At 43.7% G+C, this 72089-nt stretch overlaps 1 protein-coding gene across 1 annotated transcript; it reads right to left on the bottom strand.

Annotated features, from left to right (window-relative positions):
- Nucleotides 1-2921: 2921 nt before the first annotated feature.
- Nucleotides 2922-29830, bottom strand: LOC121848068. The gene is made up of 9 exons (XM_042340063.1): nt 29017-29830; nt 24017-24709; nt 23484-23622; nt 22151-22317; nt 18615-19331; nt 11384-11534; nt 10193-10314; nt 7283-8189; nt 2922-3061 (listed from the first exon to the last, which is right to left on the bottom strand). The coding sequence occupies exons 2-9, from the start codon at nt 24692-24694 to the stop codon at nt 2922-2924; spliced, it is 3021 nt and encodes a 1006-aa protein (XP_042195997.1). The 5' UTR covers nt 24695-24709; nt 29017-29830.
- Between the last annotated feature and the right edge of the window lie 42259 nt (nt 29831-72089).

The following is a 72089-nucleotide window of genomic DNA, read 5'->3' on the forward strand; positions in this document are numbered from 1 at the left end:
CTGCCTGCCTGTGTGTGTCTGTCTGCCTGCCTGTGTGTGTCTGTCTGCCTGCCTGTGTGTGTCTGTCTGCCTGCCTGTGTGTGTGCGTGTCTGCCTGCCTGTGTGTGTGCGTGTGTGGCTGCCTGTGTGTGTGCGTGTGTGGCTGCCTGTGTGTGTGCGTGTGTGGCTGCCTGCCTGTGTGTGCGTGTGTGGCTGCCTGCCTGTGTGTGTGTGGCTGCCTGCCTGTGTCTGCCTGCCTGTGTGCGTGTGTCTGCCTGCCCCTGTGTCTGCCTGCCCCTGTGTCTGCCTGTCTGTGTGTCTGCCTGCCTGTGTGTGTGTGTGTGTGTGTGTGACTGCATGTCTGTGTGTGTGTGACTGCCTGCCTGTGTCTGCCTGCCTGTGTGTGTCTGCCTGCCTGTGTGTGTCTGCCTGCCTGTGTGCCTGCCTGCGTGTGTGCGTGCCTGCCTGCGTGTGTGCGTGCCTGCCTGCGTGTGCCTGCCTGCCTGCCTGCGCGTGTGTGTCTGCCTGCCTGCCTGCGCGTGTGTGTGTGTGTCTGCCTGCCTGCGCGTGTGTGTCTGCTTGCCTGCCTGCCTGCCTGCGCGTGTGTGTCTGCCTGCCTGCGCGTGTGTGTCTGCCTGCCTGCCTGCCTGCGCGTGTGTGTCTGCCTGCCTGCCTGCGCGTGTGTCTGCCTGCCTGCCTGCCTGCGCGTGTGTGTCTGCCTGCCTGCGCGTGTATCTGCCTGCCTGCCTGCGCGTGTGTGTCTGCCTGCCTGCCTGCGCGTGTGTGTCTGCCTTTGTGCGTGTGTGTCTGCCTTTGTGGGTGTGTCTGCCTTTGTGGGTGTGTCTGCCTTTGTGGGTGTGTCTGCCTGTCTGTGTGTATGTGTGTCTGCCTGCCTGTTTGTGTGTGTGTGTGTCTGCCCGCCTGTTTGTGTGTGTGTGTGCGTCTGCCCATCTCTGCGTGCGTCTGCCCATCTCTGCGTGCGTCTGCCCGTCTGTGCGTGCGTCTGCCCGTCTGTGCGTGCGTCTGCCCGTCTGTGCGTGCGCCTGCCTCTGTGTGTCTGAGTGTGTGTCTGCCTGTCTGTGTGTGTGTGTCTGCCTGTGTGTGTATGTCTGCCTGTGTGCGTGCGTGTGTCTGCCTGTCTGTGTGCCTGCCTGTCTGTGTGTGTTTGCCTGTGTGTGTGTGTCTGTCTGTGTGTGTCTGCCTGTGTGTGTTTCTGCCTGTGTGTGTGTCTGCGTCTGCCTGTCTGTGTGTGCGTGTCTTTGTGTGTGTGTGCCTGTCTCTGTGTGTGTGCATGAATGTGTCTGCGTGCGTGCGCAAGTCTGCGTGCCTGCGCGTGTCTGCCTGCGTGTGTGCCTGCCCGCGTGTGTGTGCAGGAGGTGGTGAGCTTCAATCCCGCCACCCAGTTTATGTTAAAGAAGAAATTAATATGTTTTTTGTGATAATCTAATATTTGTTATTTCCTCATGTTTAGTTTTGTCAATAAAGTGAAAAAAGTTGGTAGTAAAATGTACCTCAATAGCAGGAACCTCCCCTGGCAATTATTTTGCAAATTTTTTAAAATTTCCCCACAATTTTTGGTAACTTCTTCTGCACTTTTTTGTTGGCCCAGCTTATCAGCAATTCAGCGAATAGTCTTTTCATTATGGCCTCTTTCATGCTTATCTGTTATCTGTTCAAATTCTCATCTTCATCGGTCATTGATGATTTTCCTCAATTCTTTGTGGGAATCAAAAATCGTCTGCTTGTGCCCAACTGAACAAGATGCTCTTTCCAGCTTCTCTATTGTATAGCAGTCAAACCAAACTGCTTTTTCTTCTCACTAGTGGTGATATAAGTGCACAAGCAATAACTTTGTTAGCAGTTATGAATATTTCTATGTCTGTAACAAGTATAGGAATACCTTTTTTTCTGTTGAGTTTCCAGATCTGAGGCAGATCTGCTCCTTATTGGCAGCTGATGTTACTGCTCGTCTATTCTCAGTTTTAGCAGCTGTTCTGTTTGAAAGACTACTGTCACCTGCAAAATGTATATGTTTTTATTAGTGTAAAATCTGTAAGTAAAAAGCACTATATCAAATGCAAGTATTATTAACATATTATTCTGAGTGACATATTTATTAAACAAATAATTACACGGTTATATGGAAAGTATAAAATCGGTAACAAATCTCTTTACCTCCTCCCACACACGTACACTGTCCTGCACATCACTGGATACAGATTCCTCAATCAAATCTCAGAGTAAACTGTATCTGAACCACACCCATGGAATATTTTATCACACTTAATCGTTGAAATAAATATGCTTAAGTTCTTGTTGTCAATAAGCTAAGGCCCACTTTTGTATTCATAAAATGGAACTTAAGCTCACATTTGTGAGGTAGAAGATGATGGGAGGAAATTCTGAAAACACCGAGACCATAAATTTCTGATATGGCCTAAAGACAACTAAGTTATCATGTCTGACAAAGTACTGATTTCATTGCCACATTGCCAACAACTTGATGCAACAACTTTTTCAAGGAAGTGAATTTTGGTCAGCACTTCTCAATGTTCAAGTTAATTTAGAATACCCGTCTTAGTTGGTAGATAGAGCAATACTATCTAAATTGATCAGTATAGATTTCTCACTTACTTGAATGGTCCTTAGCAAACAGTGATACAGGGGTAACTGCTACAGTTCGAAGCCTTCTTACATGTACAACTTCAGACTGTAGAGAAGGCTGTAAAGAGAAGTAAAGTCATTTCAGCCTCACAGAAAGTAATACTGTTGCCAAATACCAAAAGTAAGAAGACATTTATGCTGGCATCATAGTCCTACTAACCACCTATTCTTCTTAACTGTTCTTTTATATTATTTACCTGCCTATAAACATTTCTATCATTAGCAAGTATTATAACATTAAACAAAGTTATGTAATGCTTTAAATTTTAAAAATGGTTTTAAAATGTAAGGGTACATGCCTTAAATGAATGATAAAGGTCTCGTTTGAATTTCTTCTTTGGAACAAATTGATCAAAATCTCCAGTTGATTCCAATAGCTTCTTAGTTGGTTTTCTATGCCGTTTTCTTTCACTATTTTCTGTAATAGAGAATAAATACAACAATCTTATATGTTTATCTTTATTAGTTGAAAATTGACAATTTTTAAAAGTTTTTTTTAATCAAATAACTAGTAAAAAGATCATACTTCTATCATACCTCCGGAATATAGCCAGACTACGGCACTACCTCACTCCTCACTCTGCTGAAACACTGGTCCACGCCTTTCTCACCTCAAGGCTGGACTATGGGAACTCTCTCCTCGTCGGCCTTCCCGGCCCTCCCTCCACACTGCAGGTCATTCAGAACTCTGCAGCTCGTGTACTGTCCCGCACCAGACTTCGCGACCACATCACTCCTACCCTCGCTCGCCTCCACTGGCTCCCCATCCCCCAGAGGATCGAATTCAAGATCCTCATCCTCACCTACAAGGCCATTCACGGCCTCGCTCCCTCCTACCTCTCCGACCTACTATCCCCCTACTTACCTGCCCGTACCCTCCGTTCCTCCGGCCCAGCTAACATCGGTGGTCGGGCCTTCAGCCTCTCAGCCCCTAGGCTCTGGAACTCCATCCCCCAGTGCCTTCGCCGCTTCCTCCCTTTCCTCCTTCAAGGCTGGTCTCAAGACCTTTCTCTTCAACCGTGCCTTCAGCTCCCCTCTTGAATCTGTACCCCTTCCTCGCTCCCTCCCTTCCCTCCCCTCACCCTGACCATTTCGCCCCTGCTCGGGTCCCGACCCAACTGTCCAGCGCCTTGGGACGTCCTCCCGACGTGAAAGGCGCTGTTGTTGTTTTGAAATTGTCAAGAATTAACATAATAATAATAATCCTTGCATTTGATACAGCAACTTTTCATGCCTTTGAGAAGTCTCAAAGCACTTCACAGAATACACTGTAAAGTGAATTGACTGTATATTTTGTAGGCAAAATGCGGCAGGCAACTGCGCACAGCAGTGTCCCACAAACAACACCAAAATTACATTTGTACAGCGCCTTTCACAGCGGGAGGACGTCCCAAGGCACTGTTTTGTTTTGTCAGTGTTTTGGACCCGAGCTGGAGGTCGGGAGTGGGGAGGGCGGGGGGAAATAAAAAACAGGGTGATCAAAACCACGTCAAAGAGGAAGATCTTGAGATGGGACTTGAAAGAGGCCAGGGATGGGGTGAGGCGCAGGGACTTTGTGATGGGGTTCCAGAGGGTGGGTCAGAGTGGCAGAAGGCTCGCCTGCCAATGGTGCGGCGAGCGAGGTGGGGGATGCTGCGACCTCCTAACCCCCTACCATCCTGCCCGCTCCCCCACTGAGCGTAGGAGCGGGCAGGATGGTAAGAGGTTAGGAGGTCGCAGAGGTAGTGGGGAGCAAGGCCATGGAGGGTTTTGAAGGTGAGGACCAGGATCTTGAACTGTATCCTCTGTGCAATGGGAAACCAGTGCAATCAGGAAAGGATGGGAACACGGGCTGCAGAGTTCTGGATAATCTGCAGCCTATGGAAGGAGGAGTTGGGGAGGCTGACAAGTAAGGAGTTTGCATACTCAAACCTCGATGTTACGAATGTGTGTATGAGGGTTTCAGTGGCCTGCGGTTTGAGAGTGGCGGAGCTGGCTGATGTTGCGGAGGTGGAGGAAGACAGAGCAGGTCATGGCACAACTATGTGATGAAAGCATAGTTGAGGGTCAAACAAGACACAAAGGTTCCGGACTAGCTTAATATGGTGGAGTGTGTATCCACGATGATGCTGTCAGCGCCTGAAGTGTGGAGGAGCTGACGGAAGTCAATCAGAATGGCCTCAGTCTTGTTGACGTTCAACTGAAGAAAGTTAGCTCTCATACAGGACTTGATGTCTGACAGGGTGGAGGCAGAGAGTTGGGTGTCATCGCATACATGTGGAATTTGACCCCATGTCTGCAGATGATGCCACCAAGAGGGAGCATATAGATATTGAAGAGGAGGGGACCAAGGACAGAGCCCTGAGGAACTCCGCACAAGACGGTGCGAGGCTAGAGGAGAAACCACTTGTGGAGATAAAGTGGAGGCCATGTGAGAGGTACGATCTGAATCATTCAAGGACAGAACCATGAAGGTTGACGTGAGGAGAGGCGGTGGATGAGGATAGAATGGTGAACGGTGTCGAAGGCAGCAGAGAGGTCAAGGAGGCAGAGAGAGCCCTGGTCGTAGATGCATAGAATGTCATTTGTCACCTTGACTAAGGCTATTTCTGTGCTGTGGGCAGCACGAAAACCCGATTGGAGGGGTTCGTGAAGGGAGCGGTGGAAAAGGAAGGAGCGAAGCAAAGGTTCGTTATAGGACCTTGGAGAGGAAAGGGAGGTTGGAGATGGAGCGGTAGTTTGAGAGCATGAATAGGTTCAGGGAGAGTTTTTTTTTATATTAAGGATAGGAGTGATGACGGACGTTTTTAAAGCTGTGGGCATGGTACTAGTGGACAGGGAGAGGCTGTGTGTGAGTAGAGGAGCAAGGAGGTGGAGCTGGGAGGTAAGGAGAGGGGTTGGGATAGGTTCGAGCAAGGAGATGGTCAGTTTCATGCGGGTTATAGTGTTGGTGAGAGAGGAGTGGGAGACAGGGTCGAAGATGTGGAGGGAGGGTAGGGGCCATGGTGTGAGGGGGAGATGGGGAGGGGGTAGTAGACGGAAGGGCAGAGGCAACTGAGCAGATCCTCGAGGTGTGAGATGGTGGGCGGAGGAGTCGGTTGGTGATGGGGAAGAGGAGCCTGGGGTTGTCCTTGGCCTCTAGGAGTAGATGGACGATTTAGTGGAGGCGAGGGCAGAGCGGTAAGATTTGATAAGGTCCAGCCAGATCTGCCGATGGACCGTTAAGTTCAATTTAAACAGTTGTAGATTGAGTGGCCAAATTATTTTTTTCAAGGTATTATTACCCCCAGGAAAACAATCTGCCAATTGGCTAACAACCGAGTTCTTACTTACTGCTAGACAAACAGAGGCGTGTGGAGTAAAGAAACTTGCCCAACATTTCACCCTGCCGGGAATCAAACCCATGTCTCTCGCTTGCAAGGCGAGTACTCTAACCACTAAGCTACAGGACCCCACAAAGCCTTGATTCACCATTCACAATCCACCAAAATGAAGCAGAATGCACTAAACCACAAATAGCAAACATTTTTATTTCAATCAAAAACATAACCCAGCTTCAGTCAATACCAGAGATTACAAGAGTCAGTGGTCGTGGATTGTGATAATTGTGTATTCCATAAGCAATCATATCTAATGAGCACTAATTGTATCTGATTTGAATCAAATCAAGTATAGTTCATTGTTTTCACACAATTTGATTTAGTTTACCGACCAAATGACACAACATTACTATGACGTGTGCAGTGATTTTTCTCAAAGCAAAAAGTAACTGCAGATTTTAATCACTAACATTCTGAGATGCAACTATCATTGGAATAAATAACAACAACATGCACTTATATAGTGCCCTCCACGCAGAGTAGCATATCAGAGCGCTTTCCAGTGCCGGAGCCTGACTCCGAGGCAGGGGGAGGGGGAAGTGGCCATAAACAAGATAAAAGAGGTGGGCCTTGAAAGAGGGGAGAGAGGGGCAAGGCAATGGGATTGAGGGAGAGTGTTCCAGAGTTTTGGGGTACAGTGGCTGAAAGCGCCACCTCCGATGGTGGGGCGGAGGGTGCGAAGGTCGAGCAGGAGTCAGACAGGCCAGTGTCAGTCAAGCAGAGACGTTGGGTGGTGGATTGGGGAGTGAGGAGGTCGGAGGTAAGGAGGTGCCAGGGAATGAATGGATTTGAACTACTGCACCTTTTGCACTACTTTAATGTGAAATCCTATGAATTCTGAATAAATGTCACTCTTCAAATTCATTCATCCAAGTTCAATTCTGATCCAGTGCTTTGTTATAATAAAATAGAATTCCAAGAGATTAAAAATATTTTGTATTTCTAGATCGGAGGACAGACTAATAATTGTTTTTAACAAAGCAATAAACCACAGCTGAAGTTAGAAGACTGAGGTTGCAAGATTTAGCAGTTCTGTGTAATCTCTGAATAACATTGCACTTAAAAATCAGGAAAGGCATATACCAATTAGGGCACAATCAGACAAGTGGAAATAAAAAGGCCATCTTCAAAGAGATAAATGTATAAGAATGCTACATAGATTGTTTGGGCTCAGTGCTTTGTATGAACCTTCCTGTTATATTTCTTTGCAAATTAAGTTCTTACTGTATTAGTTTGAATGGAAATATTGTCTTAGTACTGTATAATAAAATGTCTCCTACCAGGTGAAGCAGATTGTTCCATGGGTATTGCCTCCGCCTCATCTGCAGATGTTGGCAAGGCCTGCTGAGCTATAGGACTCATCTGCAGAATAGTCAAACACCTTTTACGTTGCATTTTCTTCTGTACAGCACTGGCTCCTCTGTACTGTTGCATTTCTGTTTGTTGACTAGAGTCTTCTGAAAGTGAGTCAACTACAGGTACAGTTAGAGCAGCATTTGCTGATGGTCGACAATGGAAATCTTCTATTACTGGAGAAGACAGGACTTCTTTTGATGCAGTTGTGGATCGTTCCACAACAGGTAATGTCTGGGATGGTTTTACTGAACTCTTGAATTGGGACTGTTCTATCGTTGGTATAGGCTGAGATGGTTCTGGATCATGTGTGAACAGCACTGACTCAGCATAAAGCATGGGCATGGCTGGTTCTGCTTCAGGTGTGTTCAGGGGTGGTTCTGCTGCACATGTGGCCAGTACTGGTGCTGTTACTGGCATGGATAGAGATGATTCAACTAAAGCTGTGATTAGGGAAGTCTCTGCTGCATGCCTGGACAAAGGCAGTTCTCGTAGAGGTGCGGAGAAAGTCGATTCTGATAATGATGTGGATAAGGAAGGCTTTGCTACAAATATTGGCAGGGATGTTTCTGGTACAGGTGCAGATAGGGTTGTTTCTGGTACAGATGTGGAGAAGCAGGGTTCTGATATGGTTGTACATAGGAATGGCCCTGCTACTAGTGTGGACAGGGATAGTTCTGGTAAAGGTGTAGACAAGCATGCCTCCAGTATGGGGCAAGACTGTGAAGGATTGAAATTCCTTTTGCGTTGACGCTTCTTTGATTCAGTACTACCAATTCTAGATTGCTGCGATTCTGTTTCTTGGATTGATCTTTCCAAATGTTCTGCTGTTCCCTAACAAATAAAATACAGAGAAAGAAACAATTATCTTTTCAGGATGAGGATGAGACAAATTGCAGGCATAAAATTCTGCAACCCAAAATTTAAAAGATTTTATTAAACTATTTTATTTAAAAATATCTTCATATAGGTTTTTAGAAAACAAAACTGCAGATGGAACTATTTCAACTCCATAATAAACATACCAGACTTTATTAAGATCAATCAACTGCTGACCGTTTGTATCTTTATTATGATTTAATTGAACTGTAATTTCACTCAAGGTTTCTAATTGCTTCTAAGTCTTTTCTATTCACCCTGAAGCAAATGACACACAATGTTTAGGAAGTTGTAATAAGTATGACAGTATGAATCTACATGGTTGCACACTAACCTCGGTCTTCTTCTGACTCTCAATTGTCTTTTAAACCCCATATCCATGCTCTTACTCTCTGCGACCTTCTTAAACCCTACCAACCCGCCCGAAAGACACAGTCCTGCTTCACATCCGCAGCTCTGCCAGCCCCACATCAGCCTTCGGGCTTTTAGCTATCAGCCCCTACTTCCTGGAATTCATCTCCGAGTCCATTCCCTTGCCTCCTTCAAGGTCCTCTTCAAGGCCTTCCTGTTTTCTGAGCCATCGGTCATCTTCCCCCACCCACATCCCTTCTAAATCCATCCCCTAGCTTGGGTGCAAATCTTCGACTTTCCAGTGCCTTTGGATGTCCTACTGACATGAAAGGTGCTTTATAAATGCCATTTTTTTGTTGCTATTTGATGATTATAACAAATAAAACAGACATGCCAGAATGGATGGTTGAATACTTTTAGATCTACAAAGGTTGCAGGGCTGATTACTCAAAAATTATAAAATTCACTTCCTATAATAATAATCCTTGCGTTTGATATAGCGCTTTTCACGTCAGGAGGACGTCCCAAAGCGCTTCACAGAACACACTGTAAAGTGAATTGACTGTATATTTGTGGGCGAACGCGGCAGCCAATTGCGCACAGCAATGTCCCACAAACTTGTAGATTGAAAATGACCAATTTATTATTGTTTTTGGTTTTGGAGGGATTATTATTAGGCGTGTGGAGAAGGAAGCTTGCCCAAGTTTTGCCCTGCCTGGAATTGAACTCGGGTCTCTCACTTGCAAAGCGAGTGCTCTAACCAATGAGCTACAGGACTCCTTTCTATAGTTTTTTTTATATAAAACAGGGAGTTCCAGAGTTTTCGGGGTAGTGATTGAAAACATAGAAAAAAAAGCATCAATAGCAATGGTGGGGCGGAGGGGATGAGGGATGTGCAGAACGCCAGAGCCGGTTGAGCGAAGGGAAGGGTAAGAAATGAGGTGTGAGCAGCTTGAAAAGGCAGAGAGGTTCTAGGATACGAAGTGCTTTGTTAGGATCTTGAAATCCCACAATATTACTGACTTTTGGTATAGTTTTCTTTCAATATATATTAACTTCCACATACAAAATTATCAGGTAATTATTCAAACAGAGATATCATGGGATGCTGTTTGGAACTTCTGCATGATCAAAAGAGACATAGAAACAACACAATTTTCCGCTCCCCCAACCCAACTGCAGATAAGGCTTTGTTATACATTTGCACCTAAACTCTCTTGCCATTAGTACCAGCAAACATTGTGTAAATACAATAAGGAAAGACACGGCCAAAAATTCTAACCTCCAAGTGCTTGTTGTAGCATTCTAATAAGCATTATATTATATAAAGTATCTGAACAGAATTAAACAGGAAAGCCAAAAATAATCCAATAGTCATCTTTCCCAAACAAATTTATTAGCCAAGTATTAAATATCTGCTTTCTTAAATAGTTGCTTTCTCACAATAATACCCAGGAAAACTATGCAAATTACAAATTGTCTTGTAGTTACAGTTTAAACTGCCATTTACATTGTGCCCCAGTAAATGACCAGAGTTTATAGAGTAGAATGAGCTTTTAGCAATCAAAAACAATGCCAAGGATTACAAAGTCAGGAATAAAGCAGACCTGATGCAAGGGGTCAAATCCCGGTTTCAGTTTCTTTTTTGGAATAAACAATTGATCATAGTCTTCTGTTGATTCAAGCAGTTTCTTACTGGGTTTTCTTTGGCGTTTGCCTTCAGCAGTAGCTGCAATCATATGAGTATGAAGGAATGTTAAGAAAATACAGGTCAAACTACTTGTAAACACAAATTCAAATTAAAAGGATATATTGTTCCTAAGAACTAGCATGTTGGTTGCAAAAACTGGGATATGCTATTGATTTCAATCTATAGATTCATAGAATGTTACGACACAGGAGGCCATTCGGCCCATCGAGTCTGTGCGGCTCTTTGACATAGATTCACTAACCCCAATCACCAGCTTTCTCCCCATAATCCTGCAAACCCGTCTTCCCTAGATACCTATCCAGTTCTCTCTTAAAAGCTGTTATCGAATCGGACTTCATTACCCTTTCAGGCAGATCATTCCAAATTATATAGCTATAAATTAATTACAATAGTTATAAAGCAATTAAAATTTGTGTTTGTTTTTCTTATATTCTTTTGTTTCACTCTCTGATCCACAAATGTTGAAGTCTGATATAAACTACTGACGTAGATTTGGTTATATGGAAAAAAANCTGTAGTCTGTCACACGCAGGAATGCTATTTGCAGACAAGTGTGTAATGTGATTTGGTAAATTTTGAAGCTGGATTAATTAACTAGAAAGGCAACTGACTGATATGATAGCACAAGCAACTCAGGGCTCAATTGGTAGCATGAAAGATGAATCATTTCAAAGTCAAAACTCGAAAGATTTGAATACGACTGATATAGCTTATGTATGATGTCAAGCTGTAAGAAGGAAGAGTGTCCAATTTTTTTTAACAGCCTATTAAATTCCACTTTCAAAAATGAATTTGGGAGTATTTCTAAGAAGACTCATTAAGGCAACAACTTGTTCAGAGACTGGTTAAATGGCTAAAAAGAGCCTAAAGGTCAGATGAAGATGTTGGATCCAAAAAATAAAAACTAAGAAATGCATTTCTCTCTCCTTCAATAATCCTTTTACGATGGTTGGTTTATGGGTCAACTAATCTCTGGGCTACTGTTGTAAAGTACAAAATACAAAAATAAACTGAGCAAGCAAATCTATCTGCTCCTTATTAAGATTGCAAATGACGTATTTTGGCATAGCACTGGAGCTCTCATTACCTGCTATAAACGGTGGCTGCGTCAGTTCTGTAATGTTGAGTTGAGATTGTTCTGTCCTTCTCTGCTCCTGTTTAGCGCTATGCTCGATGGTCTGTGCAAGAACAAACTCATCCATCTGCTGGTTATATTGATCTTGATACTGTGTTCTTGCCTGCAAATAGAGAGGTTTATCACTATCTAGAACTAAACTTCATAATACTACAGTATTTTCTGAATATAATTTAGATCCACTTATATGCTGTACTTCACTGATAATTATTTCTAAAACATCCTCACTTACAAACAGTGCAAGATGGAAAAGCAGCCCAGGGGTCCAAACAGATACTTGTAGGGTCATTCATAAGGTCATGTGTGAAACTTTTTAAAGTTTTCTCCTTCAGATGTGGATTGACAGGTAGTGGATTCCCAACATTCCTGTCTTATTTCAGATACAGATAAGGGCAAAACAGATAAATAAATATTATCTACCTTCAATACGTTTTTTCCTACTTCCAGACAATGCTGAAAAGGCTGGGTTGGTACCCCTTCCATTGCTCACTCCAACACCCCACTTACTTCAACTACCACTTCCCATTTCTAATTGTAATGCTTTTGTCCCCCTCTCAGGTGACATCACGCTGATAAGTGATACTCCAAGAAAAATACATTTAATCTAGCACATCTTAATTGTTTTGGAGAGTAATACCACCACAACTCAAACAATAGTCCCATACACATTCTATCAATTCTAACTTCCCCTCTGTTAAAATCATTGCTCTTGGTGACTTCAACGCTTACCTTTCTTGTGGTCTTAGGAAAGAACGTTACTTCATTCTACTCTACTACCCAAACAGCCATCAGATTTTATCCTGACCACATTGGTCAACTAATATAAGGCCAAATATGGTCAAATTGCAATGCAATCCATTGATTCTTTATCTGAAGAACTGCTCAAAGTCTTATTTGTGGCTGAACGCACACAACTCAGGGTCAGAATTCCAGAAGACAGATTTGTATGACATGAAGCAAACAGCCTTGCTCTAATGTTCTGGGGATGTACATAATCGCTCAGTCTTTGCCACAGCTCAGGAAAGCTGAAATAGCCCTTTCCAATTCAGTCCTGAGCCACTATTTTAGGCAGACAGGAGACAGAAGCTTTCAAGAGTACATACTGAATCACAACTTGCGATTTGGTAGCCGGAAGTTGTAAACAACATTGCTGCCACTTTTAAGTAAAGCCACCAATCGTGAAAATATAGACAGTAATACTGTTGGCAATCGGGAGACCAAGATACTTAAGACCACAAACAAAGCAAAACCTATCGTGAAAATTTCTGATAATCAAGGTTTGTTGTGGATTTCTCAAGCCAGTGAATCAAACATTTACATCATGAAGTTTCATCTTTAGGAGTCTAAAAGTGCATTAATTCTATGACTGTTTATTGCAATATGTGCCAAATAGAAATACTTTATAATATAATAATCCTTGCATTTGATATAGCACCTTATCACGTCTTTGAGATGTCTCAAAGCACAATATAATCACCGTAAAGTGAATCGGCTATTTTGGCCAATTGTGCACAGCAGTGTCCCACAATGTGGATTAAAGTGACCAATTTATTATTATTTGAGGCAATTATTACCCCCGGAAAAGCAATCCGACAATTGTCTAATAACCGGGTTCCTACTTACTGCTAGGTAAACAGAGGTATTTGGAGTAAGGAAACTTGCCCAAAATTTTGCCCTGCTGGAAATCTAATCCAGATATCTCGCTTGCAAGGCGAGTGCTCTAACCACTGAGCTACATGACTTATATATTGATTATTAAGCATGTACTGGGTACTACAATTAGTATTATATACCAACTTATAACTTTCTCTAAAGCGTCTTGAGGTGTTAAAAACAAACAAACCTGACCGACAAAGTTTTATTACACAGACAGGAACATACACAATTCTAAATCACAGATTTCCTCAGTCTTTCCCTGAGTAATATAACCACCAATAAAGTCTGCGTCCATATAATTCTAACCAGGAAAAATACATACGGAGTAAATCCACACAGGTAATCACATTGTACAACAAAAACAGAACCCTTTTCGTTCAAGTTCAAATCAATTTAAACACCAATACGTTCTGACCATAAGACATTTACAACAAACAATAAATTGCATTTATTTAGTGCCTTTCACATCGGGAAAATGCAGTAAGACTTGACTAAACTAAGCTTGAGACTAGAAAAAAAAACACTACCAAAGAAAGCAGATATACACTACTAATCAAGGTAGAAACCATGTGTAGGCACCAATCTTTACCATCCATCATAGAGGTGTTTTTTTCTATATGTCTAATGATATTTCACCAAAATTATAGCACATCCTTTTCATTTTCTCCGAGACTGTACATCATAATTCCAGCAAAAGGTGCTTTCCACTATTCCACTAATGACAAGGAGTTGATGAAAATGTAAACTCGATATATAAAAAACTGTGTTTTGTGTTTCATGGACTTCTATTTAATCCTGTCTACGATAATCTTTGCCAATATGCTTCACCAAAGACTGGTATAAAATTCTTGTAAGTATTTAAATTACAGTGGATGGATGAACTATTCCTAAAGCCCCCCCAAACAAGACAAATCCTAAAAGCCATCATACAAAATAAAATTTGCACATGAGCACACATGCTCAGACACATCTGCACACCAAAGCACAGCTACCATTCCTCAATACCATTAAAAAATACCTGTTAAATAAACCAGACCATACAACTCCACATCCTATACGTGTCTTAAATATCACATATAAAAAACATTACACTGCAAAGGGCAGGTGGAAGGAATGGTAGTGGCAACTACAGTCTTGCACAAGATGGTCTTTGAGTTCTTAGGATTCAACACCCTACAAATAATAATGTATTACACACAATGTGTCCACTTAGACTTGTTCTTTATTGGTGATAAGATAGCTAAAAACATTGTTGTCCAAATAATGGTAATTCATGAGCTCGGGTAATGTTGTTGATTGATCCCTCTCCATAGTTTCGTTGTTTCCACCTTTAATATATACAGTAATATAAATAAATGTGTAATGGGTATTCCATTTGGAATTCAAGCGGCAGCATTTGAATTATAAAATTTGTTCTTCAGCTCGGAAAAGTTGAATACCAGCAAAGGGTCACTAAGGAGGGCAGACTAATAATTGTAAACAAGCTGAAGAGAAGGATACATCTATTTGGTAATGTTGGTGAAGGCCAATGAATGCTAAAAGTCTGCCTCCTGGTCCAACTGTCTTGCCTGTATGTATTATGGAGGATCTGGTGCATAGATGATCTGTGAAAGAGACACAGGGTATTAGGGGACGTATCTGGTGTAAACCCATTGTTGGCAGGATATCCTGATGTTCAAACCACTTCTAGGGAAGGAGGGCAGGCAAAGGGTAATTAGTCACCATATTCTACAGCAAGCAAGTTAGCTCCCTTTGCTAAGTAGCTTTCTTTGAGATGCTGCAAGGTCAGGCATACTTTTATAGGAGGATTCACATCTTGATAGATAGTGTAATAAGCTCTTGTATTTGCCATTGCTCAGTACAAAAGCAGTTGTGTCGGTATGTGAGAATTCAAGTATTGTATCCAGCTGGCAATGGCACCATAGATTATGAAAAGCTATTTTATATTAATGAACATTGACTAGTACATGTGTGTGTGTGAGAGAGATCAGGTTATATTTAAGTTGGAAACTAATCACAGTGGAAAAGTGCTCCATAAAGGAAACTAATATGTGGTATTCATATTTCTATCAGGAAGTCTAAGACCCAAAGCATTATTACTGCAGACGAGCAGATGAGACAAAGAGGTCTTAAGTAGTCAGAAGTCATATGACTAAAATATAATTTTTTCCTTGCAGGACAAGCACTGTTTATCATTTAAGATAAGCTACATAGATGTATTACATTCTAAAATGATGTTGTGTGCTACCCAAATCCAGATCTCTACTAAGAAATCTTATTGTCCAACAATAATACTTGTGTGATTTAGCACATTGTCACGTAGTTGAGACATCTCAACACATTTCACCAGGATATACTGTAAAGAGGAACAACTGTATTTTGTAGGCAAAACTCAGCAGTCAGTTGCACACAACAATGTCCCACAAGCAGCCATGGAGTAAGTGACCAATTTTATTTGGGGGATTGTTGGCCAGTTCACTGGGAGAGAGAAGCTCCCTTCTCTTTTCAAATGGTGCCATGGGATTTTTTTAAACATCTATCTGAACAGGCAGACAGGACTTTGGTTTAACATAATGGATACTCAAGTTCAGGGGTATAGATAGGAAAGAGTTAATAATAATCCTTTCATTTGATATAGCGCTTTTTACATCTTCTAGACATCTCAAAGCGCTTCACAGAATAGACTCTAAAGTGAATTGACTGTATATAACGAAATGTGGCAGCCAATTGCGCACAGCAGTATTCCACAAACAGTCATGGATTGAAGTAACCAATTTGGTTTTTTTCTTGAGGGATTATTATCAGGCCTGTGGAGTAAGGAAACTTGCTCAAGGTTTCACCCTGCCAGGAATCGAACCAGGTCTCTTGCTTGTGAGGCGAATGCTCTAACCACTGAGCTCAAGGACTTCACAAACTCTGGTTGGTTTGAAGAAAATTTGTGGTGACACTCACTTTTCCCGAATAAGAATAATTTTATAGTCTCTGTGACAATGTACTGATTGACTAGAGTACAGAGTACAGGAACTAGAAACTACAGAAGCCTAATAAAAAGGTCGCAAGCCAAAGCAGGGAAATCCTCCAAATAAATCATGAGTCAAGAATGTCCGATACAATCACCTCAATCTCATTCAATGCCCTGTTGAAAATGGTTTGCCATTTTCTAAAGACTGTCTGGCTGTCCACCATGATATCAGATCTCTATAATAGGATGAAATTTCACCAACTGGAGGTTCATTATCAGAAACAATCATGCAATTAGGATGTTCCTCATTGCCATTTTCTGCTTTAACTTACAAGTCCAAAGAAAATATGATTCTACAGTTAAGTTTATTTCTGCTCTGTTAAGACTGAAGTTTTCAAAAAACAAAGCTACAATGAATGTTTTGTAGTGGGAATCCTCTAAGTCACTGATGGATGGACATTCTCCATTTCAAAGCACTGCCCTGCTTTGAGTATTTTAAAGACTGTTTGCTTTAAAAATCTGATCCCAGATGTATGGTTCAATATTAGTTGTCTCGGGTTGACCATTTTTTGATTGAATTTCCACTATGTTGACAAAGTGGAAGTCGGTTGCTTCTATTGTCTTGTTAGTCTTGGCCAATATTTTGCAGTATTGGCATCTTGGTACAGAACAGCTCATCTACCAAATCAACCTGGTTATGTGTAGCCTATTCTCATCTTGTTTACTCTGGGATTCCCACATCAACTATTGGAGGACAGAGTACAGGAACCAGAAATTACACCAGAGCTATCCAACACCAGAATGGGACACTTCCGCCACAATGTTGAAGCAACTTGAGGTTATCTCAGCTATAACAGAAATCTATACAGAATGATGAGGAAAAACAATTCTTCTTTGCAAGTTCTTTTCTAACAATACAATTGTTTTCATCAAATTACATTGTTGCATTTCTATGATGTAAAAAAAGTTTTCAAACATCTTTCATATCTCAGCATATCAAATAAGCACTCAAGTACCTATGACCCAAGAATGACACTCATACAGTACAACTCAGCCATAATGCAGTGGTGCAGTGCCTGCGAATCCCAACCGGTCTGGTAATTGGGTCTTGACAGCAGTTTCCAACTGAGTCCAGCTCATTTAAAAACAGTGCCAACTTCTGGATCGTGAGGTTGCCGCAATGTCAATTACTGTGCGGCAATGTACAATATCAAAAAAGAGTGTAAAGCACATAAATGTCAGAAGGAAAAATAAGCACAGGCCAAGGGAACTCTTATATGAACTTTTGATTTTTTCCCCCCCAAACGAAACACATTCACTAATTCTACGTATTCCAAGAATTTTCCACATTTACTCAATGTCAACATATTAAAAAGTAGTAAAGTATACTAAAGAAGTAAAGAACAAAAGTTAGTGGGATTACTAGGATCTACAATTAGTTATCTTAAATCCAGTGAAAATATGGCAAAACCACTGCACCCAATTTGTAAATTCAATACAGTAAAGCATAATACATTGATCAGTTCCTGTAGATTAATTTGCTAGATGTTAGCTAAATAAGTGACCTCTGATGAACAATCAAGAAGTAACAAGAATTTACTCTGAGTACTCAATTTACTAGTCCATTTACTTAAAGTCTACTTCACGAAGCAAAACATGTGCCTAGAATGAAAAAAAGCTTCTGCCCCAACTACACAAAAGGCTGATGTCATCAATTAAGCAATACTTAAATTTACTGGAAGACAGATAACCTTTGATATAATAATAATCCTTGCATTTGATATAGCGCTTTTCATTTCTTCTAGACCTCTCAAAGCCCTTCACAGAATATACTGTAAAGTGAATTGACTGTATATTTTGTGAGCAAAACAAAGCAGCCAATTGCGCACAGCAGTGTCCCACAAACAGTCGTGGTTTGAGTGACCAAATTTTTATTGTATTTTTCTTGAGGGATTATTGTCATGCGTGTGGAGTAAGGAAACTTGCCCAAGGTTTTGCCCTGCTGGGAATCGAACCCAGGTCTCTCACTTGCGACATGAGTTCTGGAACCACTGAGCTACTGTGGCAGGTGAGTTCCCAAAGACGAGTAAAATTCTGAAAAAAATTCTTGAGAAAATAAGATGAACAGGGCTACAGAACAGACTTATCGCAAGGCGATTTGGATCTACCAAAGCATAATTTGCGTATCCCAATACAAGAATAAAACAAGATTTCCAGGTTTCACCTAACCATTTCTACAACCTTAGTGTATGAAACTTTCCAAAAATACTCTCTCTTAAAAGTCCTTATCTATAGGTTAGCAGATTTTCAGCAATGGACAAGTGGGGTATCATAAAGTTTCTAATGAGATGTCACTGATTTGATAAGTAAGAAAAAGCATTTAGGGAAGTTTCTGCAAAACAACTTCTCAACCAACACCCTGTTCTTTTGCAAACAAATAACATTTCAAGCATGTCCAGAATCTAAAACAGCTGGCACTGGCCATTTAACTATCTCAGGCTAATTTTCAACAACTGTAACCAAGACAAATTTGTTTTTTCTAAATTTGTGTACATGTGCACAAACCTGTTTGTGATTTTTCTGGCAAGCGTGTTCCAGTCGAGCTCCAAATCCATTGCAGATAGTGTGCTGCACGGCATTATCTTTTCTCTTGCGTTGAATTAAAGTTGCATTATTTCTCACTTTTAAAGGCTGTTTAGTTGTCTCTTCATCTGTCCCATTTAAGACAGCAGTTGCAGCTGAAACAATTTCTGATGTACTTACGACACTAGTATACTGTGAAGAACTTTCAACCGTATAGCTGGATTTTGTTGACATGCCCTCCACTCCTGTGACCAATTCATCAGGGGCTTCATTTACACCATTTATAAGGATTGCGGAGTTCATTTGCAGGTTATTTACAATATTGTTTGTACTGTATAAGCAGTGTGCTGAATCCTTGACAGGATCTCTAGATTTTGAGAACTTACTTCTCACAGTCTTTCCCAATTTACAGTCAGAAGAATTTTTTGCATTCTTAGCATTAGTGCTTATTTTGTTTTTCTTATTGTGCCTATGACAATCTTCAGACTCCTTGACATGATTTCCAGAGTTTGTTGCCTTGATTATATCCTTGGGTTCTGAATAGAGCTGAATACCACACGTTTGCCCCTCGGATCTTGGAAGCAGATTTTTTTCACCAATTAGGCAATATTTTGATTTCCTATCCTCATGAGACATGGAAAGCACTTCTTCTGCCTGAACAAGGCCAGCTTCCCATTGCGTGTATACTTTGGCAGAAATCTAGATGAAATATAAAACAAGACATTTATTTCCTTGCACACAAAATCTAAACAATATTTAAAAGTGCATTTATATATCACAATGGGGAGAAGTTGATTATGAAGTAGTTCTGAATCCAATCAAACTATTTATTCCATCGACAGTTTTCCTTTTTATTTAGTTAGAGGAAGAGTTCCGCCCATGGAAAAAGCTTTTGCCCGAGTCCCTCACAAACTTCCTCTCACCTCAGACCTTCTCTCCCTCTGGCCTTCCACCAACAGCGATCCTGAGGCAGCCATCAAGCTGCTAAATGATGACCTAGCCTCCACCTTTAATTCCCTTGTCCCCCTGAAATCCTGGACCATCTCCAAACCTACCCGCTCCGCATCGCACAATAGTCTTCTCCGCTCTCTTAAATCCCAAACCCGGTTGCTCGAACGCAGATGGCACAAAACCGGCCTCACGGTTCACCAGCAATTGTGGGTCGAGCATACTAACACCAACCACCACTCCTTCTCTCAAGCCCAAACTGCCTTCTATTCACAGGTCATCCTCTAGGCCAAAAGTAACCCCAAAATACTGTTCTACCCTACCCACCACCTCCTCTACTCCCCTCTCAAGCACCCTCGATCCTCACTTCAGATGCCATGCAAAGAGGTCCTGGACTTCCTTTATTTTTCAGATAGATAACATCTGCTTGGCTGCCTCCTTTGCCTCCCACTACCCACCATGTCGCCTATCTCACCCCCATGCCTCCTTCATCACCCTCTCCTCCTACCAGAACTCTTACCATGGCCCCCACCATACATTCCTTTGACCCCCATCTCTCCCTCCTCCCTTTCCCCACTATCACCCACATAAAGCCCATCACCTGCTGTTTGACTCCCTCCTCACCCAACTTTCGGTGACTCAACTCCCCGTCCTCTGCCCACTGCCAGATGACACAGTCAAACAGTCCCTCTCTTCAGGCTCTGTCCCACTCAAAATTGGTGTCATCACTCCTCTCCTTAAAAAAAACTGCCCTCAATCCCTCCAACCTCACAAACTTCAGACCCATCTGAAACCTGCCCTTCCTGGCGTAAATTTTGGAATGCATCGTTGCCACATCAACTTCATTCATACCTCTCCCTACAATCCCTACTCGAACCCCTCAAGTCCAGTTTTTGCCCTGCCCACAGCAGAGACAGCGCTTGTCAAAGAAACAAATTACACCCTCTCTGTGACCAAGGATCCCTCTGCCTCCTCATGCTTCTCGACCTCTCTGCCGCATTCAACAGTCGATCACACCGTCCTCCTCCACTGCCTCTACTCCCTCATTCGCATTAGTGGGACAGCACTCGCATGGTTCGAGTCCTATTTAACCAACTACCAACAATACATCTCGGCAAATCATTTTTCCTCCCGGCCTCACCAGTCATCTGCGGGGTGCCCTAAGGTTCCATCTTTGGCCCCCACCTCAGCAATGTCATCTGTAGACATGGGCTCAACTTCCACATGTATATGGATGACACCCAAATCTACTTCTCCTCCTTCAGCTGCGACTCCCAGTCTGCTGTCCTGTCAGCTTGTTTGATGGACACCAAGGCCTGAATGAGTGCAAATTTCCTGAAGCTGAATGTCGGCAAGACAGAAGTCATATTCTTTGGCTCCCGTCAACATCTTCTCTCCTACAGGTCTGAACTCCCCAGGTTCTCCCTCACACTCACCGCAACATGGCATCAGGTTCAGTCCCCAGCTTTCCTTTCTATCCATCTGCTCCTTGACCCGGATTGCTTTTTTTCACCTCCGTCATATTGCCCGCCTACGTCCGTACCTTACAACAAAAGCAGCCGAAACCCTCGTCTACAACTTTGCTACTTTCCAGCTGGACTATTCCAATGCCCTCCTCTCTGGTCTCTCCAGCTCCACCATACATAAAATTCAACTAATTCAGAACTCCTCCATCCAGATTCTTACCTGCACAAAACTCCATATCCCCATCACACCAGCCCTTGTTAGGCTCCACTCGCTCCCAATTACTGAACGGATCAATTTTAAAATCCTCTCTCGTTTTCAAATCCCTTACGGCCTACCTATCCGATTTGGTTACCCCCACTCCCTCATCTGCTGGCACCGCTCGGCTGGAACCAGTCTCCTGTTCGTCCCTAGACCATCGGTGGCCGTGGCTTCAGGCGCTACGTCCCGAAACTCTGGAACTCTCTCCCTCAATCCGTCCGCCTTGCCCCCTCCCTCCCCACTTTCAAATCCCACCTAAAGACCTTACTTTTTGATCATGTTTACGGTCACCACCTCTCTCCCCTTGGCTCGGGGTCAGACTCCGCCATTGTCAAGTGCTCCGGGATGCTTCCCCGTGTGAAATGTGCTATATAAATGCAAATTGCTGTTGTAGCAAATTTAAGTTTAACTGTGCAATTTGTGAAATTGATTATAATAACTTATCTAAAAGCAACAGAACCAACTGTGTAGCGAAAAATGCTGCTTATGGCAATTTTAACTCCTTAGTGAATCTTGTGACTGAAACCAGAAATGTGCATCAATCTACCTTTGCAACTGTCAGTAATGTGTGGGCCAAACCTCAGGTTCAGATCCAACAATAGCCCATAATTCAGACAGAAATGAAAGCATTACAGAGCCATCTTATTCCCGGGGGGGGGGGGGGGAGAATGAAAGGAAGGGAAACAAATGAAAATTAGGTAATGAGTAAGATCATTTCATCGAGATCACCTTGGTATAACTATAATGATGGAACGTATAAAATAGTTTCTTTTATATAAAATGCTCGTTTAAAATTTGACCTTTCAGCAAGATAAAGAGCAAAAATCTGATCAAACGTGCAACACCTTATTTCTCGGTACATCATCTGAATTTTTGGCATTCCTTTGAACCAGCAGTTCATACTGATGTCTTCCTTCAAATGGCTCAACGACTGCTGATGCTACCCAGGCATGCTCTGTAACTATGCCAAAAAACTGAACATGATATTGTCGGCAAGGCCTCCTGCTGGGGTCTAATGGGACAACAACAGTAAAAATTTAATAACAATCCAAAAGAATACACACATCAAAACACTTCCTAATTAGTTAAATTTTATAATAATTCTTATAATAATAACTCCTTACGTTTCATATCACACTTTCATGTTGGAAGGACATCCTAATCAAGTGCCCAAACCAGGCACTTGATCATAGCAAAGTAGATTGGCCATCTCTACTTTCTTCTGGGGAGGGGAAGAAGCAGGGTCTCTTTGAAACTGAGTTAGCTCCAAGGTGACACATGCGGCAATGGAATGTTAAAATCAAGTTAACCCTATGTGGTGGTTTTGGGCAGTACTTCAGGGCACTACTAGTCAGACTAGACCAGTCAGCCTGGATCATCGGTAAGACTTGGAGGAGTTGATTGGGGGTAGAAATTCTTCCCACTCAGTTCCTATTAGCCTGCAAGCCAAAGATTTAACAGCCAAGAGTGATCCCAGCTGGGAAGCTTGCCAGACAGAGCTCTCAATGACAAGTTAGATATGTTTTATATGGTTAAAATACAAGTGGAACCCACTGCACATTCTGGAGCCCCCAAGTTTTGGCTCTCATCAAACTGTGCCTAATTATTTCTAGAATTTAGTAAGTAAGGTGTATTCTTCCAGAGGGAAGTATGTGCATGGCATTCCAGACACAGAAATTTCCATGTGTAGGTAGCATACATACTGTCTGGTTTGGACACAGTACTGTACTGAAGCACAGTAACAGGTTTCTGCAAAGGTGTCAGACACTTGGATGACCAAAAGAAAAACCTTTGCTAGGGTACATGAGAAACAGATCCAACATAATTAATACGAAAAAAAATTCACAGTTAAAACTACATTTCCCAAGATGATTCCTTGATCTCAAGTGAGCCACCAGAGAAGGTGCCAAGCAAGGAAGTGCATCGCAAAACTGTACAGGATCTAAACTGAGGCAGTTTTGCGATTATCCAAGTGGTCATTTAACCAGCATAAACTGAGATATGAAAGCAGTCATCTTCCACACTCTTGACAGAAATGGTGAAGACACAGAGAACTTGAGATAAGAAGGGGCATTCGTATGATCTAGAGTTCAATTAACACCGACCGCTTAATCCAATGGACTGATTAGAAGCTGTAGCTGAATTCAGTTTCTTAAGTGTTCTGAAACAGATACTTACCTTTCATTTTAGTGTGAATTTTCAACAGAGGGTCAAGACACACAGTACCAGGCCACCAGGGTCTTCTACTAAACTTTGCCCATATCAGGTCTCCAACCTCAAACCTCACTGGAATCACCTTCTTTCGTCTGCCGACACACTGAAATGAAATCAGGCAAACTATAGTTAGAGGCAACACACTGTATTCCAACTCATAAATTTCAGCTTACAAATTTTTAAAACTACAATCAAGAATTCATTTTACAATGATTGCTGTACAATATAATAAAACCTTTTTTAAAAGATTGTGGGAGAACTCACAAAGGTAGTTTTGGGATAATTTGAATGTGAACAAAGTGCTATAAAACAACCATAAATTAATTCTGTTGATTCAGACATGCACATGGTCTCTTTATCTAGGCCACTCATTAACAAACATATTTGTACTAATAAGAAATTCCATGCATAATAAGTTATCTATGAATATATTTTACATATAAATTACAATAAATTTGCACAACCCTTAACTCAGCTCTATTACAAAAGCAACTCACATGCTTCCTTCTTTCCACTGGCGGTAGTGCAGGAGAACACATCTCATTTTCCTCCTTCTCTTCTGTTTCATGAGAAGGACTGTATTTAACACTTTTCTTTCTCATTCTTTTTGCTCTATGCAGTACTGGTGCTTCTCGATCTTCAATGCCTGGAGATTGCTCATCAGAACCCTTTCCATCCTCAGTCTCCACCTCACTGCAAATGGCCGACTCAAACATCATCTTTCCATTCATAACCATTTTAGTTATCTTGAGCTTCACCTCTGGTGTAGAATCAGACTCTGAGGGAGAACAACTGTCTTTATCCGTCACACAACAGTCCTGGGTCACAGAATCCTGGGGGGAATCCAACCACTGCCTTGCCTCTGTGGAATCAGAAAACCGAGTGGGGATCATAGAAGCCAGATCTTGAAGCTTGCGCAACGGAATATATGGCGACGTTGAACCATGTCCATTTAACACAGGTGATGTGCTATCCTGAAAACCAGGTGACAGGTGAACAGCACTTCTCTCCTGTAAATTGTAACACTCTTCGCCACAGACATCATTCTGCCCTGTTCTGTAGCTTATGCCACTGCTCTCAGAAATACTGAAACCCAATGAATTTGAAAAACGTTGCTGATTAGAAAAAGGTAGAGAGCTGCCCACCGTAAATTCATATTCACAGATATGATCCATTCTGCCCTAGTCACCCTGGAATGGAACAGAAAGCAAACTGATTATAAAGAATGAGTCTTACCTTGCAAACAAAACAATTCTGTGCATTTGAAACACATTTGAAAATTTCTGATATTTGCATAATACTCATTATACCATAAACTGTAAAGTTCAAACTATTTTAAGGATATTTAGTCACTGGTTGTTGGATAACCCAAGGTTCTTCACCTCCTCATATTTTCAAATTAACATATGGACGGCTCAAATGGAATTGGTGCAGTTGTTACTGATGTGCCCACAAAACACACAGTCACTCCACTTTACAGTGTATCCTGTGAAGCGCTTTGAGAAGTCTTGAAGACATGATAAGGCGCTACATCAAATGCAAAGATTATTATTTGTTTACATAGTTTGGAGTTCTGTTCATCAGCATGCTAAACCAGTAACCAAACCCAGTTTTTGAAATAAGGTTCACAATCCTTTGATTTCGCATCTACATCAGGCTAGTGCTTCATTATCATCTCAAAGTTTATAAATGGCACTAAATCAAAAAAATTAAAGCTGCAAAATACCAGAAATAAATGTATCTGTTGCCCGAAATCTTGGATTTCAGTCAAATCCAGGTAAATTGTTTTGGGTCAAAAGCTACAAGTATCAATGATTCATCTATAGATTATTGTAACCTCAAAGCTGATCAGTGTGCCTGCAACCTCTGGGAACCAAACAATATGACACTAGGAACCAAATGGTATATCCCATGCCAGCCCACCACCAAGTTACAATAATCTACATACAGACTAAAGAATCATCCGAAACGTACTTCCTATAGGTCAAAAAGATGAACTTTAGGAACCCTTGGAGTCCTGTACCTCAGTGGTTAGAGCACTCTCTTTGCAAGTGAGAGACCTGAGTTCAATTCCAGGCAGAGGGCGAACCCTTGGGCAAGTTTCCTTACTCCACACAGAGCCTAATAATAATCCCTCCAAAAACAATAATAAATTAGTCATTTTCAATCTATGACTGTTTGTGGGACATTGCTGTGCGCAATTGGCTGCCGCGTTCGCCCACAAATATACAGTCAATTCACTTTACAGTGTGTTCTGTGAAGCGCTTTGGGACGTCCTCCTGACGTGAAAAGCGCTATATCAAATGCAAGGATTATTATTATTATCCATATATACATGGTGGTCTATATATATACATACATACCACCATATAGCTAGTATGTTATTGTTAATGTATTTCAGTAACTGAGTAGACAACTGTTAAAACTGCTACCTCCAAGTTGAATGTAATAATTCGCAATTAATTAAGCAATTAAGACAGCTCTTCAGAAAATCTAAGATTAAAACCACATTGTTGTTAGAACCACATTGTTGTAACATCTAATCTTCTACAGAAGGTCCAGCTAATAAAATTACAGTATGTGAAAAAAAACACGATGACAGGACAGACAGGCTTCACAAACTAGTTTGTCAGCATTGCAAATGACAATTTCCTCATTGTTAAGGCAAAGCATAAATGCAGTTTCCCAGCCGAGTTCCTCTATATAGTCCAAAAATAATTTACAAAATGTAACGTTTTTTTAAAAATTGCAACCGACAATATTAAAACATCTTCAAATTTTTACTTTTTCTACCTACCACCAAAAATGTACTTCACTTCCTATTTTTTTCTTCTGCCCAATTGTTTCAATAAATGATGATGCCTCCTAGCACATGGTAAGGAATCAATCTAATTAATTATTCTAAAGAACTTTGAGCTGTCTTTGCGTATCTTCTTTTTCTTTCAGAATTTAGTTTGTCCTTAGATTTAATGGTAAGCTTGCACTTTCTTTTGTATTAAAGATTAATAAGTCATTGATCAATTATGTGATCTTCAGTACCTCTTGCAATAGTTATTCCTGGTAAATGTAACAGAAAATAGATCTTTGCATTCTCGCTCATTAACACGGTTCTATTTATTGTACGTATATGAAAACTATAAATAAAACGTTACAAAGAAAATCTCAATGTGCTGCATAACTAATTAATACTAAGTAGACAATTTTGTAAACAAAGAGCATCAAAGATAGCCTAACTCAGAACACGGGTCCTGTTTATCTGTTCAAAGGGCACTTAAAATCCCATGTCACTATTCGAGAAAAGAGAAGGAAATGTCTCCCATTATCCTTGCTAACAATCTCCCAGATAAAATTGGTCATTAATTTCATGGCTGTTTGTACACATTGCTGTGCGCATAGTGGCTGCCAAGTTCCCCTACTACTGGTGAAACAAATCAGGCAAAGAACATGAGGCAGGCCAAAGTTTGCTGAGCAAATGGAAGGGTTAAGGCAGTAGGATCGCAGTAGGTTAAAAAGGTATGGTGGGGACAGCACCATGGAGGGAGTTGAAAGTGAGGATCTTGAATTCAATCTGCTAGATGTGCAACCACTGGAACCAAATGAAGAGGAGTGATGGGCTCACAGCGCTTGGACTTCTGAATGGTTTGCAGCTTGTGGAGGGAAACCACAGAGTCCAACAATTTGGAATTTGGAAAAATCAAGTCTGGCTGGATTTTATAAAGGCATGAATGAGAACTGCAGCAACTAGGGGGAGAGATAGCAAGAAACAGGCAATGTTGCAGAGGTGAGGGAAAGCCCACCAAAAGCCTAGATGCAGTTTTTGAAAGACAGAAAGGACAGAACCTGGGAAGACAAGCAGAGGAGAAACTGTGGAGAAAGTGTCAAAGGTGGCAGAGAAGTCAAGGAGAAATTCTTCTGACTCAAAGGCTTGAGTACTACCAACTGAGCCAGGCTAACACCTACAATATGTAATATCACAAAAGTTACTTTATGTGCTTCCTTATAAAATGCAATACCACTGTCATACATTGCTCTTTCGAAATGTATGCAATCATAGTCTTTCCCACACCCACTGCAATTTTCTTAAACTTCCTCTGCCAAAACAAATTAAAATAGGCACTAGTATCACTTCTAGTCAGTAGATCAAATGTTAGTGTATTTTTTGTGGATAAATGACATCACAAATCAGGAGTTCCGGCATCTAAAGTAAATTTTAAGTTTGGAAAATGCAAACCAGATGAAGTACAACATTCCATTCAGAGGTAATACAACTGTATCTTTGCTCAACAACATCTTTACTTAATAGCCCTTCTAGCATTTGTAGCAGTTACTGATACTAGAACTAAATATGGATCAGTATACTAAATAATTTGGATCGTCTAAAACAAAAAAAAGTACATTTCTACAAAAATGAGTTGCAGAAATCTTTAAACCAAATGAAGACCACAGTGTGCAGTGTACATAATGAATACAGATAACATCTGGAAGAATGCATAATGAATGTTACTGGGTTACCACTTCCAATAACAAATATGAACCAGACAAACAAATGTGCCAATTTCTTAAATTGTAATTAAGAATCTGGTATATGTTTATATATATATATATATATATATATAAAATCAGAGTTAAATCAAACTTCATGGTGCTTTCGGGAAAAGTTAGGTAGATAACAGAAATTAAACAATTATTCTGAGTAAAAATACATATTTCTATTACATAACAAATGTTACACGATAGCACAATAACACAAAATATCTTACTATATTTTCAAGCATCATTTGCTGCGTATCCTACCTTAAGATTAGGAATAAGTAATCGTATATTTTTCATAGTAATATAGCCTATGTTTCCATTCAAATAATTGGACCATACACGATAACTTTAAACCAATCAAAAATTTAGAAAATTATTAGCTATGCTTCAGAATATCTCACATTTTGGGGCTTATTTTGCATACTATCCTTCCGTCAAAAGGTGCATAAAATGGACATAATCCTGCAATTAAATGTAAATTTATGAAAAAGCAAAAACAACTAATATGAACTATTTGTTAATGTGTATTTCTAAACTCCACCCACTGTTCTATGCAGCCAGTAGGCCTCGCAAATATATATTTCAGCTTTAAATCAAATTTATGAAATCATCATCACACACCCTGAGTAAAAACAATGTACAGTACCCAAAATCTTATAATTGCAACATGCATCATCGTAAATGTAGTTATTTTCCATATCCCAGCAAATAAACTTTGGTATAATATCCATTTTAAAACATGTTTAAAATATATTGCGACGGTCTTGCTCCTCCTTCTCCTGGTTAACATCCTCATAATGTTACCACGATCTTGTAGAGTCCAACAGTGGATCTGCAATTAAACACAAACTTACCTGCCCATTTATTGTACAAACCCTTCAATTGTAATTTCATTTGAAATACGATTTACAAATGTTTCAAATGGAAATTACCCTCTTGACGTCAGTCCTGGGCTCCAACTCACCTCAACCTCTTTTTTCCTCCTATATTCTCCTGATCGCCTTCGGGATGCTGCGTTCTTTCTTCCTACTGCAATGGCAGCTTACTTAAACCCGACTATCACTACCTATTTATTTAAATCATCATTTACCGAGAAGGGCTCTCTTTTTTATATTTAAAAAAAGGTTTGGAAATAAGCCTTTTCTCAATGAAAAGTTCCTGGTGCAACATGGCTGCCCTACATCCTCAGCTGTCCTGGCACTTTCCACTGTTATCAATAAAGAACGAATGTGTGGAGAATGATGAAAAAAATCCAGACACGAATCGTGTCCACTTCCTTGCTGAGCATCTCACAAAAAAACTCCTTCCCTTTTGCTTTCACCCCCACCTCTCAAAAAATAGCTCAACAGCCGAGCATCTCCATGCTCCCTCAGCCTGTTCAGTGTGCTATTGGCTGGCTGCCCTCGGTAGGCCTAAAGTGGTAGACAGTATCATCCACACACATTAAAAAGTCGTCGTACCCCCTCTCCCGTTCTCTTCCTCCTTCAAACCATTTTCACACTAGTTACTAATATTGCTGCAACTGCGAGCTAGGTGTGATCTCCAGTTTGCAGCAGACACCTTTTTTTTGTTCTTGCTCCTCCAACCCCTAACCCCGGGGCCTTATATTAAAAGCATTGGCCCTGCCGTGCGTGTTTCTCCCTCCTCTCTTCGCCTCCCTGCACTTACCGACCCCGTCTTGTTGTTGGTGACAGCCCGCGCAAGCCAATAAGCGCGCGCTACTGCCTCGCGCCCCCCACCCCCCCCGCTCTCTTTTTCCCCCAACGGACGAGAGGGCGCGAGCCGGCGCCGCGAGCCGCCCAACCGCCACTGCACGGGCCCACAGACACGCGACCCCCCCCCACCTCCCCCAGCAACCTCACTACATACACAACTATTTTCATGCACATACACACATATTGTTAAACGATCATCCCTCCCAAAGCTTCATTTAAAGTAATAAAAGCGTGCATTTATTCTTTTTGTGTGAAAAAACACGCTTTTTTGGTGGGTTCGGGAAAGAATCACCGAAATTCCCTTCACTCCCTCCCTCCTTCTCGCAGCGTCACTTCCGCCATCTTAGGTTTCACCAAAACCATTTTCTTTTTTGCATAATAAAACTTCTCTTTTTCTCCCCCCCCCACCCGAAAAAGTAAGCGAGAAATGATCACACGAGCCCTTATTTGAGGGCGGTGGGTGTATCTGGCACCCTCGCTGAGGTTGTTAAAGTTAGTAATTCAGAGCTAGGGGTTCCATTATGGCCACTTAAAGCGCTTTGTCGTTTGGCCTCGTCTTCACTCGCATTTAAAAGCAACAGACGCGTGCAATCTTTACTTCCCTATGGCCACAACGAGTTTCGAAACCTTTTCGTTTCTGTCAGCTCTCTTGTAATGTAAAATGAGAGTTCCCAGTATGACTATCCTTTTTCCTCCTACTGGCAGAAGCGAGGGAGATTCAATTAGGTCAACATCCAAATAAAATAGGGCAAATGGGTATTGTCTGGATCGTATTATCATTACAACTTGAGCTCTGCTCCTTTAAATTGCAAAAATCCAGCCGCAATGAGCATTAAAAGTGCTGACTGAGGGCGGCAGGTCGCCTCTCAGAAGTGAGATCAAGGGTGTGTAACGCTCTGGTTCTCAATGGCCACGGTTGTAGGGACGAAATGAGCACCAGTAAATGGTTGAAAATGTGGAATTAGGGAAAGTTCATTTGTCTGTGAAGAAGCTCGAGGGTTAGGTTTCCCCGAACAGTTAATGGGGGAATTGGGGGGGGGGGGGGAGTAAATATATCACGGCTTTGGGTCTGAACGAAACAAAATGGATGAGTTATGTTACTCTGCAATTCTCCAAGGTTACTCATGGCTCGGCTTATAACTTCCAAGAATGGCAACAGTGCGTTAAAAAATAACCCCACGAGAACAAAACAATGATAAGCATTTCTCTGAACCCGCACACCTACTCTCCAAAATTGATTTGAAGGTGTAAAAGGTAAAAAAAAACAGCGAGTTGCTGTAAAGGTCGTCAGAATAGTTTTCTCCCCCCCCCCCCCCCCAACCCCTACAAATAGAAAATATTTGTTTTCGAATAAAACCCTCTTTGGCGTTTTTTGATGAAATTGATCATTGTTTTCCTCGGTGTACACAAGAAAGTCCATAATAATCAGTCAGCAGCCCTAGTGCGCAAAAGGGCTTGTGTTTAAATGTTAAACGGTGAACGTTTCGCTACGTAAATGCAAATAAATTATTTCGCTCTCGATTTCTTGTGCCTCACTTTCTTGTGAAAAATGTGGGTTTCCCCCCCAGACTCGGCCAGAACAGTCGCGATCAATCGACTCACAAGTTGAACAAAGTCGCATTATATATTATAGTTTATATACTGCATATATTACAAAATCGTACATATTCAGTATTTAAAAATATTTTTGGTAAACAGACTTCAGCTTGTAAAGGAAGCGAAACAAAGCAATGTAATCGCACAGCGTTTTAAATCGAGTCAGTTATTATGTTTCGACCGTCGTTAGTGCTTTGCAGTTTATTTGGACAAATGAAATATTTAATCATATGGCTTCTCCAATAATGGTATAACAACCTGGGTAACAGTGGCGATGTAATTCTCACCCAACTTTTCTATCCAATGTTTTAAATATATAATACAATCGTCGTCGTTCGTCAGTCCCTCGTCCCGCCCCCCACTACAAAAAAAATTCTCCTCAAATCCTAGTTGCTAGGAATTGTCCACATCATGGAGATTTAACTATTTGGGGGCTTAAACCATACCAATACACCATGGTTACAACTCTTGTTTGTAAATGTTCAACTACAGAGTTAATCATCATCTTGGTTGATAACTATGATACATAACATTGGTACAGTAATGACCATCACACCCTATCTATGGGGAAGGAGGGGAGCTGGGGGCAGACGATGGCTGAAATAATCCACTTGTATTTTTCAAACAAAATAAATTATGACCTAGAGTCATGTTAGTGTTCCAAAAAGGGTCCCTGGAACAAGGTCCATCTCAAGATTTTCCTTTTTGAGACTGTGCTTTTGGTCTTCTTTTGCCCTCCCCATCCCCCCACCCCTCAACTCTCAGCTAGTGGCCAGCAAGTATGGTTAAGCACTTTGGGATATCCTCTCCATGTGAAAGTCGCTCTATAAATATACATTTTTATTGTACTATTGTAATCCATTTGGTGAGTTCAGAAAAAAATCTCATCTTCTATGTTTCCTCTTGGATTGTGCAGTCTAATGCCATTAAAACGAGTGGAATCATCCTAACCACTAGCTTATATGGTAAAGGCATTACCTGGTTCAGGAGATGGCAGGATTAATTCCTGGTGTGTGAGTTAGCTGATCTCAGCTATAATAGCTGGTGTTTGGGAGGGTCAGGGATCCTGCATCTGTTTCTGGTAACCCTTGCTAGAAGGTGGGAATATGTGGACAACAATAACGTTAATTGATATGCACCCTTCACATAGGATAACATCTCAGAGTGCTTCATAGGGAGTTGGATCCCTAGCAAAAGAGAAGAAGGAGGTGACCATAGGAATAGTTGAACAATTCCAGTCACAATTTGGTAGTGATGGCCTCCACATTTGAATAGTTCCTTGATATTGTTTAGGTTCACAAATAAAAATATCTAGCTGACAACGTGCCCAAGACCTTGCAGCATCATTGGAACCACAAGTTAGTCCCTTCAAGAGAAGTTGTGGAAGGAAATTTAGCCTAAAAAAGTGGATTGTAGGAGGTTGTCATATTCCACATCAAAGTTCTTCCTCCACAATATCAGAGAAAATATAGCTGGGCATAATAACATCACAATGGAGATGCTCATCAGATACTACAAACCTACAACCCAGATTTCCAATTATGCGTCAAAGACAAGAACCTCTTCAGGTGTACCTTTGGCATTATGTCAAACAATCACCTGTAGAGTTTTACACACAACTTATATTGGCAGTTTTCTTGCACACAGGGTTCCTCTGATCCCTGGTTAGATTCTCAACGTTATTAATAATACTAATAAATAATAATCCTTGTATTTGATACAGTGGGTTTCACATCAGGAGAGCGCGTTTCACATCAGAAGAAAGCGTCAAAGTGCTTGAGGATTTACAATGAAGTGTAGTGACTCTGTATTTTGTAGGCGAATGCATCAACAATAACAATTTGCACCTATATAGCGCCCTTCATGCAGGGTAGCATCTCAGAGTGCTTAACAGTGGTGGAGGCTGACTCCAAACCGGGGGGAGGTGACCGTAAGCACAGTCAAAGAGGAAAGTTTTTAGGCTGGACTTTAAAGAGGGGAGAGAGGGGTCAAAGGGATTGAGGGATAGTGTTCCAGAGTTTTGGGGCACAGTGACTGAAAGCACAACCTTCGATGGTGGGGCGGAGGGTGCAAGGGACGAACAGGAGGCTGGTGCCTGTTGACCGGAGGCGCCAGGTAGTGGATTGGGGAGTGAGGAGGTCGGAGAGGTAGGGAGGTGCCAGGGAATTAATCAATTTGAAAATCCATTGGTCTGTTATCTGAATGGGAAGCTAAGTGAATTTTTCTCCACCAAAATTCCAATTAATTTCCTATTTCTCCTTTCCTGAAGACGGTGACTTATGTTAGGTAAAGCTTCACAAGTTGATACCTTGAGTATAAGTTGATGGCCTTCGAGTATTTCTCCCAGATTGCCAACATCATGTGTGACTGTGGACCTATCAGAACTAACCTGGACCCATTCCTCAACCAACGCCCTTTGGATGTTTAAGCGCCCATCTGCCTGTTCAGGTGGATGTTAAATATTCCTTGGCCTTATTTGAAAAGAGAAGGGAGTTTCTCCCACCGTCCCAGCTGACAATCCCCCAGCTAAAGTTGGTCACTAACTTCAGGCTGTTTGTGGACACATATTGCCTGTCCCGTTCAACTTCAAATACATACATACTAGACTTTAGAGTAAATCCTATGAAGATCTTAGTGATGTCCTCCCGAGGTGAAAGGTACTACTGTATATCAAATGCAAGGATTATCCATTATAATATCCATATACACGCACATTCAATGGATAGCAATTAGAGATGGGAACCCTGATCAATTTTTGGAGTTCCAGAGGGTGGGGACAACAAGGCTGAAGGCCCGTCCGCCAATGGTAGGGCTGGTGAGGTGGGGACATGAAGCAGGCTGGAACCTGCTGAGCAGAGGGAGTGGACGGGTTGGTCAGGGTTTGGAGGTCAGAGGTAGGGAGGAGCAAGGTTGTGGAGGGATTTGAAGGTAGGCCAGGATCTTGAACTGTATTCTCTGAGCGATGGAGAGCCGGTGGTGCTGGGTGAGGTTGGGGGTGATAGAATCACGGAGCCTGGTGTGGGAGAGGACATGGGCTGCAGAGTTCTGGATGATCTACAACCTGTGGAGGGAAGAGTGGGGAGGGTGACAAGCAGGGAGTTTGAGTAGTCGAGCCTGGATGTGATGAACTTGTGGATGAGGGTCTCAACGGTCTGCGGCGAGAGACTGTGGCAGAGCTGGGCAATGTTGCGGAGGTGGGGAAAGGCGAAGTGGGTCATGACACGGATGCGGGGGTTGCAGGACAGTTGAATAACCTTTCATAGTGCCTAGGCCACAGGGCTGAAATGCTCTACAAGTGTCTAGACCTGTACTGCAAAACTCTTAAAACTCTTTGATCCAAACTACAGAGACCATGGTATCTGAATCCATGTATTTGCAGGCCCAGCCAGCAGCCAGACATTTATATTTGCACAAAACATGCTATCAATTGTGTTTGGCTCCCTGGATAACCAGATGTAACTCTATTGCTTATGACACACATGATACAACAACAACAAATTATATTAGTATTAGCATCTTTCATGTTGGGAGACCATGCAAAAGTGCTGGTATCTAAAGGCTTCGGAATTGATATCCAGTCTGAACTGAATTCAATTAAGGTAGCAGTTGAAGTGCTGCAATTGGGCCCAACATGGGACAGAAAAAAACATCTGATGTTCCGATTTGTGATTGCTATCCAGAGATGGCTGTTGGGAAATGTAACTCTGTGGGTGGGATTAGGTTTGACTCTGAAACATCTCTATGGTCTTGTGCCCTGCGGACAATCTGGATGAAAACATAAGTTTTGCCCACAAAATACACAGTTAATCCACTTTACAATATATTCTGTGAAACGCTTTTCGATGTCTCAATGGCATGATAAGGCACCATATCAAATGCAAGAATTATTATTATAAAAAATGACCACTTAGGCAAAATACTGTATTGCAGAAAACTGCAGGATGACAGATAGAAAAGGTCAGAAAAATGCAACGTGATTCTATATTCCGTATAGAGGTATTAAATACAAAGACAGGAAAGTGATATTAAATTTGTACTTGGCTTTGGTTAGGTATTGCTTATAATTCTGGGCACTACATTATAGAAAAAGCATTTTAGCCATGGAAAGAATGCAGTGTAATCCAGAGGCTCTGGAACTGCCTTCCTCACTCCCTTCATCTCATTCACTCCCTTCCCATTTTCAGGTCTCTGCTGAAGACCTTTCTTTTCGACCGAGCCTTTGGTCACCTTCCTCCCCCTCCTCCTGGCTCCGCCCCGGGATCCACTACTGTAAAGCGCTCTGAGACGCCGTCTGGCATGGAGGGCGCTGTATAAATCCAAGTAGTTGTTGTTGTTGTAAGTTAATGTAGATGATATCAGGAATTAAACTTTATAGCTATACAAATATGCTCTTAAAATTTCGCTGGAACAGAGAAGGGGAAGAGGGGATCTAATAGAAGACTTCAAAATTCTGAAAGATTTTAACTAACTAGATGAAGATTATTTCCTCTAGTTGGTGAATCAGTAACAAGGGACATAAATTTAAGATTAAGTGTAACTTGTAGCATTATTGGAGTGAAGCAAGCAGGTTCTTTCCCCACTGTACTCAATTCTCAATACGAACCACAAGGGGCAGAAAGCACAGTATCTTCTTATAGAAGGAGGCAAGGAAAGATGTCATAGCCAGGTTGAGATATAAAATGACAAGAGTACTTTGCGCTAAATTTACTTCCTCCTGCATAATTGATCTTCCTTAAAATATTTCAAACATTTTAGCCTTTCAAGGGCATTTTGAACACATTTGCACTTCTCTTGTATACCTGGAGTTGAATTTTCATATATTGGTACACAATTTCACGTCTAGAACACCTCCTGAAGTTGCTTCATCTGAAGGATGTACCTCTTCATCCGAAAGTGTGGGTAAAGATGCATTTGGGGAGATTATCAGGTTTAGGCACTAATACACAACGAACACGGTCTCGAGGTAGGTCCTAGCAATCGGCAGTTCCAGTAAATGAAGAGAAACATTTTTGTAAATGGTTAATAATAACATTCAGTCCCCACTTCATTAATGTTGGCAGGTTGTGCCGTTTGTAAAGCAAGTAGATTACTTTCTCAGCTAATAAGCTAGACTTGCTATCCTTAGCACAGATTTAAGCCTTCTCCAAATTCCACCTCCTATTCAGAACGTTATGTAATGATTTTCATAGGCATTACTTCAGAAAGCAAATTTGCCAGTTCTACTTTGTACTACCCAAAAGTTAGCTGGAACATTGGGAATTTTGACTTCTGTGCTCTGCTGTGGGCAAAATGGATGATGATAAAGTGAGGCCAGCTAGGCCTCACTTTATCAACCAGAGGCTTGTCAAAAACACCAGCAAGCACTTCTTTAGGTGCATAATAACCTTAACTTAGTCAATTAATGTATAAAATTTGGAATTCAATATCAGTTCTAATATCAGAAAATGGTGGCTGGTGAAGTTTGACTACACCTATTACACCTAAGTTCTATGAAACTCTGTAGTGCCACGGCGCCCTCTATTGTATTTCTTTTTTTTGCATGTTGTCAGTATTGCAATTAAAAAGGTCATTACCAGATATGAAAAGAAATGCAGAGATTGGGGCCTGCTATTACAGGTCTGAAATGGACCACTCTATCATCCACACACAATCTCACGTAAAGCCTTTTTTGTCTCATACCTTTCAAGAGCAAAGCAAATGCATAGGCCAATATTATTATGCAGATTTTGTAATATTTCCTTCCCTTTGTTTACTTGCTAGTTTAACAAAATAGATTTGGGGCTGAACAGAGGAGGTGGAGGAATGATCAATCAAGGTGTTTAAGATAGTTATTTTATTTTTATCTTTTCACACAAAGAGTAGTGGAAATCTAGAACTCTCCCCCAAAAGGCTCTGGATTTTGGAGCCATTCAAATTTTCAAAAATGAGGTGGATAGATTTTTGGTAGGTTAGGGTATCAAGGGTTGTGGGGCAAAGCGGAAATTGGAGTTGAATTACAGATCAGCAATGATCTAACAGAGTGGCGGAACAGGCGTGAGGGGTTGAATGGCCATTCCTGTTCCTATGTTCATATATATATAATATATAAATATATATATAAGTGTACGTGTTCCTATGTTCCGTAGTCCTGTAGCTCATTGGTTAGAGCACTTGCCTCGCAAGCAAGAGACCTGGATTCGATTCCCGGCAGGGTGAAATCTTGGGAAATATCCTTACTCCACACGCCTGATAATAATCCCTCAAGAAAAAAACCCAATAATAATCACTCAATCCATGAATGTTTGTGGGACACTGATGTGCGCAATTGGCTGCCGCGTTTCGCCCACAAAATATGCAGGAAATATATATAATAAATATAATACTTACATTTGATATAGTGCCTTAATGCCAGACTACGGCATTACCTCACCCCTCACGCTGCTGAAACCCTGGTTCACGCCTTTGTCACCTCAAGGCTGGACTACGGGAACTCTCTCCTCGCCGGCCTTCCCGCCACCTCCCTCCACAAGCTGCAGGTCATTCAGAACTCTGCAGCTCGTGTACTGTCCCGCACCAGGCTTCACAACCACGTCACTCCTACCCTCGCTCGCCTCCACTGGCTCCCCATCCCCCAGAGGATTGATTTCAAGATCCTCATCCTCACCTACAAGGCCATTCACGGCCTTGCTCCCTCCTACCTCTCCAACCTACTATCGCCCTACCTACCTGCCCGTACCCTCCGTTCCTCTGGCTCCGGTCTGCTCCACGTCCCCCGCCCAACCGCCCTACCATCGGTGGTCGGGCCTTCAGCCTCTCAGCCCCCAGGCTCTGGAACTCCATCCCCCAGTGCCTTCGCTTTGCTTCCTCCCTTTCCTCCTTCAAGGCCGGTCTCAAAACCTTTCTCTTTGACCGTGCCTTCAGCTCCCCTCTCGACTCTCTTCCCCCTCCTCGCTCTCTCCCTTCCCTCCCCTCACCCTGACCATTTCCCCCCTCCTCGCTCCCTGCCTTCCCTCCCCTCACCCTGACCATTTCCCCCCTGCTCGGGTCATGACCCAACTGTGCAGCGCCTTGGGACATCCTCCTGACGTGAAAGGCGCTTTATAAATGGAATCTTGTTGTTGTTGTTGTTGTTGTTAACACATCATTGAGACATATCAAAGCGCTTCACTGAAGATACCGTAAAGTGAATCACAAGCGAGCCTGATTCAGTCCATCCTGTCGACACACAAAGTCCTAACACATGGACTTTCTAGCAATGGTTCCTACATAGCAGTCAGGAGCAGTCAGCCTGGCTGATTTCCCTCCACTTTCCCAAGCCAGCAGTCTCTTCTGTATTGCAACACAGGTTGAATCAGTTAAGTCAGGTCAGATTAGGCACGTAAACTGGAATCTTGTATGTTTGGCTCAGTTACTCACTAAATAAAGGGAGAAGAAGATTTTCATATGGGAATTGGCTGAGTGACCAGAAAGTGAGATTGGTAAAGCCAGGTTATTTATCAAATGTGCAGACTGTTACTGCCAGAGCATGTCTCTTCCCGTTATAACAGGTTTCACTTAACTCTTTAAAAAAGAAGAGTAGATCACAAGAGAAGTACAGATGACAAAAGTGCTTTGGCCTATTCAGTATTTACCTTTCAGAAAACTCATGCTATCAACTTCCCATTCCAACATCAAGTTGTTCCTAAAATGAGCTATATTGGAAGCAGATGCTTTATGCATGTGAGTGAGAGGGGGAGGGGAGGAGGTGAGGCTCTCTTTGTATAAACAATAGTTGGGGGAACTCCTTGAAGTTAAGGATATTTTGTTTTCCAGGGCAAATGCAAACCTGTTACAATTGAGCTTTGTATGCCCTTTCATCCATCCATATAATAATAATAATCCTTGCATTTCATATAGCTCCTCATCACGCCGTTGAGAGGTCTCAAAGTGCTTCACTACTATAAAGTGAATTGGCTGTATATTTTGTACATAGTCAGAACCCTCTCCCAAAACCGAGAGGTTCACACTTGTACCTTACATGCACAATACACACTGGAGCAATTCACTTCTGGAGTTTTAACCATTGGTACAACTGAATCAAAATTCCATCATGGGCCAATTTGATATCTATCTAATTAAACAATATTTAAATTAGATTTTAAATATTAAATTTAAACAAGAAATTTGCTATATATATTTCCTGATATTATTGTTGAAATAGTCATTAAAAATGTTATCAAGAAGAAGAAAAACACCCACCTGAATTTACGAAATGTTAGTGAGACCTGGGACATGACTGGGGACAAAATTCCATTTGTTCAGAACATGAGCGGCTCAGCTTTCCTGCTTCATCTGGAATTTAAGATATTTGTCTCTCTCACACACACTTCAACATTAGAAAGCAGAGCCTTCAGAGGTAGCACTTGATCACTGTAATGCAGTTACCAGAGATTGCCCCTGCGTTATCCACCTCACCCACAAGGATATTGAGATAGCTTTGCAGCTAAGGATGATAGCACGCGCACACACTATAGCTAGATTTCAGAGAGTGCCTCTCTGTTATGAAGCTCCGTCAGCTACACCTCATGCAGATTTGAAGATTGAGATGGAAGAATAATTGGGTATATTACTGCCATACTGCATTAAAATCATACAGAATATTCACGTATTAGCCAACGACTGGGATCCTCTTCCACATTAGGGTGTTGAGACAGATCTGAACACCAAGGGGCAGCAACTCCACATTGAATCTGAAACCCAGGGAATGTCCATCTCCTTCAGATCACATCACTAAGGCAAGTCTGAGGAGCCAGAACAGCAGCCTACATTGTAATCCCAAAGAACATCCTTGTGATATTCCACGTATTAAGATCACCTCTTGCAGACTTAAACATCCAGGCAGCTAGACAGGAAACAACAAAGCCACATAATAACTGAATCGCAGAAAGCATCCCTGTGTTATCCAGTTCTTTCCGAATGCCTCACAAACGCACTCATATAGCCAGAGGACAGCAGCATCCCGATGTAATCGAATCACAAAACTGTCTTATTATTCACTTTGAAAATACCTTGCATATCTTTGGTCATCGAGGCAGATCTTAACGGCTAGGAGGCAGCATTGTCACACTGAACCTCAGATCATCTCACACAACATTGAGATAGCTCCATGGAGAGATCTCTGCACAACAACAAAATTACATTTGTAAAGTACCTTTCACGTCGGGAGGACGTCCCAAGCTGGGGGTCGGGGAGGGTGGAGGGCAGGTGGGGAAGCAGGGAGATTGAAAGCACGGTCAAAGAGGAGGGTCTTGAGATGGGTCTTGAAGCAGAGAGTGGAGTCAGGAGAGCGAGGTAGGTGAGGGGAGGGGGCACGATTCACAAAGTGACATCGGCGTGACGTCATGATTAAAAAAAAACCTGCAACAACAACAACAACAACAATGGCCTGGCAGCCCCTGCCACTGCCATCCCGACCATGATCACGCAGCCTGAGGGTTGATGCCGTCCAACTAATCGCTCGCTCCCGGTCTCTGCGTGCGCGTTTTGGCTGCCGCCCCGACCTGAGCCTCCCCCTTGACTCCAAATGTCTCTCCTCCCACCCCCCTCTATGTCTCTCCTCCTACCCCCCCTCTATGTCTCTCCTCCCACCCCCATTTATGTCTCTCCTCCCACCCCCCTCTATGTCTCTCCTCCCACCCCCTCTATGTCTCTCCTCCCACTCCCCTCTATGTTTCTCCTCCCACCCCCCTCTATCCGCTACTCCCCCTCTGTCCTTCTCTCCCACCGCCCTCGGCGCCTTCTCTCTCCTCGACCCCATCACCACTTCCCTCTGCTCCAGCCTGGGCATCCTCCGCCGGGCCCATCGTGGCTCCCGGCACTGGCTGTCCCAGAGCAGCAACCCCACGTATCCCATCACTCACTCCCTCCGCTCAAACCGCCTCCTTAAGGCAAACCCAACCTCCCCCTCTCTCATACGTATCCTCCCCAACTCTCCACTCACACCATTCTCCACAACCATCTCTCCTGTACACCCCAAAATCCTCTCCACATCACTCTCTCTTCCCTCCCCACGTCCAGCAAACCCACCCACATTTCCCTCCAAAATGTCTGTTCCCTCTCAAATAAAGCCCTCACCATCCACGACCTCATCCTGGACTAGCACCTTGACATTCTTGGGCTCACCGAAACCTGGCTCTCCCCCAATGACCCCATCCCCCTAGTGGAAGCCTCCCCTCCAGGCTACACCTTCCACCAACCCCCCGTCCCAACCAACATGGCGGCAGGGTGGCCTTCATTTCCAAAGCCTCCCTTGGTCTTACCCCCTACTCCTCTGGCTGCTTCCCCTCCTTCGAGCACCTCACCCTCTTCCATCCCTCTCTCCCATTGAAAATCCTCCTTGTCTATCGCCCCCTAAGCCCCCCGGCTCCTTCCACACAGACATCTCTACTCTCCTCTCTTCTCTGTCCCTCTGCTCCGAGCGCCTGCTCATAATAGGCGATTTCAACCTCCACCTAAACTCCCCTTGCACTACTTCTGCTGACTTCACTGCCCTCTTCTCCTTCCTAAACCTCACCCTTCATATAAACTCACCCACCCATAACCGTGGTCATGCCATTGACCTTGTTATCACCCACGGCCTTGACATTTCCGAACTCAGCATAGTGGACAAGGCCATCTCGGACCACTTCCTCATCTCCTTTTCCTCTCACATCCCTCTCTCCTCCACCAAGCCCTCAACCATCCTCTACCGCCCTTGGAAAAGGCTACACCCTGAGACCTCACAAAGGCCCTCACATCATCAAACTTCCTATCCCTCTGGCCTTCCACCCACGGAGATCCTGAAGCAGCCATCCAGCTGCTCCATGATTGCCTCTCCACCACCTTCAACTCCCTCGTCCCCCTAAAATCCAGGACCATCTCCAAACCCACCTGATCCCCCTGGTACAACAACCATCTCCGCCGCCAAAAAATCCAAACCCGGCTGCTCGAATGCAGATGGCGGAAAACTGGCGTGAGAGTCCACCGTCAACTGTGGCTCGAGCATCTCCACAGCTACCGTAGTTCTGTGACACACTCAAAAATGGCCTTCTACTCCATCATCATCTGGGAGGCTAAACACAACCCTAAAATCCTTTTTTCCACCACCCACTATCTCCTCCGTGCCCCCCCTCAGGCCTCCTCAATCTTCATATCAAATGCCGAGTGCGAGGAGGTCATGGAGTTCTTCTCTTAACATATACTTAACATCCGCCAGGCATCCTCATGCATCTGCCTCTTGCCCTCTCTGTCCCCCTCACCCTCCCCATCATCTGCTCCTACCACCACCCCCATCCTACATTCCTTCCTCACCATCTCTCCATGAAATCCACCACCTGTTGCCTCGATCCCCTCCCCACCAGCTTGCTGGTCACCCTCCTCTGCCCACTACTGGCTGACATCATCAACCAGTCCCTCTCCTCTGGATCAGTCCCTGCCCCCCTCAAAACTGCTGTCATCACCCCCTCTTCAAGAAACCCTCCCTAGATCCCTCAAACCCCAGCCACTACTGCCTTATTTCTAACCTGCCATTCCTTGCAAAAGTCCTAGAACGCATTGTTGCCAATCAACTTTGTGCACACCTCTCCTCCCACTCCCTCTTCGAACCCCTCCAGTCTGGTTTCCGCCCTGCCCACAGTACAGAGACTGCGCTAGTGAAAGTCACAAACGACATCCTCTCTATCTGTCTCTGCCTCTTTGTCCTCCTGGAACTCTCTGCCGCATTTGACACAGTTGATCACACCATCCTCCTCCACCGTCTTTTCTCTGTCATCCACCTCAGTGGGACCGCACTCGCCTGGTTCAAGTCCTACCTCACACACCGACAGCTGTACATCTGCACAAGTGACTTTTCCTCCTGCTCTCACCCGGTTACCTGAGGGGTACCCCAAGGATCCATCCTTGGCCCCCTCCCCTTTCTGATCTACATGCTCCCTCTTGGGGATGTCATCCGCAGACATGCGGTACACTTCCACATGTATGCGACGACGCCCAACTCTATTTTTCCACCTCTCTTTGCGACCCCCAGTCCCCTGATGTTCTGTCAGCTGCCTGTCAGACCTCAGGGGCTGGATGAGTGCAAATTTCCTTCAGCTGAATGTTGACAAGACAGAAGCCATACTCTTTGGCACTCGTCAACGTCTAAAATCTCAAGGTTCTCACCTCCTCCACCTACCCGACCTCCCCCTAAAACTCTCTGAACCTGTATGCAACCTAGGTGTCAGGTTTGACCCCCAATTATCCTTCCTCCCCCACATCTGGTCCCTCACCAGCACCCCTTTCTACCACCTTTGATGCATTGCCCGTCTCCGCCAATACCTCTCTCCAAAAGCCGCTGAAACCCTGGTCCATGCCTTTGTCACCTCTCGGCTGGACTATTCTAATGCCCTCCTCGCCGGCCTCCCATCCACTACCATCCAGAAAATCCAGATTATTCAAAACTCTGCCGCCCGCATTCAAACTCCACTCCCCGATTACCCCACTCCTTGCCAGACTGCACTGTCTGCCTGTCCCAGAGAGGATCGACTTCAAGGTCCTCCCCTTGTCTTCAAATCCCTCCACTCCTAAATAATACCGTTACTGCAGTGTGTACTGGAGCTGAGGGGAAAAGAAGCACATCACCTTATCCACCGCGTCCTTCAAGATCCTCAGCCTTGTCTTCAAATCCCTCCACTCCTCTGCACCCCCCGACCTCTCTGACCTCCTCTGTCCTCAAAACAGTTCCCGTTGCCTTCGTTCCTCCGGGTCTGGCCTCCTCCTTGTCCCCAGAGTGCTCCGCTCCACCCTCGGCGGCTGTAGCTTCAGCCACTATGCTCCGAGGCTCTGGAACTCCCTTCCTCACTCCCTTCGCCTCGCTCCCTCTGTTCCTATTTTCAGGTCTCTGCTGAAGACCTTTCCTTTCGACTGCACCTTTGGTCACCTTCCTCCCCATCCCCCTGGCTTGGTCCCGGGATCCGTGTCTGTGAAGCGCTCTGAGATGCCATCTGGCATGGAGGGTGCTATGTAAATCCAAGTTGTTGTTGTTGTTGTTGTTGTTGAAGGTGCCAAGTGAGGGGGCGACGTGGAGGGACTGTGGGATGGAGTTCCAGAGGGTGGAGGTAGAGTGGCAGATGGCCCGCCAATAATGTGGTGAGGTGGGGACGTGAAACAGGTCAGAGTCCACTGAGGGAAGGGAGTGAGCCGGCTGGTAGGGGTTTATGAGGTTGCAGAGGTAGTGAGGAGCAAGACCATGGAGAGCTTTGAAGGCGAGGACCAGGATCTTAACTGTTTCCTCTGTGTGATTGAAAGCCAGTGGAGTTGGGCAAGGATGGGAGTAATAGGATCGCGGAGCCTAGTGTGGGAGAAGACATGAGCTGCAGAGTTCTGAATGATCTGCAGCCCGTGGATGGAGGAGTTGGGGAGGCCAATGAGTTTGCATAGTTGAGCCTCGATGTAATGAAAGCATGTATGAGGGTTTCGGGGGCCTGCAGAGTGAGACAGTGGTGGAGCCAGACGATGTTGCGGAAGTGGGGGGAGGCAGTGCGGGTCATGGCGCAGATGTGGAGTAGAAAGGATAGTTGAGGATCAAACAATACCCCAGGTTCCGGACTGGCTTAGCAAGGTGGAGTGTGCTGTCAGGGTCTGAGGTGAGGAGGTGCTGATGGGAGCCAATCAGGAGAGCCTCGGTCTTGTTGACGTTCAACTGAAGAAAGTTAGCTCTCATCCAGGACTTGATGTCTGACAGACATTCAGTCAGGTCAGCAGTTGTCCTGGAGTCAAGGGTGGAGGCAGAGAGGTAGAGTTGGGTGTCATCCGCATACATGTGGAAGTTGACCCCATGTCTACGGATGGCGTCACCAAGAGGGAGCAGAAAGACATTGAAGAGGAGGGGACCAAGGACACAGCCCTGAGGAACACCGCATGAGACAGTCCGGGGGCTAGAGGAGAAGCCATTTGTGGAGATGAAGTGCTGGCGGTGTGAGAAGTACGATGTGAACCAGTCATGGACAGAACCGTGGAGGTTGAGGTGAGAGGAAAGGTGATGGATGAGGATAGAGTGGTTGACGGTGTCGAAAGCAGCAGAGAGGTCAAGGAGGACAAGGAGGCAGAGGTAGCCTGGTCACAGATGGACAGAATATCATTTGCCACTCTTACCAGGGCTGTTCCTGTGCTATGGGCCGCACAGAAACCAGATTAGATGGGTTCGAGAAGGGAATGGCCGGAGAGGAAGCAGCAAAGCTGAGAAGCAACGACTCGTTCCAGGACCTTGGAGAGGAAAGGGGGGTTGGAGATAGGGCAGTAGTTAGGGAGTAAGGAAGGGTCCAGAGAGGATTTTTTAAGGATAGGAGTGATGACAGCAGTTTTTAATGGGGTGGAAGAGTACCAGAGGACAGGGAGAGGTTTACGATATCAGTGAATAGAGGGGTAAGGAGGTGGAGCTGGGAGGTAAGGAGAGGGGTAGGGATGGTGTCGAGGGAGCGGGTGGTAGGTTTCATACGGGTTATGGTGATAATGAGAGAAAAGTGGGAGACAAGTTCAAAGCTGTGGAGGGAAGGATAGATGGGAAAGGGCCAGGGTGGGAGGGGGAGATGGGGAGGGGGTAGCAGATGCAGTGGCAGCTGACCAGATTCCCTCGAGCTTGGATTCGAGGAAGTCTAGCATCGCCTCGCAGTTGGCATTTGAGATGAGGATGGGCGAGCCGTGAGAGGGTGGGCGAAGGAGCCAGTTTGTGATGAAGACGAGGAACCTGGGGTTGTCCTTAGCCTCCAAGATTGTCTTGGAGTAGAACGATGATTTTGTGGAGGCGCGGGCGGAGCAATAGGATTTGATATGGTCCAGCCAGATCTGCTGATGGACCGTTAAGTTTGATTTAAGTCAGGTGCACTCAGCAGAATACGCCTGTCCTTTAAGGGAGCGGAAGTGGTTGGTGTACCAAGGTGATTTATGTGAATAGGAGACGGTTCAGGAAGAGAGGAGAGCGAGGGTATCGAGAATGGAGGAGAGGGAGCTATAGAGTCGAGTGACTGAGGAGGATAGGTCATTGCGGGAGGACACCCAGAGGGGATGGAGTTCAGACAACTCCAAGGCAGCCGAGGAGGGTGGGGGGGGGGGGAGATTTTTTTTCCAGGGCCGGTAGGGGATGGAGGTGGGTTGGGTGGCGGTGGGAGAGGGATTGAGGTGTTAAGGGAAATTAAGTGATAGTCCAAGATCGCTTTGTCCTAGACGGTGAAGCCCCGAGTGATCACCAGGTCAAGGGGATGACCGCTGGCGTGGGTGGCGGAGTGGATGTGGTGGAAGAGATTGAGGGAGGAGATAAAGGAGAAAAATTCAGAAGTAGAGCAGGAGGGGGCGAAGTTAAGGTTGAAATTGCCTAGGATGAGGAGGTGTTCGGAGCAGAGGGAGAGGGAAGATAGGAGGGTGGAGATGTTGGGGATGAAGGTGGGGGAGGGCTTGGGGGGGCAGTAGATAAGGAGAATTTTGAGGGAAAAGTTGGAGGGGTGATAAAGCGTAAGGTGCTCAAAGGAGGGAAGCGTTCCAGAGGAGTAAGAGGATAGGCCGAGCGGGGACCGGAAGATGAGAACCACACCGCCACCATGGCAGTTAGATCGAGGGGTGTGATGGAAGGTGTAGCTGGGTGGTTGGCCTCTAGGGGGGAAAGTGTCCCCTGGAGTGATCCAGGTATCAGTGAGGGCGATGTTCTCATCGACGATGAAGTCTTGGATGGTGAGTGTTTTGTTGGAGAGGGAACAGACATTTTGTAGACCAATGCGGAGTGAACAGATGGTGTGGGAAAGTGGGGGGCTAGGGGGAGGACTGACAAGGAGGGTGGGGATGTAGATCAGGGAGGAGAGGTTGGCCCCCATGGTCGGGGACCGGTGAATCTTATGGCGAGAATGGAGGATGGGGCAGTCAGAGTGGCTGTTGTTGGACAGCCAGCGGCAACTCCCATGGTAGGCCCGATGGAGGATTCGCAGGCTGTCATGGAGGGTGGTGGGAGAGGAGGACTGAGCGAGAGTAATAGAGTGTTGAGAACAGGGGTCGGGGCAATATGGGGAAGCAACTCGGGTCGGTGGCGGCAGACAAAATGCGCAGGCCGAGACTAAAAGTGAGCGGCGAGGGTGGAGGAGGTCAGCAAGGCATGGTGAGGGTCATTATGGGGAGAGGGGACAATGTCATAGTCCCAGTGAGTCCAGGCTGAGAGATTCAAAGGTGGCATGCGGATGTGATGTCACGCGGCAGCCAGGCTCTGGTTGGCTGTTGAACAGGAGAGTCAGCGATGGCCGCCAAGGCAGCGGCGGTGAATCCCATGATGGCTCCCAGCAGCTCGGGAAGGTGGGTCTTGGTCCCCGTGCTGGATCAGGGCATTGTTTGGGGCATCGGACTCCGTGCCGGTGCTGGCCTCGAACTCTGTTCGCCCTTGCTCGCATGTAAGTCAGGGGCTGCTCCAGGCGTCGAGTTGAGTACAAACATAGTTGCGAGATTTGAACCTCATTTCATTTATACATTGCCCTGCAGATAAAACTTTGTTGAAACAAGTGTGTTAGCGATGAAGCAGTCACCAAATGATCCCATTTACAGTTGATGTGGAAGAGACTCATACATCAGACTAAATTCTATGCCAGACTGCACCCTCCTTTGATCCTGAATGTGTTGTTTCCATTGTTTCCCGTGCATTGTTATCGATTTTGGTTTCTATATTTCCCTTTTGCATGAACAACCTGCACTTATGTAGCACCTTTCATGTAGGATCAGTGTCTCCAACCGGTTTACAAAGATGATGAGGATCACTAAGCAAGGAGGGAAGGAAAGTGTAATGTGGATATTGACACAGTCACAAAGACATGTTTTTTAAGAGGCTTTTTTATGGCAGGGAGAGAAAGACAATAACAACAACAACTTGTCTTTATATGGTACCCCTCACGCAGGGTAGTTTCCCAGAACACTTGACAGTGGCAGAGCACGATGCCAAGCCAGGGGAGGGGGGATGGGAGGTGACTGTAGTCCCGGTTGAAGAAGTAGTCTTCAGGCGTGACCTGAAGATGGGGCAGGATGGGACAAGGCGGAGAGATTGAGGGAGAGCGTACCAGAGTTTCGGGGTGTAGTGGCTGAAAGCACAGCCATCAATGGTGGAAAGGAGGGCACGAGGGACAAGCAGGAGACCAGAGCCAGTCGAGTCGAGGCAACAGGTAGTGGGTTGGGGAGTAAGCAGGTCGGAGAGGTACGGAGGTGCCAGGGCATGAAGGGATTTGAAGATGAGTGTGAGGATCTTGAAATCGAACCAAAATAAAAAACATAAATAGTGTGTGTGTGCTTGAGTTCTTTTTCCCCAATGCATAATGCAAATCTATTGAACAAACATTTGCTTGAAAGTATTTGAGTTTGGTGCTTGTTCCACTGAGGGAACACCACTGAGAACACATTTCTGTTGTTTTCATGTTGTTTTTGCTGATTTCCCCGGAAAATAAGGCATCTCTTGGCGTTCAGTGATATCAGACCTGTCTGATTGATTGTCTGATATGTACTGTTCTGGGAGACTCAGATTTAATAAGTAAATGTTGGATGATCTATTTGAGAAGATAAAAGACCTAGAACATCAGCCTCACTCAGTTACACCTTGTTGTGCCAACAATGGGGTGACCACAACACTTACAACACTTTGCAACAATTGGCATATTTCTGACTGGCAAAATAATTATGGGCATCAGTCAATCATCAACGCTATATTAAAATCTTTTCTAAAGTGATTCATCCTTCGTTCAATAGGGCATCAACTTATATCATCTCTTCCTTACCCCCAAAACTTTCCTAATGTCTTGGAATTCATCCACTGTATCCCATGCGCCATCCATATACTACACTTACAAGTTCTATAACAGAAAAGGCTTCTCATTCTGTTAGTAAATGTGCTGCAGCAAATGATGTTTTTGAATCTATATCAGATACTTTCTGTGGAGGGAGAATGGACCGATGGCAAGCTGTTGGGTGGGGCATTAAGTTATGGATCTCAGGATTGTTTGCTTCAATTAATACTATTTCTCTCTTGACAAGTGACAGAGTCATGAGCCACGTATACCAAAACACAAGAACGATAACAAGGCTTTCACTATTACATGGGCATATGAAATAGTGTTGGCTGATCTATTTGAGAATATATAAGGTTTCTTACCAGTGTGACAATTCTGCTCCTGCCAGTGATGGGCGAGCTTTACCCCCACTCTCAGGAATTCCACCCATCTGCATTTCCTCCTCCTTCTCTGCCTTGAAAACTACCTTATTTAGCTGCCGTATTTCATCCACAAAATACAAAGTCAATCCACTTTACAGTATATCCTGTATAGTAATAATAATAATAATCCTTGCATTTGATATAGCGCTTTTCACGTTGGGAGGACGTCCCAAAGCGCTTCACAGAACACACTATAAAGTGAATTGACTGTATATTTGTGGGCGAACGCGGCAGCCAATTGCGCACAGCAATGTCCCACAAACAATTGTAGATTGAAAATGACTAATTTTTTTTTTTTTTGAGGGATTATTATTAGGCGTGTGGAGTAAGGAAACTTGCCCAAGGTTTCGCCCTCTGCCTGGAATTGAACTCAGGTCTCTCACTTGCAAAGCGAGTGCTCTAACCACTGAGCTACAGGACTCCACTGTATAGCGCTTTGACATGTATCAATGACATTATAAGGCGCTATTATCAAATACAAGTATTATTATTAGGACCTATCTTTTCCATTGCACTTTTGACCACCTCTCCCTGCTTCAGCTCCTCCTCCAGCTCGGGGTCTCAATCAGCTGTGTACATCCTTCCTCCAAAATAAGAGGCACTGTATAAATATAAATGGTTGTACTGTACTTCTAGTCACAGAGAGGTTCGGCATGACTTTTGCTCTGATAGTCAAAGCACAGAGTGTTTCCTGTAGATATATGTCAGGATGGTAACAGAAGGCAACTGAATTTTAAATGAAATAAAGGATGTGGAGCATGTGCTTAAAATCTGGTTGTAATATGGGACATGGGAGAAGTGTAAAACATTTTAAGTTGGAATCCATGAGGTCCATCCGCACATGACTCTCTCCCAGCAGGAAGTGACTGAGATGAGCAAATATTAAGTTTGGCACCAAAGGCGGATGAGAGGCAGTTGGGACCATTTGTGGACTGCTTCCAATCCTTGCCTTTGGTCGGCCGTGAACAGTTGCTGAAAGATAAATACATTTGAAACAGGTAGTGGACAAAATCCAGACTGGATTTCCTATGGAGTTGGCACCTGGAACTTTGGTGAAATAGTTATATCCAACATTGGAGGGGGTTACAAGACCCACCAAGTAAATGCGCTTTGTTCCCTCCACCAAACTGGAGTCGCAGAGGTAACCCCCCACCCCCACCCTACCGGCACCACAAGGGGCCGGGTCTGTTGCGTCCTGTAACGGAATAATAACGAGGTGTGTTTTTTCATTCCAGCACGGGACTTGTATCATGGGAGGGGCAAGGGTGGATCCAGGGTGTTCCCATCCTCATTACTCTTCAAGCTTTCCTTCTCTGACAGGTGCATTGCTATAATTCAAGGTGTTTGTCATCCAATGTGTTGGGCCAATGCACGGTTTATTTCTGTGCTAGTAACAAACCCCACCAAAATAATTCTTGCATTTGATATTTTGTGTTTGTGACATCAAAGTAGTTTACAGGATTTACTGTAAAGTGTAGTGACTATATTTGTAGACAAATACAGCAGCCAATTTGCGCACAGCAATCAGCCATGATGTCAATGCCCAAATTTACATATGAAATTGTTGGCTAGGACACAAGGAGCAACTCTATTTTCATGACCTGGATTAAAATGTCATTCGAAGTGTGGCACCTCCAACAATGTAGAGCTCCCTCAGCACTGTACTGGAGTGTCAGCCTAGACTGTGAGTTCTACGTTCATGGGGCTTGAATGCACAACCTTCTGGCTCAGAGGTGAAAGTGCTACCAACTGAATCCGGGGGCTCTTGGTTTTAAGGCGAGTGCTCAAACTAATACGCTACAAGACTCCATGTTTTGCAGGATAAAGTTCACAAATACTGAAACCAAACAGTCAATCTAAACTGCTAGTCAATCTGATAGAAAGCTAACCGTACTTCTCAGAGGCAATTTTCTGAGTGTCAGTAAAATTTACATGAATTTTAACATTAATTGGAAAACTACAAGCTTAACTTAAACATATGTTTTTACATTTCACCAAGTTGTATTTTCCAATATGGGTTCATCACATTCTTGCCAGTGGATGAAGACATCAATTGAACCAATTGGGAGGCGGAGGGTCTAGTCAACTTAACCATCAAACTATTAAAAACTTATTACAAGAAACTAATCAGTAAGTCACATTTTGCGTCAACCTGGGTCAGTTGTACGACATGCCAGCAGACCCAAGCATCATATCCACGGATGGGATTACTGCAATTAAGCAGTTTGGAAAGTGCCTGTGTACAGCTAAGATTTGCATGAGATCTGTGTTGCTGCCTCAGCCTGGATTAAGATCGCACAAACTGGCTCTTCATCGGAAAGCTGGCTGGTGTTTATGAACTGATGTTGTTACAGGTGGTGCTAGGGCTCAAGTTTCACAACTGAAAAAAATGTCCTTCCTCTCACAGAATTATTAAGGATTACCTCTAATTCCTTTGTGACAGATGGGAAAGGGGGCACTGTGGGTTTCTCCTCCGCCATTCCAGGCCAAGAACAAGTCCATGAGTGTTCAGTAAACATGTTGCTGAACACTCAAACTAGCACCTGTTTAGACACCCTTACCAATAGGCTCATTCAGAGGGACAGGGAGCTGGGAGTGACTGCTCAGTGTTTGCGTGTTTAATAGCCGCGGAAGACGTACCACTGTAGAGATGTGGGCTTTTGGTTGAGTGAAAAGCAACAAGGCTCTTAGGGAGATGCATTAACAAGCCCCATTTCCATTGCTTGGTGAGTTTTGACTGCTGACAGTACAGAATTTCCCAGATAATGCTGGGAAACACTGATAAGAGTGCTGACAATGTTGATAGTCAGATATCCCAACAAAAGTCTGATTTTCATTTGTTACAGTAGTGACAGGAATCCAACATTCACTTTGCACAGGTGTTTGTGTCTATAATTTGGTACAGCTCATTTAAAGTGGGCAATGTTACCAAGAATTTTGACTGGTGAGCCCAAAATTCCTGCAGTTAAATGGTGGATGAGAGATTTATTTTTATTGCCTTTAGAATTAAAACAAGTTCTTGATCACTGGTTAAAATTGCACTTCTTGTTTATCCCTAATTAGTCAAGCTAATTGGTGCTTCTGTTTCGTACCTATTCCCAATGTCCGAATACTTACACTGTGAAAACTGAATAAGAATGAAGTTAACAAAGAAAAGAGAAAAAAATTGTGAAATTTTAGCAATCTGCATTGTGAGCCATTCAATAGAATGTTAGTTACCCTTGTGGGCTGTTTGAAACACACCAGTGAAACACATCAATGCAACATCAGATACCTGCAAGTACTTGAAGAGAAAACAGTCAAAGAATAATAACAATCCTTGCATTTGCTATAGCGCCTTTTCACGTCGTCGAGACATCTCAAAGCGATTCATAGGATATACCGTAAAGTGAATTGACTGTGTATTTTGTGGGCGAAACGTGGCAGCCATTTTGTGCATAGCAATGTCCCACAAACAACCATGGAGTGAATGACCAATTTTATTTGGGGGGTTGTTGGCCAGTACACAGAGAGAAACTCCCTTCTCTTTTCGAATAGTGCCATAGGATCTTCAACATCCACCTGAACGGGCAGATGTGATCTTGGTTTAACGTTTGGTCCAAAGGACAGCATCTCCATCAATCCAATACACCCCCAGCAGTGCATTAGGATATCATCTTAGACTATATGATTCCAAGTCCCGACATAGGGCTTGGACACACAACCTTCTGATTCAGAAGCGAGAGTCTTACCACTTCATCGGGCTGACAAGGAGGGAGCTCCTTATAAATGCACAGTTCATATCCTGTTTCTCAATTCCTTTGTATTCTGTGTATTCTGTACTCCCATTTTCAGGTCTCTGCTGAAGATCTTTCTTTTCGACCGCACCTTTGATCACCTTCCCCCCCCCCTCCCCCTGGTTCGGTCCCGGGATCCTAAACTATAAAGCACTCTGAGACACCGTCCGGCATGGAGGGCGCTATATAAATCCAAGTTGTTGTTGTTGTTGTATTTGTAATTGTATGTTTACTGAATGTCAATAATAACTTAAATACTGTATGTGAAAAAAAGAAGTGGGAAGTGAGAACACTGTTTGAAACTGAGATAAATAACGGGAAACACTGGCACAATTACCAATTAGAAAATCGCTGTTTGAGAAGCCTTTTTTTAAAAAATATATACTTATTTATAAATATAATATTTAGTACAACAGAAATCCAAAACGAACACAACATCTTCTGTTACAATTTTTTTCTTTTCTCCCAATACAAGAAACATTCTGTTGTTTACAGTACAATCCTTCACCACACATAGGTTGTGAATATGTTTTTTGGGACGCTCCCTTTAACACAGTAAGGAGTCGCCCCTGTGTACATCACATCCATGTGCGCGCCCGCACACACCCTGATAAGGTATGTGGTAATATCTCAGGAATCAGTGTGGCTGAAATCACAGTAAAAAGGCAGCATCACTTCATAGCTAATGGCCTACCCTCATGCCTGCAGTGCATCACCAGAAAAATATGCTGCCAGCAATATAAACTCTAATCTTTAAACTCTCAGCTTTTCACCTGTGTCTGCATGAGATGCCAACTCCTAACACGTCAGATCATAATATTTAAACAGAGCTTTAGGGATGCAGTGCAGAAATGCTCTTCCTGGAACCTGAAGGCGGATGTCTAAATTGTATCCATTGTGCTGCAAATTTCCTCCATTCCCTCCTCCTCCTACCCTCACCACAAAAAGTCTTCAGCTGAAAGTTTAGTGCATGATTTGTCTTAAAGATAATTGTTCTGCTCCACTTGCTCCTCTGGCTTTAAGCTTCCAGAGTGAAAGTAATATGTGTATATGTGTGTCAGTGACAAGGGCAGGGGCACTGCATTGAGAACTAGGTTCTCTTGTCAGATGAAAACAGAAGCAACCCAAAACCTGAAAAGTATGGATGACAAGGGCAACCCGTCATTGTTAAAAGGAAAAAATAATAATAATAATCCTTGCATTTGATATAGCGCTTTTTACATCTTCTAGACGGCTCAAAACACTTCACAGAATATACTGTAAAGTGAATTGTCTGTATATTTGTGGGTGAAACGTGGCAGCCAATTGCGCACAACAGTGTCCCACAATCGTGGATTGAAAATGACCAATTTATTATTGTTTTTGTTTTGGAAGGGATTATTATCAGGCGTGTGGAGTAAGGAAACTTACCCAAGGTTTCGTCCTGCCTGGAATTGAACACAGGTGTCTCGCTTGCAAGGCGAGTGCTCTAACCACTGAACTACAGGACTCCAATCTGCATTCACGCCATTCAAACCATGCATCAATCCGTCCACAGCCTTTCTCAGGAGGAAAGAAAACTTCAGGAACATTACTGGAGTTAAAGAAAAAAGTCCTGGGGAGTTCCTGCCCTCTGCTGCTTTCTATTTTCAATGTGAAATTGTGGGTCTCTTTCAGAACCAATGACTAAACCAGTGAGAGGAAGGATCAGTCTTGTCAGGCAGGAAGAGGCTCAGAGAGAGAGAGAGCACCTTGACTCTATTCGCAGTCATCATGGAATCATAGAAATGATAGCTCAGAGGGTTCAGTCCTTTGAGCTATTGAATTGAGCTGCTCAGAAGATTTGAAACGATGGGTATTGACTCTTCTCTGTTTTAAAGAGGTCTAATTTAAGCCGGCCTGAAAAAACAGAGCACTTTGTGCCCCATTAGTTCACTTTATGTAGTTGTTTTGCTCTACTGACTATTTTGAAATCACCAGCACATATCTCAGTCATTGGCAATAGTTTTCAATACAGTGGAAGTCACACATCAGCAGGCTGTCCCACTGCATAGCTGTTTATACAGTACTTGTGTGTGATTTTGTCCACAAAATATACTGTCACTACATTTTACAGTATATCATAAGAACATAAGAACATAAGAATTAGGAGCATATCCTGTGAAGCGTTATAATAATAATAATAATAATCCTTGTATTTAATATAGCACCTTATCACGTCTTTTCAAGATGTCTCAAATTGCTTCCTAGAATATACTGTAAAGTGAATTGACTGTATGCTTTGTGGGTGAAACACAGCAGCTAATTGTGCACAGCAGTGTCCCACAAAGAGTCGTGGATTGAGTGACCAAATTATTATGGCAGGACGAAAGGTTGAGCAACTTTCCTTACTCCACACGCCTCCTTACTTCCCTTCTCCTCCCGTCCCTGCTCAGTCACCTGTGGCAAACCTCAGGGCTTCATCCTTGGCCCCCCTCCTCTTCCTCATGTCATCCACAAACATAGGGTAAACTTCCAAATGTATGCAGATGACACACAAATCTACTTCTCCTCCTCCAGCTGCGACTAAATGTTGACAATATGGAAGCCATACTTATTGGCTCCCGTCAATGTCCTCTGACCTGCAACTCTGACCACCACAACTCTCCCAGCCAATCCCTCACACTCACCGAACTGGTGCGGAACCTAGGCATCAGATTCAACTCACAGCTGTCCTTCCGTCCTCACATCCGGTTCTTTCCTACACCTTCGCCACATTGTCCACCTGCGACCGTACCTTACTCCAGATGCAGCTGGAACACTCGTCCATGCGTTTGTCACCTCCTGTCTTGACTTTTCAAATGCCCTTTTCACTGGTCTCCTCAGTTCCACTATGCATAGGATCCAGCTGATCCAAATCTCCACCACCGGCATACTTAACCATACTGAACTCCGTACCCTCATCACATCAGCCTAGTCATGCTCCACTAGCTCCCTATCGCCAAACGGATTGATTTCAAGATCCTCACACTTGTTTTCAAATCCCTTCATGCCCTGACACCTCCCTACCTCTACGACCTGCTTATCCCCCAACCCACTACCCGCTGCCTCTGCTCGACTGGCTCCAGCCTTCTACATGTCCCTCGTGCCTTCTGTTCCACCAATGGTGGCTGTGCTTTCAGCCACTACGCCCTGAAACTCTGGAGCACTCTGGAACCCTATCCTTCTGTCTTGCCTCCTCCTCCCCCATCTTCAGGTCATGCGTGAAGACCTTCCTCTTCGACTGTGTCTATGGTCATCTCCCCCTCCCCCCCACCCAGCAAAATGGTGTGCTCCGCCACTGTCACGCACTCTGAGAAACTACCCTGTGTGAGGGGTACTATATAAATAAAAGTGGTTGTATTATTATTGTACCATATGTTAAAAAAAGTTATGTTTATTCACTCAGTTTGTGAATGAATATTTGCAGCTGCTGTCCAGATGGGTGTCATGTCGGTCTGAAGATTTCACAACCTCACAGTTCTTTTACATAAATCCGAGCCCAAATTCCTTGGCTCAGTTTCATTTCCCATCTTATTTATTTAATTGATGTATCTGGTTAATTGTATTAGGCAACCAAGTTCTGACAGGCTAGGGAGGAGGGGAATGGATTATTTTGGTCAGCTGGGTATCTGACACATTCAGAAACCCATCACCGTGTTCAAGAGTATCTAAGCAACAAGGTTCCATGTGTGCCATCTAACATGGAAATTCTCACGTCTGGAATGAATTGCCCCAGAGGGACGCATCCGGCCTTTTTAATTCTAATAATAATCCTTACATTTGTTATAGCGCCTTTTATGTCTGTCATTCTGTAGTTTTCTGCAATAGGTGGCCATTCTCTGTTTCAAAAGAAATTAAATTAATAATAATAATAATAATAATAATCCTTGTATTTGATATAGCGCTTTTCACGTTGGTAGGACGTCCCAAAGCGTTTCACAAAACACACTGTAAAGTGAATTGACTGTATATTTGTGGGCGAACGCGGCAGCCAATTGCGCACAGCAATGTCCCACAAACAGTCGTAGATTGAAAATGACCAATTTATTATTGTTTTTGTTTTTTTGGAGGGATTATTATTAGGAGTGTGGAGTAAGGAAACTTGCCCAAGGTTTCACCCTGCCTGGAATTGCACTCAGGTCTCTCAATTGCAAAGCGAGTGCTCTAACCACTGAGCTACAGGACTCCACAACAATAATAATAATAAATTGGTTACTCAATGCACGACTGTTTATGGGACAATCATTTGCGTTCAATTCATATTTTGGATATTTTTCGCTGTCATTGTTGCAACACATAGAATAATTACAGTGATTAAATTATATCTAGTTATTATGGGTGAATAATGGATAATGAAAACCTAGAGTTGGATAATTGTCGAGTGAGGCCTAAAAAAAAACCAAACTGACATATCAAGATACTTTTAAGTGCTGAGTAGATACGCTATATGTTACATCTGGAATAGGGCATAACCTCTTCCACCATGTTACATTAATACTTGGTCATAAATCTGCCAATAAAAACTTCTGATGAGTGTGAAACCATTAACATTGCCCATAATTCAATAATAGAGCCATTTAGCATTTTTAAGCAATAAGTGGTATTTTATAATCACCGTTTATGACTGTACAGCTGAGTCAAGTTAAACAAAGATGCTCAGATCCAATGAGCACATTCAGTGTCAGGCACTGCAATGATGGTATACACAGAGGTCATTTACACATATTGCAATGCACACAAATGCAGAGGAAATGCAACAGAATTAATGCGTTGTGCCCCTACATGATTCAGTGTGCTTTATACACTCATTTTTAACTTATTTATGGCAAGAGTAACTCCCATCTCTTTTCAAATAGTACTATGGAATCTTTAACATCCACAGGCCAGGCAGACCTCGGTAACATCTCATCCAAAAGACGGTGAGAAATATGAGACAATGAGAAACCTTTTCCTGGAGGTTGCTGTTGTGTTTAATTAATTTCAGGATGTGCTGACGCTGTATCAATATCGAAGAGATGAATCCAAGATGTGTCAGCACAATACCTTCCTGCGTCTCAGCTTAAAAATTTCTGTGTGTTTTCTTTTGCCTTTTGTTTGTGTTGGTAATAATGAATGAAATGCAGTGTGTGTTCAGGGAAGGGGTGGGCAGAGCTTGTTTTCCCACAAGAGTAAGTAACACACACCTTCTCACTCATTACTAAGGACATTAAATTACAGGTTTGTCTGGCTACTCATTCTGTTTTATTTTTCCCCTGTTGCTATCTGTCTGTCACATTTTCTACCCTCGCCCCCGAAACTGCAGAGCTCCACAGAGTGAAAGGAAGCGACTCTGAATGACAAGGGAAAGTTGACATTAGTTTCATAGAAACTACCTTTCAATTGATAATTTATTTACATCAGGAATCCAGTTACTAAAATATATTCAAAATGGCAAGTTGAGTTTCAATAGGATTTGAGAATAATGAATAGAAATGACTGTAAAATGTACTGACTGTATATTCTGTGGGTGAGACATTCTGTTCAGCGACTGCTTAAAACATCTGAGGCATGATGGATCTTCACAGTATTGTGTTGAATGCCCCAAACTGTTATTGAGTGTGACACCCAAATGTATGCAGTGAAATGTGCTATGACAGCATAAGCACTCTTGACCTCTCTTGTCTATCTGTGGGTGGCAGCTCACAGTTCTCAGTTGCCGAGAAGCTCCTTACTTTTCATCTACTGAAAGTTTGTTTCTTTGGCTCTTCTGAGCCCAACTGGTTTAGGTTCTGCTTTGGTCACCGTCAGGAAATCAGACCCATTTACCATTCCCCTGTCCCAAATCCCCTCCACAAAAGAAGGTTTGGATTAGGAGTTGAATGAAGACTTCACAACGCAGCTACTTTTGTCACTGTATGTCTGCTGGATTAAGGAAAGATCATTATTGGCCCAAAAAGGATTGGTTCTTGCCAAAATGACACAGGCTTGGATCTGTTTTCATTTTAGTGTTCGTTGGTGGAGCTGTTGTTTTTTTTAGCAAGTCCTTATTCATAAATTCAGACATGAATTAATGGCAGTCACAATCGGGGGTGTCATTGCTCACAATCTAGACTTCTATGTCCAAACATGCAGTGGCTGTTAAGGGTTGGAAGGGGACATGACATGCGAAAGGAAAAGATTCTGTGTATGGAACAAAGGCTTCCTCAAACTTCACCCATCTCCCCTCACTCCCACCTTGAGTGGTGGGGGTGAGGAGAGATGGGCGAAGGTTGAGGAAGATTTAAGGATAAAATCGAGTACTAAAGATGGTCGGGGACACAGAGTATTATGGAGAGTGCTGAGGACGGGAAAGGAATAGTGAAAAGTTTTGGGGACTATTGGTGACAGTTAGCAAATTGATGTGGATTAAAGAGGATGGGGCTGCGAAAAATACAATTCACATTTATATATACCTTTCACGTCAGGAGGACTCCTCAAAGAATGGAATTTGGTGATGTCGGGAGCAGTGGGAATGGGAGGAGGGAGTGGCATATTGAGTCATACGTCAGGAGGACTCCTCAAAGAATGGAATTTGGTGATGTTGGGAGCAGTGGGAATGGGAGGAGGGAGTGGCATATTGAGTCATACTCAAGTTTTGCACCAGCATGGTCAGAAACATATCCTCCGGAGAGTCGAACAAAGAACAAAGATTGGTGGTCCAAACCCACACCAGGTCATGACCTTGGAATCCAGCCTGATATGTCAGTGCAATGCTAAGGGAATGTTGAGTTATTGAGATGCAATGCTTTGGATGAGATGTTAATTGAGGTACCATCTGCCTGGTCTGGTTGCTGAGATAGATGTTAAAGTCCCCATGACATTATATTGAAGAAGAGCACGGAGTTGTCTCAGGTTGTCACGTGGAGTCCTGTAACACAGTGGTTAGTGTACTTGCCTCGCAAGCAAGAGGACCTGGGTTTGATTCCCTGGTGGGGCGAAACCTTAGGCATGTTTCCTTACTCCACACTCCTCTGTTTATCTACCAGTAAGTAGAAACCCGGCTGTTAGTCGATTGCCAGATTGCTTCTCGGGGGTATTAAACACTCCCCCAAAATAAAAATGTGGTTACTCAATCCATGACTGTTTGTGGGACATTACTGTGCGAAATTGGCTGCTGCGTTTCGGCCACAATATACACAATCAATTCACTTCATTATTCTGTGAAGCGCTTTGAGACGTCTCGATGTGATAAGGCACTAAATCAAATGCAAGGATTATTATTATTATTATTATTATATTCTGCCCAGTATTCCTCCCTCATCCAAATGCAATGATAAATCATTAATTTCCATGCTGTTTGTAGGTTATTGCTGGTGCAGATTATCTGCCATGTTTGCCCACATGACAGTCACAGCACTTCAAAGCAACTTATTGTGTTCTGACACTTTAAAAACATTTTTGAAAGATAAGGTTTTATTATCAAAGGCAAATATTAATACTTTATTATTACCCAAAGCTCCCAACCATGTTACTGGTGAATAAAATCTGTGACAACAATGCCTTCATTGTACCAGCTGACCACTCCGCAAACAGAGGCTGAAGGGATATTTGCAAAGGAGGCCCAGTATAGCCAGACTGCTCAATAGATACACAAAATCACCAGTGCATGAGCCATTGAATGTTTACTGTTAATCCGAGTTCTCTGGCACTGAAGCTGCAGATTCCAATCTAATGAAAAAAATACACAGCTAGTTCAGATTAAAGAATGGAATCTATACTATAAAGTGGGTTGGGACACTGGCCTTAACCCTTAGACTGCCGCAGGACTCCAGCATCAACTGGTTCTGTACCTTTTCAGCTCACAGACTGATATGCTGACAAAGAATTATTCTCCACTTTGTGATGCTGTATATTCTTCAAGCATGCCAAAGAACACAATGCCCCATAAACAGCCATGAATAATAAATAATAAAACATATGAAGTGAATAACCTATTTTATCTGGGGGCTGGTGGTGGGGGATGTTGACCAGGACATCCATTATTTTTTGGAATGAGGCTGCCCTAAATCAGCTGCAGTTTTATTATATAAAGATAACACACACAGGATTCAGTCACTACACTTTACAGTGAAGTTGTGTGACGTGTTTTCAGAGATCCTCCCATGGTGAAAGTCGTTACATGAAATACACTTATATGAAAGGTGCTAAATCAATTACAAAGCACCATATGAAGAACATTCTATGAAATGCCTGGATTGTTAATATCAAAAGCAAGGATTATGATTTATTATTATATTAATGCAACAACAACAAATTACATTTATATAGCGCCTTTCATGCTGGGAGACTTCCCATAGTGCTGGACAGTCAAGGATTTGCACCTGAGCTGGGGGTTGGGATCAGGAGGGCAGGGAGGGTAGGAGGGTGACTAAAGGGGCTTGTTTGAAATGCAGGTTGTTGAGTGTTGTTACATAACCTTGACAATTGTTTCCTTTTTTTATTATTTATTATTCAAAAGATACACAGTTAATCCACTTTATAATATATTTGTGAAGTGCTTTGAAACATCCCAATGACATGATAAGGCGCTATATCAAATGTAAGGATTATTGTTATTATTCACTGGTTAAAAAGTGCTGTGAGATTGCGAAGACCGTTGCTGGACTTCAGGTTAAGTAAGCTTTTTACTAGCAGCTCTCGCTACACTATAATAATATAATAAATAATCCTTGCATTTGATATTGCCCTTTTCATGTCTTCTCAACATCTCAAAGCGCTTCACAGAATAGACTGTAAAGTGAATTGACCGTATATTTGTGGGTGAAAGTCACTTCTAGCTTCAGACAACATCTCCTGAAAGGCATCTTTGAGAACCTTTATAAAAGTTCAGCAGTTCCTGTGCTGGCTGCTTCTCTGATATTGGTTATTATACATAGACATTTGTGAATGAAGTGTCATTCTGTGGGGGATGATGTCAATATCAGCTGTCGGGAGCCGCTGTTCTGGCTTAATGAGTTTTCCATGAATAACCCCATTGATGGGCTTGGCTATACTGTGTATAATCCGTTTGTTCTAGCACTTTATCAGCAGATGGTTTTAATCACTTATGTTACAGCGGTTATGATCCATGCGGGGCAGGGTTCCATCACTAAAGTATCTCCACTCCACTGGCACCCAGAAAGAGGACTAATGCTATATTTACACAACCATATCAGTCAACAACAACAACTTGTGTTTATATAGCACCCCTCACGCAGGGTGGTGTCCAAGAGACATGTCAGTGGGACTCGTGTCTCTGAACTCTTAGTGAATCTGTCACGAACAGCAATTGCAATCACTCACCTCTCAGTTTGAAAGTTTTGAGTCTAAGCCCTAAATCTGGAGTATCTGAACTGCAAATGCCAAGGGAGAACTACATTTTTGGAGGTATCAATTGAAATTTTGAAAACTGAGGTGCATAGATTATTGTAAGGTAAGGGTATCAAGGGATATGGAGCAAAGGTTCACCCACAAATATACAGTCAATTCACTTTACAGTATGTTCTGTGAAGCGCTTTGGGACGTCCTCCCGACGTGAAAAGCGCTATATCAAATGCAAGGATTATTATTATTATTATTATTAAGGTGGGTAAATGGAGTTGAGGTACAGATCAGTCATGATCTCATGGAATGGTGGAACAGGTTTGAGGGGCTGAATGGATGACTCCTGTTCCTATGTTCCTTCTTTCTGATGAGATGGACATCAATAACCACATATATAAACAAAGAAATCGCTGGGAACACTCAGCAGGTCAGGTAGCATCCATGGAGATAGGAAAATGAGTTAACGTTTCAGGTCTACGAACTTTTGTTAGAACTGGGGGATGTTGGAAGGGAGCAGATTATAAGGACAAGCAGAGAAGGGGGCAGGGAAAGGAAAACAAAGGAATGTGATGCGTCAGTCATTTTGTCCATAGTTTAATCAGTGAGATCCAAGAGGTGGCCCGCGGGTGGCAAGCGGCCCGGCGGGTGATTTTATTTGACCCGTGACCATTTCCAACATTCCAACTTCCGCTCGCTCCCTCCCTCCCTCCCTCCCTGGTGAATGTCCTCTCAGGGCAGCAACAGGAACCAGTTGGGTGGGACGCAGCATGGAAAATGGAAATAATACCGCTACTGCAGTGTGTACTGGAGCTGAAGGGAAAGGAAGCACGTCTCCTTATCCACCGCGTCCTTCAAGATCCTCAGCCTTGTCTTCAAATCCCTCCACTCCTCTGCACCCCCCGACCTCTCTGACCTCCTCTCTCCTCAAAACAGTTCCTGTTGCTTCCGTTCCTCCGGGTCTGACCTCCTCCTTGTCCCCCGAGTCCTCCGCTCCACCATCAGCGGCAGTGCCTTCAGCCACTACGCCCCAAAGCTCTGGAACTCCCTCCCTCACTCCCTTCGCCTCGCCCCCTCTCTTCCTATTTTCAGGTCTCTGCTAAAGACCTTTCTTTTCGACTGCGCCTTTGGTCACCTTCCTCCCCCTCCCCCTGGCTCGGACCAGGGATCCGTTACTGTGAAGCGCTCTGAGATGCCGTCCGGCGTGGAGGGCACAATATAAATCCAAGTTGTTGTTGTTGTCCTTAGCAACTGCCGGCTCCTGCCACTGCACATAGTGACCCGCACGGCTGATTGGGAAAGAAAGCGAGATTGAGAGATGGGGAGAGGGGGATTGAGGGAGGGGGCGAGAGAAGAGGGGAACTGAGAGGGAGGAGAGGGTGGGACAGAGAGGGAGGGGAGGGAGAAGGGGAGGAGAGGGGGGAGAGAGGAGATAGATTGAGAGAGGGGAACAGAGAGGTTGAAGAAGGGGAGAGAGAAGGAGATTGGGAGAGGCAGGTTGAAAGAGGGTGAAGGAGGAGAAGTGAAGAGAAAGGGAGGGATGGGGGAAAGAGGGGAAGAGGGGGAATGGGGTGTGTGAGAGAGAGAAACAAAGATGGTGCATGTGAGAGAGAGAAGGGAGAATGATTGAGAGAGAACACGAGGGAGGGAGCAACAAAACGAGTGAGAGAGCAGAGAGAGAGAGAAGTGAGAGCAGTGTTTCGTGGTTCACTATCAGGACAGATGATCAGAATCTCTCTCGGCAGGGTGGGAGGCGTCAGACCTAGGACAAATACAAAGATAAGTGCTCTGCAGCTTCTTCACAGAAAGCTCCCTCTTTCCCCATTTGCTGCGCTTCCCCCAACCCCGCTCTCTAGAGGTCCTCCTCCCCTCTTTCAAAGCACATCCAGACTTAACTCTTTGGCCACGCCTTTTGTCATCTTTTCCCCTCCCCATCCCACCTCTCTAGGCTCCCAGCTCAGGAGCCCACTAGGCAGTTTGAGCGCTTTGAGATGTCCTTCCAAAATGAAAAAGGTGCTGTGTCAATGTTGTTATGTTTCTGGAAGGGAAACACAAAATATTGCTTACACAGCCCATGAACCTTTCTCAAATAGGGAATCCAGCCCTTGGCAGCTAAGGTTGGACCGCTACTGGTTACATCATTGCACATCATAGCAACACAATATAATGCAGGATGTACAGCCAAGCACAACGCACAGTTGTCAGTTAGCACAAAGGGTTCCATTAAGGAGTCAAACTGACCGGTCATACTGATCTTTTACCTCGGACACCCACCTGGCTGTGAATCCAGACTAGACTGAATGGGAACAAAAGTCTCCTTTGCCCGTCAGTGGCAAGGTTCCTGCATGAAATGAGTTTGGACAATCAGTGTGGTTCCCAGAAGGCATTACTGTATTCAACAGCACTAAACCAACACATATTTTAACAGCAACAATAGCACAGTGCAGCAAAGCTCAGTACAATATAGCAGGACAGAGAACTGTACCACTTAGTACTGAACAGTACAATGCAGCAGAGAGGAGCAGGTTAGGAAGTGTGTAACATTTCAAGACAAGAAGTCAGACACAAATATTTATGTCCATGGTACAGCAATATTAATGTGACGCACATGCTCTGCATTGTAACAACTTGTTTCACAAAGGAGAGGAGCTTCCAATAGGCATGGAGGGTTTGAAAGATAATTTGACTTTCTCCTTTTGTGCAGCAAGTATGAATAATACGAGACACTTTCAGTTACTTCAGTGTAGAAACAGAAACTGGTTTGTTGAAATTCCAGGATCTCTGACAGCTCGGTAAAATAATTAGTTAATGATGACCCCTGTGAAATCTGTAGGTTGGGTTTCTTTGTTTAAAGTCCAGAAACATCAGTTACATATTAGTGACACTTTCAAAATCATGTCATTAATAATTATATGATCGTCCTGGACACAAGGACTCTTGGTTTACAGGTAGTGCGCGGGGTTCATATTTTCTAGTCAATTTTCTAGTACGTTTGCAAAGATGTCAACATTCTCAGTTTACTCACAGAGTATGGCAGATCCCCCCAGGCATTGTTACCTGATAGCTAGAGAGCATTCTTGTCCAGCTGAGTTCTGTTCTATATTAAACGTGGCGGGCAATGTTTAAGGCTTTAATTTGGATGTGAATGGATTGACTTTCCATCGCCATAGAGGGAGGTATCTTATAGAGATTCACACAACATAGAGTAACACATTATGGGATTGAAAGGATTACTCTTAAAGTAGCCAGCACAAACACAATGAGCTAAATGGCCTTCTTCTGTGCTAACATTTCTATGTTTCTGAGTTGGCTTTGTGGTAATATATTTTATACCAATGTTTTTATTTAAGATTTTCCGGCTATTAATTTTTCTGCTGGGGACTGAATTATGGCACATTTGTTGCCGACAACGTTGGGTGTAATTGTTTGTAACTCATTGGGAGGAAATTGGTCAGATTCCTATTCATGATCTCTAAACAGTATGTATGTTGGTTTCTCGCTCTTTCAACTTAGAGGGCAGAATTAGGTGTGGTGCGCCTACAATCTCATTTTATTCCCTGCCAGCACTCACTGCCCAGATTTGCACATGGTGATATGTTCCACGTGACATCGCAATCTATAGGTGAGCTCAGTACTGTAACAGTGGGGTAAATCAATTCCACCATAAGAGGCTGTTAGTGAGTTGCTGAGAAATGCTCCAGTTTTGTCCAGTGACACAACAACAACATCTACAACAACAGCATCCTTCACACGAGGTAGTGTCTTGGAGCGCTTAATGATGGGGTCACCTCATTGCAATTGCAGTGCATGTTGCACCACGGGAAGTAGCTGCCGTGATTTTAATGCACATATCTGTCAGTAACATTACAACCAGGTTTGCCTATGCCAACACCCTGCTTGTTGGCCTTCCCAAGTCTTCCCTCCACAAGCTGCAGATCATCCAGAACTCTGCAGCTTGTATCCTCCTCCGCACCAGGCTTTGTAACCCTCTCACACCCACCCTTGCCCTGCTCCATTGGCTCCTCATCCCTCAGAGGATCAAGTTCAAAATTCTCATCTTCACCTTCAAGGTCCTCTACGGCCTTGCCCCTTCTTACCCCTCTGACTTGCTAATCCCTTATTGACCTGTCCACTCCGTCCACTCAGCAGCCTGCTCCATGTCACCGGGCTGGCTCGCCCCACCATCGGCGGTCGGGCCTTCAGCCTCTCTGGCCCCATCCTCTGGAACTCCATTCTACGTTCCCTTCTCCTTGCTCCCTCCCTTGCCTCCTTCAAGGCATGCCTCAAGACTCTCCTCTTCGACCGGGCCTTTGACCAACCTCCTACCTTCGCTGCCCTCCACCCTCCCTATTCCAAAACCCCCTTCCCTGCTGCTCAGGTCCTAATCACTGACTGTTCAGTGCCTTGGGACATCCTCCTGGTGTGAAAGGTGCTTTACAAATGTAATTTTGAATTGTGTTTTGTATTGTAACATGATAAAATTGCTCGCACTCTAAAAACTTCACATCTGTAACATTCAGCCCACTGACCATCACTGACAGAGGCAGAGACAGAGCACCTGTAATAATAATCCTTGCATTTGATATAGTACCTTATCATGTCTTCTTGATGTTTCAAAGTGCTTCACAGTATATATTGTAAACTGAACTGACTGTATATTTTGTGGGTGAAAACTCCTCACAAAACCTCCTCCAATGTCCAGGAAACAAAACCTGCTGGGTTGATCAGTGTGGATTACACCTAGCGGATCATCTCACATGGTAATAAAATAGTTATCTGCGGTGCTGCTATAGTTCTAGTTGAAGTGGAAGAGCAATATTTTTTCTTTTCTCCATCTTAACACAGACACATGGTGATATTTGAAAAAATGCAATTTTGGAAGCGAGTTGTATTCTGTTACACACCCTTATGTACGGAAACCCAACCTGAGTATCACCTGAGCATGGAAAGCCTTTTTGTGGATTATGTTCAGGTCATCAATGTTTATGGTGGTCATGGTGCTTTAAGGTAAGTGCAGAACTAATACAGAACAGCTGGTGCCAAGAGCTCTGGATTCAAAACCATTAATTTATTTCTGAACTGCTGTTTTCGTTCAGTGACACCACAACCCTTGTAAACCATGTCATTCTGACCCTGGTGACATTTTGGGGTTTTGTTGCCAAAACAAAATTTAGCGGCCGATTCTGGTGCTGTGTTTGCACATCTGCCAGTGCTGCGTGAAGGTCACAATTTTCCAGTTTATTGACAAAATATCTTGAAGCTGCTTGCCGAGGGCGATACACCATTGTTTTGGATTCTTGAATAGATTCTGGTATCAAGCTTTTCTTTACTGAACAATTTGTGTCGTGATTGCAACGTGTAACCAGTTGCAATATGGTTTGGAGCTAGGGACTCATTCGGAAGGGTAGGGTCTAGGAACCAATATGCATTGGGAGGGATGGGTAGAGGTTCACATGGGAATAGGGGGCTTGAATGGGGGTGTCCCAGGGCCTTGGGACATCCTCCCAATGTGAAAGGCACTATACAAATGTAATCTTGTTGTTGTGGAACTTGAGAAGGGGTTGGAGAGCTTGTGTAGGAGAAAATTCTGTGGGGGCTTGGAGTTCGCGTGGGAGGTGGGTAGTTTAAACAGTATGGGGTGTGTGTGAAGGGGTGTAGGTTGTGTGTGGAGGGTGGGTAGGTTGTGTGTGGGGTGGGCAATTTGAATGTGGGGATATGGAGTTTGCGTGGAAGATGGGGATGTTTAAGTGGTACTGTTCACTTTACAACAGTATGTGGGTTCCAACTTGAACCGCGCCACCAGATTTCAACAAACTTTGTTTGAAAATGTAAACTTTGTAATTGACCAAATGGTACATCCACCGCGAGTTCATAGAATCATAGAATTATATAGCACAGAAGGAGGCCATTAGGCCCATCGTGTCTTTGCTGGCTCTTTGAAAAGAGCTGTCCAATTCAATCCCACTCCCCCGCACTCTCCCCTGCAAGTTTGTCCTTTCCAAATAATTATCTACTTCTCTCAAAAGTTGTTATTGAATCAGCTTCCACCACCTTTTCAGGCAATGCATTCCAGTTGAGCGGAACTAAATGGTTGGGGGTCTGAGCAAAATGGAGGAAGGGTTGAAATATTTATGACAAAAACTATTCACTCTATTGCAAAATATCCTATAAGGAGGGACATATGTGAAGTAAGCGTCATAAAAAGTACCTTTAGTCTAACTTAATGACATCCTGAAAATGTTTCTTATTCATAATTTTGTGCGAAACATGCAAACACACTAATGTGTCATTAGTTTAATTTGAAACAAATGCCCTCATGTAGGTATGAACCTGACTCAATTGGTAGCACTCTCCCCTCTGAGTTTAAAGTTTCTGGGTTCAAGTACCACATCAGGAATTTGAGCTCATAACACTCCCATGCAGTGCTGGGGAAGCGCTACATTGTTGGAGTTGATGCCCTTCGGGTGAGACATTAAAAACTGAGGTGCGTCTGCCTGCTTGGATGGACATTCAAGGGAAAGGAGTTTCTCCTGGTGCCTTGGCTAGCAATCCGCAAGATTAAAAAAATGCTTATTTACTTCATGGCTGTCTGTGAGACATTACTGTGTGCAAATTGGTTGTTCGCCTACAAGTTCACTACATGTTACAGAAAATCTCTGTGAAGCACTGAGAGACATTTGAACGTGATAAGGTGCCATAAATCAAAATGCCAGGATTATGATTATAATAAATCACATTCCTTGCCTTACCAAGAGTGGATTTAGAATGTGTTCATTGGTAAATACACTCCCTTCCTACCCCTTGAAACTCTCTTTGCACTGAGAAGACTAATTCCTCACATTGCCAGGTGTTTGTTTTGCAAATAAAGGTATTTCATTTGGCAAAGGAATGTTCTAACGAAGAATAAACTGAGAGGGTTGGCTGATCCTTTAGGAAAACAAACACATACTTTAGTTGTCCTCCTGCTCCACACCCCCTTGTGTTACTTCTGTGGTGAAGAGCAAAGGAATGTCGAACCCATGCTTTTGACAGAAAGTGAGATGGTATCAGTGAAAGCAATGGGGCGAGAGTTCCATGCGTGTGTATCTGTGTGCTAAATAACTCAGTGTTAATGAGGGGTTTCAATCTCGTCCATCAACAGACCTCGGACTTCCTTGTCAAAAACAGTCTGAAAGAAAGCTGCCTGCAGTCTGCATCTTGCAGCTAATGCCACTGAGCAGGCAAAGAATGGGAATAGACCAAGAGTTGTTCAGGAATATTGGCTCAGATGATGTTTTAGTAATAATAGTAATAATCCTTGCATTTGATGTAGCGCCTTATCACTTCATGGAAACTTCATTGAAACATCTCAAAGTACTTCACAGAATATACTGTAAACAACAACAACAAGATTGCATTTACAGAGCGCCTTTCACGTCGGGAGGATGTCCCAAGGCTCTGGACAGTTGCGTCAAGACCCAAGCAGGGGGGAAATGGTCAGGGTGAGGGGAGGGAAGGGAGGGAGCGAGGAGGGGGTAGAGAGTCAAGAGGGAAGCTGAAGGCACGGTCAAAGAGGATTTACTGTATATGTTGTGGGCGAAACAAGGCAATCAATTGTGCACAGCAGTGTCTCACAAATGGTCGTGGATTGAGCGACCAAATTATTGTTTTAAAAAGGATTATCACCCCCGGAAAGCGATCCACCAATCAACTAATAATCAGGCTCCTACTTACTGCTGGGCAAACAGAGGAGTGTGGAGTAAGGATACTTGCCTAAGATTTCGCTCCACCCGGGAATCGAACCTGGGTCCTCTCGCTTGCGAGGCGAGTGCTCTAAGCACTACGCTACAGGACTGCAATATCAAAAATGAAATGTTACCTTTTTTTAAAGCTCTTCGAGATGTTCATTCTACACAAAAGGCAGGGCGAAACCTTGGGAAAGTTTCCTTACTCCACACGCCTAATAATAATCCCTCCAAAACCAAAAACAATAATAAATTGGTCATTTTCAATCTACGACTGTTTGTGGGACATTGCTGTGCGCAATTGGCTGCTGCGTTCGCCCACAAATATACAGTCAATTCACTTTACAGTGTGTTCTGTGAAGCGCTTTGGGACGTCCTCCCGACGTGAAAAGCGCTATATCAAATGCAAGGATTATTATTATTATATAAGTGCAAGTTGTTTTTACATTGATTTTTTTAAAAGTAATAACCAGACTGCTATTCCCTTTCACCTCACTGCCAGCCCAATGGGAGACAACAACAACAATAAAATCACATTTGTATAGTGCCTTTCACGTCAGGAGGATGTCCCAAGGCCCTGGACAATCAGTGTTTCAGACTCGAGCTCAAGGTTGGGATCAGGGAGGATGGAGGGCAGTAGGCAAGGAGGGTGACCGAAAGCACGGTCGAAGAGGAGGGTCTTGAGACGGGTCCTGAAGGAGGCAGGGGAGGGGGCAAGGCGGTGGGACTGTGGGATGGAGTTCCAGATGGTGGGGGCTGAGAGGCTGAAGGCCTGTCCGCCAACGGTGGGGCAGGCAAGGCGGGGTATGTGAACCATGCCAGAGCCTGCTGAGCGGAGGGAGCAAGTGGTTGGTAGGGGGTTAGGAGGTCACCGCGGTAGGGGGGAGCAAGGCCATGGAGGGCTTTGAAAGCGAGCACCAGAATCTTGAACTGTGAGTTAGACGGTTACACGAGTGAGCTAGTTCTGGCTCTGACATCCTTTTACAGGACGGTGAGCCCTTTCTGCCACTTCCCCCTCTATGGGGGAACATATACAAGCATTTTTTGAACGATCTTTGGTTACACCTTGAGCGTCTCTTACATTACATGGCTACACACATATTTATAGTTTTGGGTGCGCTCGTGGGTTACACAGTGAGCGTGCCCTGGTGCCCCCTTCCTCCTGGTAGGGATCCATAGGGGATGTGACGCCAATGTGAGTGTGGCTACCTACCGAGCGGCTCCGGCTGGGGTCAGGCCCCATCTGGCCTGGCATCTGAACCGAGATTCAACACATAGCCCCTGATTCTAGTGTGCGTGAACCTGTGACACCTGACACCTCGTCCCAACCTCCTTCACGGAATTGATGATCCTCCAGGTACACTCAATGTGGGTATCACTGTGAATGTCCGGGAAGAGACCGTAAAGCACCGAGTATCATGACAGTGGGTCCCAGGGACGAACCGCAAGAGCAGCCATTCTGCCTGTTTCCAAACCGTCTTCGTGTATCAACACTCCAGGAAGAGGTGGTCCACGGTCTCCTTGCCTCTGCAACTAGCCCGAGGGCAGTACTGACTGGACAAGGCTTCGACTGTGCATGAAAGCCTTGATGAGGAGGCCCTTCTCATCGGCAACCAGGCAATGTCCTGATGATTGTTGGACAGGGCCGTTGATGAGACGTTCTGCTTGATGTGATGGCAATTGTCACAGGGTAAATCTTGATCACATCT

Source organism: Callorhinchus milii, unplaced genomic scaffold, assembly GCF_018977255.1.
Source record: "Callorhinchus milii isolate IMCB2004 unplaced genomic scaffold, IMCB_Cmil_1.0 Scaffold13, whole genome shotgun sequence".
NCBI classification, from domain to species: Eukaryota; Metazoa; Chordata; class Chondrichthyes; order Chimaeriformes; family Callorhinchidae; genus Callorhinchus; species Callorhinchus milii.

Bases quoted from the DNA above. Each gene is read 5' to 3' on its own strand.
- LOC121848068 (XM_042340063.1), bottom strand. From the start codon at position 24,694: ATGGATCATATCTGTGAATATGAATTTACGGTGGGCAGCTCTCTACCT. The intron at 23,623-24,016 runs GTGAGTTGCTTT...ATTTCATTTCAG, and splicing joins CAGTGGAAAGAAGGAAGCAT to TGTGTCGGCAGACGAAAGAA. The intron at 22,318-23,483 runs GTAAGTATCTGT...TTGTCCCATTAG, and splicing joins AATTCACACTAAAATGAAAG to ACCCCAGCAGGAGGCCTTGC.